Here is a 64,414-nt window from a genome sequence, read left to right on the forward strand (position 1 = left end):
AGCAAATAACATTCCCTACAATCTTCCAAGTTAGTCTTTAAACAAGAGCTTGCCCGAGCTAAGCTTAGAGCAAAACAGGATCTCCAACCTCATTTCTGGTTATGGCTAGACAACTTTGTGTAATTTTGTTAATCTTTTTTTGTTTCCTTCTTGGTCTCCTGAAACTTGTACTTGTAAAACCTTCGTTTTGTTCTGTTCAGTAAATACCAGTAGGGGGAAACCCCTCTTGTTCCGTTAAAAAAAAAAATGAAACCTCAATTTGCATTGCGAAGTCGATTTTCCATCTTGAATTCTTTAGGCAGGGTAAACAAGCAGTATTATAAAATCAGTTTTTTTTCCCGCTTCAGTCAACCGAAACCTCCCTTACTCATTGATCAGCAATTTACTAGCAATCAGGCTATATTAAGTAAAGTAATTTGCTAATTTTTCTAGAGTACATTTATATTTATGAGTATGAATTACGAGTTAAGTTCAAAGTTATAGATTCACTGAAATTCTTTATTGAACTCAAAAAGGAATCTAATTAAATTTAAAAAAAATAGAAACGATCAAGTGAATGCAACTCTTTTGAAAGAAAGCTTAAAATTTAAGAAAAACTTGAGGTGTTTGACAAATGTTCAACCCTCAAGTTCCTAATAATGGAAGAAATATATAAAAGATTAAAATTTGTAAAAGGTCAAAACGTGACACATGTGAGGTTATGGGTCTGTTTGGATCGTATTTTTATACTGAAAAATTTGAATTTCAGATAGTGAATTCAGAATATAAAAAAAAATGAGAGACATTTAGATGCTATTCTCATAGTGATTATTACTTTTACAAAATAAATAGGAGTTTTTAAATTAAATAAGAAATTTGGGGTAGATAAGTTGGATTCTAGAATCCCATTCTTTTTTTTTACTTTATTCATATCTATAAAGAAAGTCATTTAGAACAATGACACGATCTCTAAAATCTAACATAGCTAATAGATTTCCTTCTAGACTAGCTACGCCCTCCATCCCAATTTATAAGTCATTCCAAAAATCTTAAAGAGTAAAAAAATCTCAATTTTGACCAATATTATAGAAAAAATTAAAAAAAAATATGACAGCAAATAGATATTACTATGAAAATATAGCTAATGAAGAACCTGACGATACTTAGTTTGTATTATAAATATTATTATATTATTATATAAATTTAGTTAAATTTGAGATGCTTTGACTTTACAAGATTTTTAGAATAACTTATAATTTGAGATGGAGGAAGTATTTGATTAGCATTGGGGACGCGCTTGCGCTTGCCGCTTGCCATGCCATTTTGGTTGGCGTGTTGGCGAGGTGAGCTTTGGTTTTGCAGCCATGTAACCCTTGGGAGTCCCGGACAGGACTGTCCTTTGTGCTGGAGCAGAGACTAGTCATTTGCAGGAGCTGGACTGGAGCTGACGGTTCTTGAGCCATGGATGGGCAGGCTACTTGCAAGTGGCGCGGCACGGCGAGCGGGGTGGTGAGCGCGCCCGTGGACCGCGTGTGGGAGCTGGTGTCCGCCACGTCCCGGCTGCGCGAGTGGATGCCCATGGTGGAGTCGTGCACCGCGGTGGCCGGCGACGAGGGCGTGCCGGGCTACGTGCGCCTCGTGCGCGGCGGCCTCATGTTCCCGCAGCAGGCGTCGTCGTCGTGGGTCAGGGAGAGGCTGGTAGCCATGGACCACGCCTCCCGCTCCTACACCTACGTCATGGAAGACGGCAACGTCGGCCTCGCCGGCTCTCGCAACACAATCAGCCTCTTCGACTATGGCTATGGCGGCGCAAGCGCAACGCTGGTGGTGTGGAGCTTCGAGATGGAGCCGGTGGACGGCGCCAACCAGGACGCCCTGCTCGACTACCTCCGCATCCTCTACAAGTCCTGCATCGACACCATCCCCGCTTCGGCCTGCTGCTAGAGTTGCTAATTAATCATCATCTATGCAATAAAATATGCATCCTTATGGTTACTAGCAATTGCTGTTGTTTCTTGTTCGTTCGTCGATCCATAAACCCTCAGGTGCTCACTTTTCTCCGTGCTGCGCAAGCGCAATGCACCCCGCCAAACATATATACATCAATATATATAATTCTCTGAAATATATACTAGCTCTGGCTCAGCATATACAATCATACTGATGAATTTGAAGATACAAGACAACCAAAGAGAAGAGATCTAGATGTGTATAAATAATACTAGCTCTGGCTCAGCACATTTGGCCTTGATTTTATTGCTCGGATACAATTTACCGTTTCCATCACAAATCAACTACTGCTGCTGGTAGCTACCCACCCTGCTATCTGCCCTCCCTTTCCAAAAACATAAAGGAAACAAGCTAGAATTGAATATTTCACTGATCGTACGTGGCCTCAAGCTCAAACATCAGCGAAGAAGTGGTAGGTGCTGGAATCACGCATGATGAGCCTTATTGCCGAGACCGCCGCCGCAACAGCCAACGCAGTGAACCCAACAACATTCAGCCAGTGCCATAATTTCTGGATGGCAGACAGCTTAGGCCCCTTCACCATCAGGTACATGTGATTTGCGAGCACAAACGTCAGTGGGAAGGTGCTCAGGGCGCCCGTCAGGCTCATGAAGTCACCGAGGAATGGGAGCACCGCCGCCACCAGCGTGTTCACCGTCAAGTAGCCTCCTCTTACTACTACCCTGAACGCTAGGTTTTGGATTTCAAAAGGACCACCACGCCCACTTCCATATTTTGTGTCCAGGTATTCATACATTGGGCTAGCAAATATCTGGAGAATACATGAAACTCAAGTTACTCACCAAGCCGCATCCATCAATGGCATGTTTGAAATGAAAGAGGTATATATAGGGCTAAATATTGCAGTTTGGACTAGAACAAAACAAAGAAGGTGTTGGCTTACGTGCAGCGCTATGACTGTCTGAAAAAATGCCGACAGATTTGCAACGGCTTTTACCCAAACTGGGCCTGTGACACTGTTTAGCAGATAACTTGATGTTGAGGAACCATAAGCCCAGTAACCCATAAATATTACAGCATAGAGAGGCAAGGAGCCAACGGTGAACTGGAACCATAGAGCTTTCTCCATGTTCTTGACCACAGGAGGCCTTATGGTTGCCTGAAATATTATTATATATTAGCCACATAATAATGCGATTTCCCTTGCTGCTACTAATAAATTAACTAAACCAGAAAATGATCGTCTGGACTCACCTGAATTTCTGGCAGCATACCAGTGTTGTAAGCAAACACAAGGTCTGCTACGGCACCTATCGTAGTGAAGACATGAGTTGAACCTGATGATTTGGGAATACTATAATCCCTCGCAGGCGAGGTTATCCCTAGTATGAGACATCAGCGATGAAACAAAAAATATAATATTAAACACAGAAATGCATCTGAGGCGAGTCATGGTATCAATAAGACGGAGCCAAAGGATAATACCATCTCTCAATGACAGCACAAATGCTATCACAATATAGATGAGGCTGAAAAGCGTGGAGAATCCCAACCAAATCCTGAGGGCAGATAAATAAGGGATTCCAAAGGCAAAAAGAGCACAAACGAATCCTGATATTGCAATGCAGTAAGGGAGTTTCAGAACTCCAGCATCACTAAAGAGTCCATATGTTGCCTGCAAATGGAAGGTGACAAAATAAGTTTCCGAGGAAAATATTTCATAATTTAGATTTACATAAAGAGTAAGTGCAACTATATAATCTAACCTGTGTACAGCATGCTATCGACAAATTCATCGATCTAATGGAAGGAAAAGGAAGAAATGGAATTTCAGGAAAAAAAAAACTCTAGTTTGCATACAGGAGGATCAATAAACAGTAGTGCCAGGAAATATGATAGAGGGAGTCATGGGGAGAAGAGTGTTTGATTGTACAAAAGAAAACAGTCAATCTGAGGCGATTTCTTTTTTCCTGGATCGTACCTTGAGAGCTTGTCCAGCTAAGATGATAAAACCAGTGTTGATCATGAAAAGGTTAATGTACTGCAGAGCCCATGTAAGCCCATAAATTTTTCGTCCTGTAGTCAAATCAAATCGAAGGAATAAAGAAAATGATCCATGTAAGCCCACATTTTTTTTGTTTAGTCAAATCAAATCAAAAGCATAAAGAAAATGAATCGTACTACTAGCTTATTTGTGACTAGTGACTAGTATATATGGGAAGCAAAAGAATAATGCTGCTGCAAGTGCAGAGCTAAGAGGGAAGTTAATTACTGACTATATATGTGTCAAACAGCAAGTGCAGAGCTAAGAGGGCAGTTAATTACTGACTATATATGTGTCAAACAGCAAGTGCAGAGCTAAGAGGGAAGTTAATTAATTACTGACCATATATGTGTCCAGCAAGATCTCTGTATCTGATATGGCGCTTGCCACCGACTTCATGAAGCCGTGCAAGAAGAGCATTAGCATACATGGAAACGGCGGCAGCTAGGAGGAGGCCGCATGTGCCGCCGATCCAGCCTAAAGGGACCATAATCGATCCAGAGTATCCTAGAACATATGCACTGTTGACCCCGGTTGTGAGGACGAAGCCAACTTGATACCAAGGATCTGAAAGAAAATAGCAGGCAGACAGAAAGGTTTTAGGATTCAAATGAAATCAAATATACATAATAATGTATGCTTTATTAATTAACTATTAAAAAAAATTATAAATGCATGCATACATAAATAAATTTATTAATTGTTACTGTGGGTTTGGCAAACCCACGTGTACATACATGGTAGTTTCCTCCACTTTGTAAATTGATGAATAATAAATAAAAGACTAGTACTATTATTTGATTGTTATTAATACAGATATATATTTACAATTTTATATACATGGTTGTTTCCTCCACTTTGTAAATTGAATAATAATAAATAAAATATTAACTAATACAGATATATTTATGTAGCAGAAGAAATTTCATCCATGGAAGAGCAAAGCATGCAGTGAATGGGTGAAGAAGGATTCCCTTGTAAATAAGGACCTCTGACTCTGATCATGAGAAGAGTTTGTTGTTGACTTGTTTTGTGAAAAGAAGCAGCAGGAGGAGGGCGCTCTCCATGCAGAGATAGAATGGCATAATAATACGTACCAACGCCAATCTGGTGGGCGGTATCCTCGGAGATTTGGGGCGTCTCTCCCTTCTCGTCGGCGGCGTCCATAATCTTGATGGGCAGGAGGAGGGGCACCCTGTCGCTGTGATGGTCTTGGCCGTCGTCGTCGTCGTCGTCGAAGAATTGCAGGCGCAGGGGCAGGTCCTCTGCGTCGCAGGTGAAGGACGAGGAAGCGGAGGCGGAGGCAGAGGCGGCCTATAAAAAGGGAAGGAAGGAGGAGGACGCCGCAGCACAGCATGGTGATGCGGTGGCTTCCCCCCAAAGACCAAAAGTAGCTCGCATCATTTCCATTTCCATTTTCATTTTCATAAGAATCATGGATGCATGTTGTCCAGAAAATTTTAAAAGGGAAAAGGCGAGAAACAACAATGATGGACACGTGTTTTTTTTTTTTTTTTGTTATGGCCAAACTAAAGTGAAAGTGGTGGGAATACTGAGGGCATTGAATAGTGATGGAGGGAAGGAGGGTTGCAAGTATCAATCAATTAGAAAATCTGACGCGATATGGTTGCTGAATGCTGCTGCTGCTCCTAGGCCTATCTATCCTCGTGATACATACAGATACAAGATGGTGTATTTTAGTGCGGTGCCTAATAATGCAGCCAGTAACTACTAGTAGTGATCAACGTGCCATGCATGTGGAGCACACAAGACAATGATAAGAAGAAAAAGAATCTTGAAAAAGATTGAGGGAACATAAGATGCATGCCTAATTACTCGTAGAGAGTAATTAATATTATGACTGAATGGCTGACTGACTGACTGGCTGGCTGGCAGGTTTGTTTAGCACAAGAGGAATAGGCAGCCAGGAGCGACCAAACAAACTAGTGTAAAGACGATGGTTCACGCAAGCAAAGCAATCATCATGCGGCATGTATGGGCAATCAGCATCATCTTTCTTTGTTTCTTTCTCCAATATATACTATAGACCATCAAAAAATATATACTACACTATACTATATGCAGAGCATACATACCTAGGTGAATAACACTAGGTACCAAAATAGTAGTAGTGCTAGAATATAAACAGGGGAAGAAGGTAGCAGTAGCAGCAAGTGGTGTGATGGAATGGAATGGAATAGAATAGAATTGATGATAGGGAAAGGGGGAGGGGAAGTGGGGGCAACAAAGAAAGCAAAGACGAGCAAGGAAGGACGACTTACATCCATTGCTTTGCTTCTCTTCTCTTCTTTGGCCTGCGGATGCTGCTGCTTGCCTTTCTCTCTCTCTCTCTCTCTCGCGACGAGTACTCCAGTCAGGAAGCGAAGATAATAAGGGAATCTAATAATAATCCAATCTGGACTGGACTGGACTGCCTTCCAATCTTGAATGGACTGCCTTCCTCTGCTTTGCTTTCTGATGGTGGGTGGTCCGATTCCGATTCCGATCCAATTAATGTCGTGTGGACGACGAATTGAGTTTATATATGGAGCAATCAAAATTCCAACTTAACTTTGTGATTGAAATTGATTGATTGATTCGGCGCCACTAGCAGAGCAGAGAGAGAGAGAGAGAGAGAGAGAGAGAGAGAGCAAATCAGCCGGCCTTTTGCTCGTTCGTTCGTCGCTGGCGGCTGACCACGACGAGCAGGAGCAGCACTGATTGATCTATCGATTTGATGCGTTGCCCTCGTCGCCCCCTCTCCTCTCTTCTCCTGCCTGTGCCTGCTTTTTGCTAAAAATAATAAGCAGGCCGTGTGGAGGTGAGCAACAAATTGCTGCTTCCTTCCAAGGAGGACGAACAAGACGAGAGCTAGAGATGATAATGACGGCGAAGATTTTTTTTGGGGGGTCATGTACATAAATATATAGACATGGCGAAGCCGAAGATATAGGGAGGGAGGGCAAAGAGAAACAAGACGATTGACGAATCGATGATTGGGGGAAAAAAACAGTCCAATCCAATCCAAGGGAGTACTGTATCTGTATGTAACAAACAAGGGCGATGGATCGGAGATCTCCGTTCTACTACTACTAGTTTGTTGCAACTGCCAACTGCCAATGGTCCGGAGCAGATCTCTCTCCCCTCTTTTCTCAGATGAGATTCATCAGAGACGGAGACTGCAACAGAGGAGACCGCGATTTCTCGCACTCCGTTGCTTCTTCCATTTTCTTTATTTTACTTTTTTTTTATATATAATTGTTTGCTTGCCGAAATCCCCAACCACGCACACACGCAAAACAAATTTGTTTTCTTCTCTCCTCCGCTACTCACTCACCGCCTCTTGGGCCCCGCAAACCCAGCCGTGACCATACAATATTATATGCACATAAATACATACATATACATTGATAATTATAACAAGAAGCCTCCCAAAATACTCTTCCAAGTGTGGCCTATCAACTGATAACCGTCCAACCTAACGTTTCATTCAATTTACTCCAATTATTTTTACTTCACCTAATTTGCCCCTTTATTTAACTTGATCTGTCCTTTTATCTCCTCCACTTACAAGGTGAATTTTAATTTCAAATTTTATGATATGGCAGAGGAATTTTTTTTTTTTCCAAATTTGTTGTTTAATTTCCTAAGTTACCAAAATAGTGTTGAATATTTTTACAATAAAGTATGATGTCCGCTGTCCTGTTATAAAATCAACTTATATGCAAAAAAAGAAAGCATATATTGTAAATGGGTAAAATGTATGTTTACCAATTCAAATAGTTGGGAGAGTAAATCAAACCAAACTTTACTTTAGGGGTTATCCAGATATTGATCAAGTTCTTTGGACTTTTTCCTTAGATATTACTCCCTCTGTACCTGAAAGCTTCAACTCCTAGAATCCGTGTCTAAACTTTTCTAACTGTGACCAACTTTATAGAAAAGAGCATCAATATCTATGACATAAAATAAGTATCTTACGAAAATATATTCTATAATAAATCTAATGGTATTAATTTGGTACTATAAATCTTAACGTTTTTTCTATAAATTTGGTTAAAGATGTAAAAGTTTGACTTAGGACAACTCTAGAAGTTGCAGCTTTCAGGGACAGAGGGAGTATGTATCTATGTATGTGTGCACAGATAAGGAAATTCGAAGTATGCTAACTAAATAATAAGTCATATACTCCTATATAGTATTCCCCCCCCCCCCCCCCCCCCCCCTTTTTAAAAAAATAAAAGAAAACGCACGCACACAAGCACTGAAGCACCGAGAGATAAAAGAGAGATCAGGACAAAGTGCCACCTATAAAAAAAGAAAATATCATCAAACAGATACGTTGTGAAAAGGCATGACATTACCGGTGCTCAGGTCCATGAACACACACCAAAATATCACCTGCTTCAGTTACATTTCTCGGCCACAAGTCCATTCTCCCTTAAAAAACTGAATGAAACAGCAAAGCCCATTCATTGGTTGATCGCTACTTCTAGTACTTCCCAAGATGACAAACCAAAAGCAAAGAAAAGAAAAAGGAAACTTTCTATTTCATATTATAAATCTTCGCAAAAAAGAAAGGGTGTTGAACTACATATGTTTGAGCCAATTTAAACACTCGTATTACACTTTCTAATCAATTCCCTTCTCGAACACATACCATATCATACTGTCTATATAAATGCTAGTATATAAGCATGCAAAAAGGAATCTTTTTTCTTGACACAATCGGATTCAATGGTCCAAAAAGGTAAAAACAGAAAAGAAATGACGACTAGATGAAATTGAAACTAACAAAGTTAGAGAATCCATGCGCACAAGTAAATAAATAGGATAAACAAGTAAGAGACGATCATATGTGGATTGTGATGTGCACTTGTACGTAGTTCAGACTTCTCCAGGTCATAGTCACAGGTGAGACTGCCGTCACCAATAGCAATAGGCATATGAATATATATTCATGTATCATGCCTGCCTGCAGTGCACAGGATCAAGAAAGCCCATCCTGCAAAAGCAGCATTTACCAAAGTCAGGGCTCACTAGTGGCTGCCCATCCATCATCAAGGCAGGAATATTTGACTCATTTCAGATGCCCACTCATCACGCGAGATCTTTTCTTTTGAAAGATACGTAACCAGCGTAATGCTCCCTCTATTTCAAATTATAAAACATTTTTTTCGAGATATATAGATTTCGATATGCATTTAGATAGACACTATATCTAGTTATATAGTAAAATGTACATATTAAGAAAAATTATAACGTCTTGTAGTTTGGAAGAGCCATAGCAACCACCCAGGAGGGAAAAAAAATACAACATCAATGGCTCTTATCTGCTTCAAGGCGCTGCGGCTGCAGCTAAACACCTACGTGATACTGTTGCTAAAACTGTGCAGCCGCAGCTCTCCCGATCACCAGCACATAAGTTCTCAAAAAAAAGAGGATCATCAGCACATAAGGGCCAAAGGAAACATTACATCATCTTGCATATTGTGGTGATTCATCATTCCGTAGTGCAAAAAGTCACCATTAAAAAGGTAAACAGTTTTCTCCCAACAGACGCACTCTCGTACAATATCCTGGGTAAAACACTTGTCAAGAACAATCACTAATGAGTTCCAAAACAAAAAGATCAATGACTAATGATGACCACACTCCAGCTGACATTGTAGAATATAAAACATACAATCTCTGGTCAGGGTACTAGCAGCTACTCAACTGGATTCTGTTTGTCGACTGTTTGTTGCAAAAATGCGCTTGGAATAATGAACCAAAAATTAGAGGTGTCAAATATCTCTCCACCCTGGAGAGTGGAGACACTTGTACAGAAATAGAACGGAAGAAAAAGCTAAAAGCAATCCTGGATTCCATATTCTGTTTTGTAGTCCCAAAAGGCACTGTTGTTTTCTCATCCATTCATCCATGCTGGAGCTTGAATGTGATTCCCAAAGTCACAACATGGGCCAACGCAAATATTAAAGCACACCATTCAAAAGGTAAACAATTTTGTTCAACAGATGCATATACTCTTGTACAAATGTACAATAGCCTGTACAATAACTGTCAAGACTAATGACTACTGATGACCACAGTCAGCTGACATTATAGAGTATATGGCATAGTCCGCTACCAGCAGCATCCTGTTCCAAAAGGCAACAATCCTAACTAAATGCAATTCAGCTACTCACCTGAACTTCGTGGGTTGGAAAAATGCACTTGCACCCTGATTTTGGCAGCACGAAATGAAGCCACAATGAACCGAAAAATTCAGGTGCCCAATTATTATAGCAGAAAGAAAAGGGAAGAAAAAGGTAAGAGCAACCCTGGATTCCATATTCTGTTTTGTAGTTCCCAAGTCCCAACTGAAAGCAGCACTAGGAAAACATATATATAGTCCTCGTATCTCCTCCCATAGAGTATCATAATGCAAAGTCACTTTGGCAAGAATCCCAAATCAAATCTTTGGCCTCTATCTAGAAATATGAAATGCAGGTCACTTGCTCCAAGTTGGACTTTACCCCCACTTTGTTGGCAACTTGAGAGAGATCTATCAACATGGTCAAACTTGGAGCTGGATCTGCTTTGTGACTACATCAGACGCTAATACTACTAGTAGGCCAAGACTTGATGCTGATAAACCACTGCAGACAAAGCAGCTTTTGGAGTTTATGTCTATCAGAGGAGGTCTTGCAGAAGGAACATGAATAGAGAAACATGTGATGCCTCGTGTTCCATCGAGGGAAAAGAAGAGCCCAATTGTGATCTATGAATGTGCTCAAACTTATTGTAACATACTAACATGACCTGACCACAGCGTAGGATATGTAGCGCGACAGAAGAATGCTACCATTTCAAAGCAGTATAATACGACGCCATGGTGAAATGGCAATTGAACCAATTTATGGTGAAGATTAGTATGCATTTATATGCAAGGAAAAGAAGGATCAGTTTTGTCCATTAGAGCAGAGAAGTGAAACACAACTAAGTACAGAAGCAAAATTAGGAGTACTAAGCAGTAACAGTGCAAGAAAGGAAACACATTGGTAGCAACAGTGTTACAAGTTCATTAGGGACAGATCACAAAAACAAAAAGAGCAGAGTTTGCCCTGTTGTGTTTGGGAGGCAAAATCTGCAGTTTCCACCATGGTGAGCTGATGGTACTTGTGATCACCATCTACTTATGACAATGAACATGTGTATTATGAAAATATATTTCAAAATAAATCTAGTGATATTTATTTGGTATTATAAATATTGATATTTTTATATAAACTTAGTCAAAATTAAGACAATTTGACTCAAAACCTCACTAGAATTGTATTCTTTTCCAGACAGAGTGACTAGTAACACATAGCAACCAGCCCACCAAAAAGAACAGTGAAAAATACAGCATCACGGAGGCTGTAGCTTCAATGGCTCTAATCAGTAATCACTTCAGCTTCAAGCCCCTGCAGCAGTGCAGCTAAACCGCTATGTGGTAGTGCAGCTGTGCAGCTGCAGCTCTTCGACCATCACACAAGGGCCAAAGTAAACATTACAATTTACATCATTTTGCATGTTGTGGTGATTCATCGTGCCATAGTGCAAAAATTCACCATTAAAAAGGTAAACAGTTTTCTCCCAAAAGATGCACTCTTGTACAATATCTTGGGTAACAGTTGTCAAGATCAATGACTAATGATGACCACACTCAGCTGACAATATAAAATATAAAACATGCAATCCCTGCCCGCTACTAGCAGCATCCGGTTCCAAACTGCAATCATCCTAATTCCTAGCGGAAAGTCAACCCAGCTACTCACCTGGACTCTGTTGGTCGACTGTTGGTTCCAAATAAGCTCTTTGGCACCCTTATTTTTGCAGGATGGAGTGAAGCCACGATGAACCAAAAAATTCAGGTCACGAATATCTCTCCACCCTGGAGACATTTCCACAGAAAGAAAAGAGGAGAAAAAGCCAAGAGCATTAGAGCAATCCTGGATTCCATATTCTGTTTTCTACAAGTTCCCCAAAGCACTGTTGTTTTAGAAAGAAACGTGTTTTCCCATATTCTTAACCCGAGATAAAATGACTGGCGAGAAGGTTGTTCCTTTTGGGTACCCCGATATAGCTGGAGCTTGAATGTGATTCTCACAACAAAGGCCAAAGCGAATATTATAGCATTCATTATGCCATGGTGCGAAAGCACATCATTTAAAAGGTAAACGATTTTCACCAACTGATGCATATATTCTTGTACAAATGTACAATATTCTGTATAACAGCTGTCAAGACTAATGACTAATGATGACCAAACTCAGCTGACACCAGTGGCGGATCTAGGATTTCAAACATGGGGGTACGGATCTGAGCGATGCAATTCGCTAATGATATAGTGATGACGACCGAATAGCAATAAATAGTTAGGTATATGAATTTAAGGATACAATTCATCAACATTCATACAAAGATAGTCATTGTCAAGGTCTTGATAATAAGCATATTAGTTTTTGGGTGATTCAAAGTGGAAAAATAAATCTTTTGTGCTTTATTGTGTAGTCCATAAAAAAGCTAAAATCACTATTTCTTGTAATGCCTTGACCGTTCTAAGAAAATAAAATTAATTAAACAAGATCGAGATTCAAACTTCACAAAAGAACTATAATATAATGATGATTTGGAAAGAAAAAAGAGTCAACTTTATATATTTATCTCTCATAACTCGTTCTATAATTTTTATCTGGTTTATTTAGGCTCCAGGTTGTAGAAGAAAGAGTGCTACTATGCTATGCACGGGTTGTTTTCCCTCTTAGATGAGCATTTAAGCTTAAGATATTGATATTTGATAAAGTGTTTAGAAATATAATGTTTTATAGATATACATACTTAGGTTTTTTTATAAAAATTTTGGGGGTACAGCTGTACCCCCATGCACCTACACTAGATCCGCCACTGGCTGACACTATAGAGTATATAACATACATATATCTCTGGTCCACTACTAGCAGCATCTGGTTCCAAAACGCAATTATCCTAACTAAAGGCAATCAAAATGCACTTGCACCCTAATTTGGTAGCATTAAATGAGGCCACAATGATCCGAAAAATTCAGGTGTCAAACATGAAAAAGGTAAGAGCAACTATGGATTCCATATTCTGTTTTGTAGTCCCCAAGTCCCAACTGAAAGCAGCACTATGAAAAACATATATATAGTCCTGTGTCTCCACCCATACGGTATCATAATGCAAAGTCACTTTGGCTAACCGAAAGAAGTCTAAATCAAATCTTTGGCCTCTATCCAAGAATATAAAGTGCAGGTCCCTTGCTCCAAGTTGGACTTTACCCCCACTTTGTTGGCAACTTGGGAGATCCATCAACATGGTCAAACTTGGAGTTGGTGCTGCTTTGAGACTACAGGGGTGTTTGGCAGGGCTCCTCCTGAGGGGCTCTTCCGGCTCCTTTGTTTTTTACTTGGCTCCTCCTACAAAACTTTTGGTAGGGCTCGTCTAGAGAAGCCGGAGCTGGAGCCGGGGAGGAGCCCTACATCAAAAGCTAAACACTACTAGTAGGCTGAAACTAGATGTTGATGAACCACAGAAGACGGAGCAGCTTGGAGTTTATGTCTCTCAGATGAGGTCTTGCAGAAGGAATATGAATAGAGAAACATGTAATGCATGAGTCTCCAATGAGGAGAGAAAAGAAGAGCCCTACTGTGATTTATGGATGTGCTTATTTAATGTAACATATGACGTGACCACAGTGTAGGATACGTAGCGAGGCAGAAGAATGCTACCATTTTGAAGCAGTATAATACAGAGCCATGGTGAATTGGCGATTGAACCAATATATGGTGAAGATTAGTATGCATTTATATGCAAGCAAAAGAAAGATCAGTTTTGTCTGTTAGAGCAGATAAGTGAAACACAACTAGCAAGTACAGAAGCAAATTACTAAGCAGCATCAGTGCAAGAAAGGAAATACATCAGTACCAACGGTGATACAATTTGAATAGGGACAAAGATCACAAAAACAAAAAGAAGCACTCTTCTGGCTAGCTAATTGGAGGTAATTTGGGTGGAAAGTGCAGAGTTTGCCCGATTGTGTTTGGGAGGCAAAATCTGCAGTTTCCACCACGGTGGGCTGATGGTACTTACTACTTTACTAGTACTAGTAATTACAACACGATTTCAAATGCAGCAGAAGTGAACTAGTGAAGTGGAAAAAAAATACAGCAAGAAAAAAAGTTGAAAGGCAGCATAGCATCTACTTGCTTGGATGATGTTACCAGCAGAACAGAAGGCGTGGTTTCGGTGGTGGTGGTGGTAGCATCTACTTGTTCCCGGCGGAATCGGCAACCGCGACGTCGTCCTTGACCCCGACGAGCACAATCTTCTCGTAGACGAGGTGTGAGGGGTGCATGGGGTACTCGACCGGCGCGACGGGCCGGCGCTTGGACACGGAGTACCAGAGGAAGAGCACGATGAAGGTGAGCATTGCGCCGGCGGCGGCCGCGAGCAGCAGGGACAGCGCGGCGCCCCAGGGGCTGCTGTAGCGGCGTTCGGGGCCAGGGGCGCGGGCGCTGGCGACGCGCTCTGGCGGCGGCGTGGTGAGCAGGTCGGCGGGGTTGAGCGGCAGGGAGTGCATCCGGTTGGGAGCTGCGCGGAACGCCCAGGTGAAGAGCGTGCAGTTCCCGGAGGAGGTCCGGAATCCGGCGAGGACGGGGCCCCTGCGGAGGACGCGGGGCAGATGGAGCGGGTAGGAGAGGAGCGGCGGGGTCGGGTGGTGGGTGGCGGTGGGGACACGCGTGGCGGCGAGCCGGACGTGGAGCGTGTCCGTGGCGGGATTGGAAGAAGAAGAAGAAGAGTTGGTGTGGTAGTAGTCTATCCAGGCGTGCAGGTGCAGCAGCTGGAGGCTTGGGGTGGTGGGAACGGGGTGGTGCGTCTCCGTCTGGAGAGCGGTGCGGCCGGCGAGGTCGAGGCGGATGTAGCGCGCGGAGAAGACGAGAGCGAGGACCGGGGGCGTGCGAGAGGCGGAGCTGGCGGAGGGCGTGAGGAAGAAGGCGAGGGAGGAGGTGGGGGCGGAAGGGAGGGCGAAGGAGAAGTAGGTGGAGAATCCGAGCCTGAGTGCGGACGCGGCAATGGGGGTCCTGTACTGGACCCGCGCGCCGGGGATGGGCATGGAGACGGCGCCGGAGGTGGCATTGGCGGTGGCGGCGCCGGAGAGGGCGAGCTGCGCGATGGCTCCGGCGGCGGGGAAGAAGTCGAGGGAGAAGGACGGGGAAGAAGAGACGGCGGAGGCGGTGCGAGGTGGTAGCAGCAGCGGAAGCGAGAGGCAGAGGAAGAGGGTGAGGGAGGGGAGAAGCGGCATCTGCATTGCCATCGCAGCCGTGGATACTTGTTACAGACAGCGATGAAAGAAATGAAGGTGCAGAGAGAGAGATAGCAAGAGAGATGAATCAGATGAAAAATGCTACTACTTTAGGAGGAGCTTGATGCTGCTGCTGATGGCATTCGCATATGGATGGATCTCATCTGGCGATGTTGACAAGGGATTTCTTGTGCTGCTTTCTTCCCTCTCCAGGCTGATGTAACATAACAGTGAATGAATGGCAACTTTGTAAAGGGAATGGGGAATCGCAGATTCTGCTCTTGATGAGGCAGCAGCCTAGGGTTTTTTGGAATCGAATCGGGGACTGTTCTTGGCGTGCAGTGCAGGCGGAGTAGTGACCAAGATTGAAGAAGAAAAGGGGTATGATGGATAGGGAAAGGAAAAGAGTAGCCGGGTGAGCCTCTCCTCTCCTCTCCTCTCCCTGCTTTTGATGAGGGAAGGGAGGGGAGGGGGACTAGACGCTGCCCGCCCGTGCTCCACCGGGGGACCAATCACCAATGCAAATTGCAATGCCAATTGCAAGGTCTCGCTAGCTCCGTGAAAGTGGGAAACAAAACAAAGATTACTTTATATAATCTTTTTTTTATATGTGTAATTGAATCTACTTCTCTTGTATTCTTTAACTACGTGAAATAGATATGTTCCCTAATAACTACTCTCTCTTTTTACTTTTTCTATATATATATCCATATCAGAATAACTAGCTAAATAGTTAGCCAAAATTAGTGTCTAATCATAAACTAATTATGCTTAAAAAGATTTGTTTCGCAAAATACATATAAACTGTGTAATTAATTATTTTTTAATCTATACTTAATGTTGTATGCATATTAGATAGTTATTTTTAACCTATACTTAATGCTCATACATACTCCATCTGTCTCTAAAAGCTGCAATTTCTATAGTTGTTTTAAGTTAAACTTTTAGAATTTTGACCAAATTTATAGAAAAACATTAAGATTTATAGTACCAAATTAATACTATTAAATTTATCATAAAATATATTTTTCATAAAATATTTATTTTATGTTATAAATATCGGAACTCCTAGCGCCCGGACGTCCGATCTGGGCGCTAGTGTCCGGACGCTCGCATCAGCTAGGCCTGTCCCGCGCGCCCGTCTACTTGTAATCCTATTTTATCTGGGGGCCCATGTCGCTCCGTTTCTCGCGTATGTCTCGGTCTCATCCGCGCTCGTTTTCCGTCACTCCGTTTCTCGCGCATGCCTCGATCTGCATCCACATTCGTTTCTCGTGCCTGCCGCTGCGCCCACGCTCGTTTCCCGTGCCTGCTGCTCGCGCTCCTTTGTTCCACCCGCATGCACTAGAGCCAGCAGTTGCAAAGTATGTGGGTGTGGTAGGTGGGTCCCACTACAACATCCAAATAAATCCTTTGCAACATAAATCTAAAACAGATAAAACATTTAGGATATACAATTGAAAACACCATTAACATGTGCAACATCACAATCCGCTTTTAAAACATTCAGACACAACACATGTAATATGCAAAAAAAAGTCAAATGAAACACTTGAGGCATGCGTTTGAAACACTTGCAAAAGTGCTTGTACAAAAAATAGATAAAACTTTGGAGATAGACAATTGCAACATACATGTACAACTATTGCAATATATGCAACATCTCGATCTACTTTTGCAACATCCAAATAATACTCTTGCAACATTCAGATGAAACCTCTGAAACACTCGAAACATGCTATTGCAACATGCCTGAAATACGTCCAGAAACACTTGAAACGCAACATCGACGCGCGGCCATAACCTACCTTATGGGGAAGTATTGTGGTGCGGGCCTCCCCTTCTCCCCTTCCTACTGACAATGCGAGGTAGATGAGGGCACATGCGCCGACGCATGCGTCCTCTGCTTCCCCTTCCGTGATGGGCGAGGTGGATCCGTGCGGTGTTGGATAGTGTGCGCTCGCATACCGCCACCATGTCCGCCGTCGGTCATGGGAGTCTCTGCCGAATCTGGGGAGGACGCTGTCGGTCGGGGTAGGGGAGGGTCAGTGACGTTCTCGAGCTCGCCAGCCAGATCTAGTCTAATGCGGGAAAGGGCCATGGACGCCATAGATTGGGAAGAGGGGACGTCATGGAGACCGCCCGCTTGAGGGAAGACGCATGTGGAGGAGGAGTGCTGCTGGATCCATAGAGGGAGGAGAGGAGATGAGAGGACGACACTATAGCAGTCGCAGCGGAGATTTTTTTACGAAGAACAGAGAGAGCGGTTTGCGGTTAGGAATATGTGGACGAGAACGAGCCATATCCGGTCCGGGCCTCGGTGGGTCGGTGCGAGGAGATTCCTGAGCGGCGCGACCTAATGGGTCCGTCCGCCACGGACGGACGACCGAATAGGAGCATTACCGTATAAATATTGATGTTTTTTTCTATAAAATTAGTTAAAATTAAAAATTAACTAAAGATTTGAAGCTTTTAGAGACAGACAGGTATCGGATTGGATGTACATACACAATCAACGAATTTCATTCGTTCGTTTACCGTCCGTTCTCGCGGTCCGGTCCGGTCCGGTCCGGTCCCGGAGAAGTGGACTACTCGTCGTTTCTCCTCCTCCGGTTCAGGTTGGTCCACCACCACCTTTGCCCTCTCGCCATCCCCCTCTCAAAAGTTGATGCTCACCTCCTCTCCTCTCTCTCTCTTACTGTCACACGCACTGACACACACAATAACTATACCTATCCAAAAAAAAAATTAATTTGGATATTGTAACAATTTTGTTTATATTTAACAATTATTATTCAACCACTAAGTTATTTTAGACTCAAAAGCTTCGTCTCGCAAATTACAGACAACCTGTATAATTAGTTATTTTTATCTATATTTAATACTCAATGCATGTGTCACAAGATTCGATGTGATGCAGAATTTTGAAGTTTTTTTGAATTTTGGGTGAAACTAAGGCCTTGTTTATTTTTAAAAATTTTTGTAAATTTTTTTAAGATTTTCCGTCACATCGAATTTTGCAGCACATGTATGGAGCATTAAATATAGATAAAAAGAACTAATTACACATTCTGTCTGTAATTTGTAAGACGAATCTTTTGAGTCTAGTTAGTTTATGATTGAATAATATTTATGAAATAGAAGCAAAAATATTACCGTATCCATTTAAAGAATACAACTAAACAAGGCCTAAACAAGGCCATAGGAGAAGACACCAAAGAAACAAGGGGTAGGTTGTAAAAAGAACAAAGGGCAGGACTAGAGAAAAAGCCGTGCCTTCAGTGCTGTACTGCTGTCGGCAACCCATGACCCTATAGCATGACCTTAGCTTCCTTTGTTATTTCTTCCCAACATGCTATATGTATTTTTTAATCAATAATAATAATAATAATAATAATAATAATAATAATATAGATAAATAGATAGATAGATATATAGATAGATAGATAGATAGATAGAACAGTTTGTTTTATTTCCGGCCTGACGTGGCTAGAGCACGCAGCACTACGCGGGCAGTGCCACTGCGTTTGGCAATCACTCCGTCGGCATCTGCTTTGGTTTGGCAATCGAGGAAGGCGTGTGCGGTGTGCCCAGTGCCCGTGCCTACTGTCTGCATCTGCTTTGGTTTTGTCCATCCACTCCGTGAACTATTACGAAGCTGTTCGCTTATTTGGGCCTTGTTTAGTGCCCAAAAAATTTTGCAAAACTTTTCAGATTTCTCGTCGTATCGAATCTTTAGACGTATGCATAAAGTATTAAATATAGACGAAAATAAAAACTAATTACACAGTTTGGTCGGAATTGACGAGACTAATCTTTTGAGCCTAATTAGTCCATGATTAGACAATATTTGTCAAATACAAACGAAATTGGTACTATTCACATTTTGCAAAATATTTTGGAACTAAACAAGGCCTTGAAGTGGTTTTTAAGACGATTTTGTTATAATAAAAAATGGTTTTACTTTAGTGATAGTGGTTTGTATTTTTTTATTTTTTATTTATTTCGGCTAAACTTTTGAGAAATTATAGTAAATCATAGAAAAATTATAAAATAAAAAGTTCAATTTTGTTATACTCCACATGAGTAGATCTACATAGTGAATGTATAATATGGTATGTTTTAGTACAAAGTTTTTGCTAGAAATGTTTCTTTTTTTTTTATTTATTTGGCTGGATATTTGAAAAATCTTAGTAAAACACATAAAAACATAAAATATAAAATCTAATTTTTTTGGACTCCACATGAGTTGATATATGTAGTGAATATATAATATGGTATACTTTAGTTCAACAAAATTAATTATAGAAACTACAACTATGAAAGCATGGATCTAAAACTACAACAAAAAATTAATACTAAATCATACATATTATATGTTCACTGTGTAGATATGCTTATGTGAAGTCTAAAAAAATAGATTTTCTATTTTATATTTTTTTGTACTTTACAATGATTTTTCAAAGATTTAGCTAAAATAAATAAAAAAGAAAAATACAAAACCTTCGTAACAAAAGTTTTATACTAAAGCGTACTATATTATATATTTGTTGTGTATATCTACTTATGTTGAGTCCAACAAAATTAGATTTTCTATTTTATGATTCTTTTGTGATTTACTATGATTTTTTAAAAGATTTAGCTGAAATAAATAAAAAAAGACAAAGACAAAATCACTATCATGGTAGCAAAACCATCGTTCACTATAGCAAAACCGTCTTCAAAACTGCTTTAGGGAGGTAAAATGCACAGTTTAAAAAAGTTGAGGAAGATGGTTTGTCTGATTTCGGAGTAGAGGGAGGAAAAACAAATTTTTCTTAAAAAATGAGGAAGAAAAAATGAATATTTTTTTGTTCGTTTGGCTGATAAATCATGACGAAAGTATTTTTATTGGAAAAGGTACTGTTGAATTGTTGAAAATCAAAGTCTTCACAAAGACTAAGAATAGTGTATAAATAGAAGACTTTGAGTGTGGCCAAATTAATAGAGAGAGGGAAAGAAAGTCAAGAGGTTCACACACATTGCATCCTCTATAAATATGAGGTGATCCTCATCAGATGTAAGCAATGAAGAAAGAAGTGAATGAAAATGAAAAACTCCCTCTTTCTCCATCCCCCTCTGTGCATTTGTTCTTGTGTTGTGAGTGTGTTTGTGAGCAATCCGAGAATTCGATTTCTAACACGTTATCAGCACGAGTTCTACCGAGCTAAAAGATAAGAAGGTAAGAAATCGATTTATCCGGTGCTCACTCTTATATCTTCTTGTTCATGAACAAGAACACACACGAAAACACGAGCACGTAGACATGAACCCCTGCCATCCTGAAGATGAGCAGCATGGACCGCCGCCGTCCGGAAGACGTGCGCGCGATTCCAGCGAACCTGCCCCCTGCAGGGGCATGAACGCAGTAGCCACGCTGGTAGCTGCCACCTGAGGCCCTGCACCTGGCCGGACCGCACCGCCCGCGCCCCTGGCCGGCCAGGCCGTCCGGAGCCGCTCGCCGAGGCCGCGCGCGCGCACCGCCGAGGCCACACCGCCGTGGCCGCGAGCCGGGCGCCGGGCAGCCGCGGGCGCCGCGCCGTCGCGCCAGGCCGGCCGTAGGCCGCGCCACTGCGCCGCCCGGGCCGCGAGCCGGGCAGCCGCGGCGCCGTCGCGCCAACCGCCGCCAGGGGGCCGCGTGCCCATGGTCACCTCGCCCACGTCGGCAGCCAGGGAGCCGCGCCGCTGGCCCAAGTGCCCGCGCCGACCGTCGGGATGGCCGCGAGCTGCTGTGAGCCACGCGCGCGTGCGCCACAGGCAAGCAGCACAGGAGCCGCGCGCCATGGCCGTCCGCGCCCCTGCCACCGCCAAGTACGAACCCGCCAGGGGGGTGCATACCCCTGGACAGCCCGTTAGCCTCGCTTGCACGGAGGGCCGCGCGCCCCCTCGCTGGCCGGCGCGCCCGCCGGGGAGGCCGCGCCCCCTGCCGCACCTCCCATGGCCTCCATGGCCAACTTCTCCTCTCCTGTCTATCTTCCTGAAGAAGAGGATAAGGAAGAGAGAGAAAGAGGGGAAAGGAAATGGATGGGGTTAGGGTTTACCCTTCCCATTTATATGTCCTTTGGGCGAATCTGAGCCGTCCATCGCGATGGACGGCCACGGTTGATTGGGTCAATCTGGCCGGCCCATAAAAGATAGATTTGGCCCATCTAGCCCATTAAAATTGGGTTGCGCATATTAGTTATTATTTGCGCAGAATAGTGGTCCAAAGTCCACAAAAATGCACGGCCTGGAGCCCGTGAAATATGTGTGGCCCGAAGTCCACCATAATATATAAATGCACGGCCCGAAGTTCGTGAAACATGAGCGACCCGAAGTTCGCTATATTTCTTTATTATTACTGATTATTCCCGCAATTATTTATTGCATTTAAATTATACATATTTACTTTATTGCAATACTAGTTGGAAAATAATCTGGAAGATTACATGCGGGAAATAAAAAGTGTAGTCCTGAAGATTACACCGAATTGTAATCCTGAAGATTACAATCAAAGGTATTTTTATTTTGATCTATGTGCACTGGACCACTTATCTAGACGGCCTGAAGCCGCTAGACAAAGGCCTGAAGTCTTGTGTCCACGAACTTTTGGTCCATATACAGAGACTAAAAAGCCACACACATATGATCCGAAGCCCGCAAACAATAAGTAGTGAACCTGCAGTTCACCATGTCTTACCACTACGTGGCCAGAAACCCGTAAAATCATTAAGGCCTGAAGTCCTTACATGACATGACTGTTTATTTTATTGCAAGTTTTATATTACTACAAGTCATATTTATTTACTGCAATTTACGTTCTTACAGTCATTTAATTTTCGCATATTTATGCAAGTATTTATGAGAATCGCATATGATTCTGAAGATTATATGCATGAGATATTTGGGAAAATATAGTCCTGAAGACTATATAAGAATGTGTGATCCTGAAGATTACACATGATCGTAATCCTGAAGATTACGCGTAACCGACATTCACTAGTCATTGGTCGGACGTTGCGAAAATAGAATTCGCTAAGCTAGTTGTGAATGACAGCAGCTACCTCACTTGGAGATTGACGTTGAGATGAAAACTCGACGGCTGGTGCCTCGATGATACCATTGTTTAGCCCGAAGCTAACAATGGTGAGTGCACAATACTTGATAAAGCAGAGGGATTGCATTCTTTGCAATACCATTTACACTCAGACCTGAAGTCTGAATATATAAATGAGGATGATCCAATGGTTTCATAGCCGTCCCCGAAGGACCGCTTTAAACTAACAAAAGTCAATATGACTGGATCGTCTTACATTTTAGATATTGTACGTCTGTAACAGCGTACGACTCTGCTTTATACAAGATTGTTTCTAGACCGCGTCTATGTGGCCAGAAGTTCACTAACGCAAATATGATCAGGGAAACTCTTTTATACCTTCCATCCCGACAACATAGTACTATATCAGCAATATATAAGTACCTGAAGTACTATAGGCTGATAATGGTACTATTGATTACAAAAACAATAGAATGAGGTTCTCAAGAACGATCATTCTGCACGGCAACTGTGCTCGAAGCACATGTTAGCGTTGCTGGAAATTCTAGCAACCACAAAGAGGGCCGTAAAAAGGGAAAATGGAAGGGAAAAGAGGTGTCATCCCAAGGGGTAAAAGCGGATTTGAGAAGGTCACAGGTGGAACATCTTAGCAGCGGGATCGCTGTTCTAGATGTGGAGGCATGGAACATGGGTTCCACAATTGTCGTGCCCCTAAAACACCTAGTTGATCTCTGCCAAAGTTCTTCCAAAAGCAAGAACAAGGAGAGTCAACATAAATCCCACCTCACCACTGAGCATGAAGCTCAGAAATGCGGAAGACACATTTGTCGCCGTGAAAAGAGATGGTGAAAACATCCAAGTGGATGTGAGTGGGGATAACCTTCTCCTGATTTCTGTGATATATCTAGGGACCTGCTAATCCCTGAGATATCTTGTTAGTCGCAATGAAATGTCCACATACACCAATTGAGTTTGGCCATTCATGCTCCTAAAGAGCATTTATGGCATGTTGAGTGATGGCCATGCATGCTCCTATAGAGCATTTTTAATAAGTTATGTATGTTGGTTTTTGGCCTTTGAACATATGCCAAATCTCCAAATTCTCATACCTGGTGGGAGCCCATATGATTGAAGCGGAAACCTGTCCTGCAGACAGTGACACCACCAATATAATGTTAAGGGAAACTAGATATTTCCAAACATTGACTAGGAAATGGAAGTATTATGACCATTGCCAGAAGCAATGTTCATATCATGGGCACCGGAAGTGCCGCACTAGTTCTCCCATAAGTATCCAAAGTATGTGGTGGATGTATTCCCTTCATCGGGCTCGTACTGCATGTACATAATCCCACTAAGAGATATGTTGCGATGAGAGCCATATTATTTTAGAGGAATAAAAATATGGCATGACCAATTGGGTCATCCTGGGTTGGATATGATGAGAAAATCATCAATAATTCTATTGGCCATAAAGACTTCCCTAATCCTAAAGATTTTATTTGCACCGCACGTGCAAAGGGAAGGTTGATCACTAGGCAATCCCTCCTGAAGATTAGGGATGAGTCACAAAGAGGCCTAGTTGAGTCCTTGATCAAAAGGATCAAGTGGATAATGTATGGCCATTGCTGCAAAGTCAAAGGCTGCCAACCAGCAGTTGGGGCCATACAACATTGCATACTGCAAAATTTATCCAACTCAGGTCAACTGCACATCCCCCATATGGCTAGTGTGTGAGAAAGAAAGTATTTCCCATCTGCGCATAAGTTATGCGATATATGTGCCAGTATCGCCATATCAGCGTACACCAAAGAAACCTCACCAGAAGTTGGGATGTATGAGCCTATGACTGGGGATCTTCATGAGGCTCGGTACGCTGATTGCATTTCCCAGCATTAGGGAGAGAGAGACATCCAGAAGAATGCCGGGAAATTGCATGAAAAGGAATAAAGGCATTCCTTCTACACACACACACTAGTAAATCTGGACCAGAAGTTCAGAAAAGTATGCATTTGCAAATTACTACAAATGAGCTGCCAAATGCCTTCACTGATTAGAAAAATGACAAGGCCACATTTACCTGTAGTAAATGTGCCAGAGAGAGTTCGGGTATCCCTGAAGGTTACCAACTCTATTGTCTCCATCCTGATCCTAGGTTGAGGGGGAGACCTCTGGGTGCTCAGACAAGGTTCCGTGGAGACGTCCACGTAGACAAGGTCTTGAGTCACTTGCATCATTTAAAGAATCAGTTGAAGAAGCTCGACCTGAAGTCGAGAATGCCCCTGAAGTGGCAACTCAACCTGAAGTTGAGGAGGTCCCTGAAGGACACCATCCCGAAGATGGAAATCCCAATGCATCGAGTGCGCACCATCGCATTGGAAGATCGGAACGCCCCAACTCAATCGTTATGAGAAATCATGATGAGTGGGAGGACGATCATGAGGAGATCACCACTAATTATGTGGAATCAGGAGAGTCATATTATAGAAAGACCACCATTGTCGACACATATTTTGCCTCAAAATTGTTGGCTCAATGGATCCGGATCCAAACCAAAGTCCATGGCAGAGTGCCAGAAGCACTCAGATTGGGACAAATGGAAAGCCGCAATTGAGGCAGAGTTGCGCTCGCTTTATGAAAGAGAGGCTTCTTGGGCCTGCAGTCCCAACACCTCCAAAGTCATCCCTGAAGGATGTAAATGGGTCTTCCTCCTGAAGAGGAATAAACATGGCACAAAGCGAGGCTGGTGGCACTAGGGTTCACGCAGAGACCCGACATCGATTATGATGAAACTTACTCTCCTATGAGTGGCATAACGTTTCGATATCTGACACCTATGGCAGCTAACATAAACTTAAAAATGCAGTTGATGGATATTGTGACCGCATACTGGTGCGGGTCACTTGATTCGGGAATCCACATGAGAGTCCCTGAAGGGCTCAAGATCCCTAGACCGAATCTAAATCGCAACATGTTTAGCGTCCGCCTGCAGCGGTCGTTGTATGGGTTGAGACAATCCGGAAGGATGTGGTTCAACCGATTGAGTAACTTTCTCCTGTAGAGAAGTTACATCAGTAATGATGATTGTCCCTATGTTTTCATAAAGAAATCCAATGATGAATTTTGCATCATCTCTGTCTATGTCGATGATTTGAACATCATCGAGACTACAAGGGACATTGAGGAAGCAATGGCTTACCTCAAGGCAGAGTTTGGGATGAAAGACTTGGGCAAGACCAAGTTTTGTTTGGGCCTGTAGCTCAAACACCTCCCTGAAGGAGTGTTTGTAGACCAGTTCACTTATACTAAGAGGGTACTTGAAAGGTTCAATATGAGCAAGTGCCACCCTCTTAAGACCCCCATGGTAGTCCGATCCCTAGAAGTGGATAAGGACCCATTCGAAACCAAGGGCGATAATGAGAAAGTATTGGGACCCGAAGTTCCATACTTGAGCACCATTGGAGCACTGATGTACCTTGCAAACTACACTAGACCTGACATTGCATTTGCAGTGAATTTGTTGGCAAGGTATAGTGCTGCCCCAACCAGGAGGCATTGGGTTGGCGTCAAAACTATCTTGAGGTACCTAAAAGGTACACAAGACCTTGGTCTATGGTTCTTGAAGAACCAAGCTCCAACCATGGTGGGATATGTGGATGCTGGCTATATTTCCGACCCGCATAAAGCCAGATCACAGACTGGTTTTGTCTTTGGTGGAGCAGCCATTTCCTGGGGGTCTATGAAATAGACCCTGGTTGCCACATCGACCAACCACTCAGAGAGAATTGCTCTGTACGAGGCTGCACGAGAATGTGTTTGGTTGCGACGAATGATCAATCACATCCAGAAGTCATGTGGTTCGAACGTCGCCGACACCCCCACCATTATCTATGGAGATAATGTGGCTTGTGTTGCACAGATGTGCATGGGTTATGTCAGGAGCAATCTCACAAAGCATTTTGCTCTAAAATTCTTTTATCCCCATGAGCTCCAGAAGAGCGAGGAGATAAATATCCGGCAAGCAAGGTCATGCAAAACATCGCGAATTTTTTTCATGAAATCTCTACCTGCCTCTAGCTTCTATAGGTGAGGCGGCTTAGAGGGTTGCAGGGTTTAGGGGGAGACCAGCCCCAAAGACATAATCCATGACCGTGGTCCTGAAGATCACGAGTTGGTCCTGAAGACCGATCCAAATATCAACTGTTGTACTCTTTTTCCCTTGATGAGTTTTTCCCAAAGGGTTTTCTCATGCAAGGTTTTTAACGAGGCAACAGGTGCAACATAGGTGGTGCATGTGATGTACTCTTTTCTCCTACCCTTTTTTCCCACTGGGTTTTGGGGGGAGTTTTTGACGAGGCATACACATAGCATGAATTTGGCCAAGGGGGAGTGTTGAAAATCAAAGTCTTCACAAAGACTAAGAATAGTGTATGAATAGAAGACTTTGAGTGTGGCCAAATTAATGGAGAGAGGGAAAGAAAGTCAAGAGGTTCACACACATTGCATCCTCTATAAATATGAGGTGATCCTCATCAGATGTAAGCAATGAAGAAAGAAGTGAATGAAAAATGAAAAGCTCCCTCTTTCTCCATCCCCCTCTATGCATTTGTTCTTGTGTTGTGAGTGTGTTTGTGAGCAATCCGAGAATTCGATTTCTAACATGAATAACTGGTAGATACTCATATCAGCTTAAACGATCAGGCTGCTTCTGCTTGCCATGGCCCGGCTGGCGGGCTTCTGGCTGTGGACCGTGTGGCCCATCTCATCCAATACCAGTCTGGCTTTGGCAGTTGGTCAAAAAAAAATGAAAGCGAAAGCGCGGGGGTGGGGGCTGGCAATGGCAGCTGAATGCTTGCCAACTCGAATGGCTTGGACGTTGGCGCCACTATTTGCCGCTTGCCGCACGCACTCTTTCTATGCATCTCACTTCCCTCTTAAGTTGTTCCAAATTTACTTTAGGATATTGGTCGAGCTTCTGACGGAGCGAAGCGGAGGTCCGTCGCTGGAGGCTTGGGTTTTTTTTTGCCAAACACTTATTTCCAAAATAGCTTCATGGGTGAAACTGTTTTTCTCCTCCTCTCACAAATACATAAGTTGGATGAAGCTGGAAAAAAGTAGCTTATTGCAGCTTCTCCCTCATTTCTCTCTCTCAACTATGTATGAAGTAGTTGGTGAAGCTATTTTGCCAAACATTTTTTCCAAAACAGCTCAGCTTCATCTAGAAAGTCACTCATGAAGCTATTTTCTAAAAAAATAGCTTTACTGGTGAAGTTGAGCTGTGCCAAACAAGCCCTTATTAGTTATCATCAGAAGTTTGCTGCTCAGATTGAGCCTGCCATTTCGTGCCTTGTTAGGCTGTTTTCTTTGAAGTGAAGCCTTGTAAAGCTGTTGTTATTCAGAAGTTGGTTGCTCTCTTAGCAGATGCCAAATAAAGTGGCATGGAGGATCTGTATAGCTTGTTGCAATTGCAGTAAAGTATAGTAGTGTATGTACTCGCTAACCAAGTGAAATCAACTAAGGCACTGAAAATTGAAGAGAAAAAGCAAGGATTCCGGTGAAAGAATGAAGCAGAGTTTGTTCCTGGTGAAAATTGATCTCCGGCAGCGGCAGGCAGTCTGTTGTGATTCTTGTTGGGACCGCAGCTCCGGCGAGGAGCCCGGCGAGGCGGAACACCGGCGAGTGGTGACCGCGTCAACTAAAACTACTACGGCGGCGAGCGAGCGATACACGAGAGAGAGAGCACCGTTTCAGTTTACTGCGAACGCGCAGCTTTGTTTGTGCATTCAACTCGGCCTTGTAGGCCTGGATCGCCTCCCTCCGCCACGGTTGGGCGCTGCACGGTGCGCCGTCATTTTCGGTGCCCGTGCGACATGCACGGCGTGCCAGCCATGGCGGAGATGGCCCTGAAGACGCGGTCCTGGTGAGTGCGTGTGCAATCGCCACGCACCCAGGATTCTACGCTAATTACAAACATGCTGAACATAAAAATGTAACACCTAATGCACACCTAAATGACTGACACGATTACAGACTCTGGGTTCAACATTTCACCCCCTTAATCGTGACACATGTTCCCAACTCCCAGCTGCTGACGCATTTCAACGAATTTGATCCTTCCCAAAGGCTTCGTTAAGATATCTGCAAGCTGTCTGTCGGTGCCAACATGGTCCACCTCTGCAATCCCATCAGCGACACACTCTCTGATGAAGTGGTAGCGTGTGTCAATGTGTTTGCTCCTTTCATGATACACTGGATTCTTGCTCAGCTCAATCGCAGATTTGCTGTCCATGAGAAGCTTGAACTTCTGAAGATTCTGACCAGTGAGATCTGCAATGAGTCTGACCAGCCAAACACCCTGACAGGCTGCTGCAGCTGCAGCAACATACTCTGCCTCACAACTCGACAATGTCACTGGCCTTTGTTTCTGTGAGGTCCAGGTTATCACATTTCCATTCAAGAAAAATACTACACCTGATGTGCTCTTCCTCTTCTCTAAATCACCAGCATGGTCACTGTCTGAGTACCCCAGCAGTTTCAGGTTCAACAGTGATTTGCAAGTATACTTGCAGCCATACTGAGTAGTCCCTGCAACATACCTGACAATCCTTTTCAGAGCTGCCCAATGTTCAGAGGTAGGTGACTCCATGAACCTACTGACCATTCCAACAGAGTAGGCAATGTCAGGTCTAGTGTTCACTAAGTACCTCAAACTTCCCACAATGCTTCTGAACTTTGTCACATCTCTGGCTAGTTCAGGCCTCCCAGGTATTAACTTGCAATTTTGCTCCATGGGAGTATCCACAGGATTGCAACCAGTCATTCCACACTGCTCTACTATTTTTGCTGCATATGCTCTTTGACAAATGGTTATTTCACCAGGCTTCTGCCTCACCTCCATTCCCAGATAATAGCTCAGCAGTCCCGAGTCACTCATGCTGAAAGTCTTGCTCATTTGTTGCTTGAATTCATGAATTCTATTCTGGTCAGGCCCACAGATGACTAGATCATCAACATACACTCCTAGAAGCAGCAAGTTAATCCCACTTCCTCTTTTGTAGACTGCATGTTCTTCACTGCTTCTGCAAAACCCCAGCTTGACAAGTTCTTGATCCAGCTTGGCATTCCAAGCCCTGGGTGCTTGTTTCAGGCCATAAAGTGCCTTTGACAGTTTCAAAACTTTTCCAGGCTGCTTGGAATTCTGAAAACCAGGAGGCTGTTGTACATATACCTCTTCCTGTAGCTCACCATTAAGAAAAGCAGACTTCACATCCATGTGATGCACCTCCCATCTTCCACTTGCAGCAAGTGCCAACATGAGTCTGACAGTTTCAAGCCTAGCTACAGGAGCAAAAACCTCCTCATAATCCACTCCATATTTTTGAGCATAGCCTTTTGCAACAAGTCTAGCTTTGTGCTTGACTATATTACCCTCTGGATCCCTTTTCACCTTGTAAACCCATTTCAAACCTATGGCTCTGTGACCCTTTGGCAGATTAGTATAGCACCAAGTGTTGTTTTCTTCTATGGACCTCAATTCACTGTTCATTGCTTCAACCCAGCATTTTTCTTCCAATGCTTCATCCACACTGACTGTCTCATCTGCTGCCAGTAAGCATACTCCACTATACTCATATTCCTCCAACTCTTCTGTATTGTCGAAAATATCATCGAGTCTTCTGAATCTGAGTGGTCCACCATAGGTGTCTTCTGAATGTTGGCTTGGTGGAGTTGCATACTGCATAGTTGGTGCTGCATTGGATCCTGGAGCATTTGGGGAGTTAGGTGAGTGATTGTGGCTCACGTTACTCCCTTGATCTGCTGGTGCCTCACCCCCTTGAGCTGTAACTGGAGTACCAGCATTTTCTGCATTTTGGCCTGTTGTCAGATTTTGGTCAGACAACTCGTAGTGAACAACAAATGAATCTGTCACTTGCTGATCTGTGCTGCATTGTGGATTATTCCAGTCCCAGGGTACATTTTCTTCAAATAAGACATCCCTGCTCACCACCAACCTGTTGGAGGAAGGATCAAATAATCTGTACCCTTTAGTACCTGATTCATAGCCTATCATGACCATCTTGCTAGATCTATCAGATAGCTTATTTACACCAGGTCCAACTTTCTTTACATTTGCAACACAACCAAATACTTTCAAGTGACTCACTACTGGTTTCTTTCCATGCCAAACTTCAAAAGGTGTTTTTCCACTTAGGGCCTTAGTAGGACACCTATTTAGCAAATATACAGCTGTTCTGACAGCTTCACCCCAAAACACTGATGGAACCCTCATGGCTTTCAACAGACACCTTGCCATTTCCACCACTGATTGATTTCTCCTTTCCACAACACCATTTTGCTGTGGTGTATATGGGGCTGTGGTGTAATGCTTGATTCCACCATTGTTGCAGAAAACTGAGAACATGTTTGAGGTGAATTCACCACCTCTGTCTGTTCTCAGGGCTTTTAATTTTTCACCAGACTCACTCTCAGCTCTTAGCATGATCTTCTTGAAACACTCAAAGGCTTGGTCCTTGGACTTAAGCATTTCAATCCACATATATCTGCTGTGGTCATCCACCACCAACAGAAAATAGGAGGCTCCCCCAATGCTCTCTGGTGTTATTTTCCCACATAGGTCTGCATGAACTAATTCTAGCCCTTTTCCTGCTCTGAAGTTTGACACTTGTGGGAATGGCTTTCTATGCTGTTTACCTAGGACACATCCATCACATACCTTCTCCACCTCCTTGACACATGGCATCCCAACAACCATTGACTTAGCACCCAACATGTTTAATGATCTAAAGTTCAGGTGTCCAAAACGGGCATGCCAAAGCCAAGACAAATTTTCAGACTGTGCAAGCAGACAAACTGGAGGTGTCAAACTGAACTTAGCCAGATACAGTCTATTTTCAATTCTAGGTGCAGAGATTAACAAGGTACGATCCTGATCATAAACACATAGTTTCCCATTTTCTCCCACATATCTGAACCCTTTTTCTTCCAACTGGCCCAAGCTAACAATGTTGCTTTTCAATTCAGGTATGTAGTATACTTCAGTAAGAACTTTGTGATTCTGATTTCGATCTTGCATAATTACTGAACCCATACCTTTGATTCTGATGGTGGAGCCATCTCCAAACTTGACTGTCCCTTGAACGCTGCTGTCAACCTGTGACAGTGCTGACAGCGATCCTGTCATGTGGTTGCTCGCCCCAGTGTCGAGCACCCAGACACCAGTAGGGACGTCCACCGGTACAACCTTCTCCTCCATCAGGTGAACACACTGTGATGACCTGTGCACGACGTCGCACGTGGCCAACATTAGTGCACCCACCTGATCACCGCCGCCGACAGCGACGTTGGCCTCCGGCGGAGCCTGCTCCTTTTTCTTGTCTTTTCTCGGGCGCTTGCAGTCTTGGTCCCAGTGGCCATAGATGCCACAGTTCCGGCACCGACCTTTGCGACGTGGCGTGCCCTCGGAGGTCAACTTGACCGGCTTCGAGGCGCCGCCATCAGATCGCGCCGCCGCCTTGTTCTTAGAGGTACTGCCACCCGCGCCGCCCCCTCCGGGCTTAGACCCCGTGAGGAAGCGATGCTTGTTCTTCTCGATCCAGTCCTCCTCAGCGAGCAGAAGGCGCCCCATCTTGTCGGTGACCTTGTCGGTCTTGTCGTCCAGGCGCTCCTCCGCCGCGCGCAGTCGTCCGATGAGATCCTCAATGGTGAGATTCTTCAAATCACAAAACATCTCAATTGAGACTACCACTTGAGCGAATCTCGCGGGCACCACACGGAGAAACTTCTTCACCACGCGCACGTCTTCGATCGTCTCGCCCAGCGTCTTGAGGTTGCCGACGAGGTTGGTGATCCGCATACCGAAGTCGTCGATCGACTCGCCCTCCTTGAAGGCGATGTTCTCGAATTCCTGCAACAGCTTCTGGGCGTTCACCTCCTTCACCCGATCGGCACCGACTCGCATTGTCCTCACCGCCTCCCACGCCTCCTTGACGGTCTTCTGCCGGCCGAGCGTTTGCCACATCTCCTTGGGAACAGAACGCAAGAGTGCGCTCATGGCTTGACGATCCTGCGACCGTTTGGGGTTGGTACCTGGTCGATCACCCCCCAGATCTCCAACGCCTCGTAGTTGCATTGCATCAGCATCTCCCACTCGGTGTAGTTGTCACGCGTCAGCATGGGCCACATCAAGGAACTTTCCTTGACGCCGCCGGAGGAGCTTCCTTGGTCGCCCATGGCGATCGGTGGTGGCGATTTCTTGAGAACGACGAACTTCTTGTGCGGTGGCTCTCTCGGTGGGCTTACGCTGCCGTCGTATTGCATAAACCACGCTCTGGTACCAGAATGTTGGGACCGCAGCTCCGGCGAGGAGCCCGGCGAGGCGGAACACCGGCGAGTGGTGACCGCGTCAACTAAAACTACTACGGCGGCGAGCGAGCGATACACGAGAGAGAGAGCACCGTTTCAGTTTACTGCGAACGCGCAGCTTTGTTTGTGCATTCAACTCGGCCTTGTAGGCCTGGATCGCCTCCCTCCGCCACGGTTGGGCGCTGCACGGTGCGCCGTCATTTTCGGTGCCCGTGCGACATGCACGGCGTGCCAGCCATGGCGGAGATGGCCCTGAAGACGCGGTCCTGGCGAGTGCGTGTGCAATCGCCACACACCCAGGATTCTACGCTAATTACAAACATGCTGAACATAAAAATGTAACACCTAATGCACACCTAAATGACTGACACGATTACAGACTCTGGGTTCAACAATTCTGAATGGCGAGCGAGGGGTTGGTGCTTAGCTAGCAGTTAGCACTACTAGCACCGGGGGTAGTCTGGCGGCGGCGGTGGGAGAACGGCGTCGGGTGTGGGCCCGTCGTCCACCTCGAAGGCCATGGCCAAGCCGAAGGGCAGATGCGCGTCCAGGTGGCAGTGCATGATCCAGACGCCCGGGTTGTTGGCGGTGAAGCGGATGACGGCCCAGCCGGCGGCGGGGACGGCGACGGTGTTGCGCTGCTGCGGGTTGACGAGGTTGTAATTGTTGAAGTTGCCGGTGCCCTGCGCCAGCACGAAGAAGTTGAAGCCGTGGAGGTGCACCGGGTGGTTCTCGGCGCCCAGGATGGCCGTGTTCTGCAGCACCACCTCCACCGTCTCGTTTTACCGCAGCGTCTTCACCTTGGTGCCCTTGGACGTGAACATGAGCGACCGGTTGGCCGTCGTGCCGTCGCCGGTGAAGTCGAACATCACCGGCGGCCGGTCGGGGAAGTCGCGCGTGAACACGCCGTCCGGCGCTCCCCGCATGTGCGCCTCCAGCAGCGACATCGCCGTGGGGAACTGGAAGGAGACGTTGTTCATGCTGGCCGCCACGGAGCCCAGCGTCCGGTTGCAGAGCGTCTGCGCCGGCGCGCACGGCATGACGCCCAGGCCGAACGTGACCAGCATCCGCGTGTCCACGTGCAGCGGCACCGCCACCGCCGGCGCGCCGTCCTGCAGCAGCCCCGTGAGGCTGGCGTAGAACCTCTGGGCGGTGGCGCTGTCGTTGAACGCCGGCATGGTAGGCATCAGTGCCGGCGGGGGCGGCGGCTGCTGTAGGTGGTCCTGGTAGGTGAGGAGTGCCGTAGTGGTGGCGCTGTAGGTGGCGTTGGCGAGGCTCTGGTACACCTGTGCGGCCATATATAATAGTAGCGGCGGCCCGGGTGGGCGTCGGCGCGCATGAGCGCGTCCACCGTCTGACCCGGCGCGATGACGATGACGTCTGTGCGGTAGGGGTCCGGCCGTGTAGCAGGCGTCGGCGGCGACGACGGTGAAGGAGTGGTTGGCGACCTTGAAGAAGAGCTGGTAGTTGAGCGCGGCGTTGATGATGCGGAGCAGGTACGTCCGGCCGGGCTCCACGGTGAGCTGGTACTGGTGGTGGTGGTGGGCGGCGGCGGCGGCGTTGTTCTCAGCAGAAGCACCGCCGCCGGCAGCACCAATGAGTCCGTTGATGGTTAGCGCGACTGAGTTGCTTGGCCCGGCTCCCTTGAGGAATGCCTGCCTCTCGACGTCGACGACGCTGGTGTTCCACCACTCGCCGAGGAGGATAGTGGCCTCGCCGTAGGGCCTCGGGAATGGGTAGCTCCCTCTCCCTCGCGGTCGGATGATGAGCGCGCCGTACGTAGACGGTGGCGCGGAGGAAGGAGACGTGGGCGTGCCACCACAGCTAGCGTGCCCTCCTGGCCGGTGACGTTGAAGCGGTACGTGTAGGTGCCGCCGGCGGGTCGGATGGGGCACTGCGACACCATGTTTGGCCCGTCCGCCCAGCTGGAGAGGCGCTGCAGGATGCCGTGCCAGTGGATGCTCACGTTGTAGGGGGACAGGTTGACGACGTGCACCACCACCGTGTCGCCGTCTCGGGCCTGCACCTTTGGGGCCTGGGAACTGCCCGTTCACCGCCGTGATCACCTGACTCTGCCCCATCCGCTCCGCTGCACGTACGCTCAGGTTCCCCACCTGTACACACACACACACACACACACACACACAGACAGACAGACATCAGCAGGGTACGTAACGTTACATGATGCGCGCGTCAGCAAAACCAGCAGATAAATTAGAGTGTGCTTGCTTAATTACATGGAAGGTGTGCTCAACAATGGCAGCGTCAGCCAACAACGAGTAGTTTATTACTCTGATGAGGTTGAGCAAGCACAACAAGGCTGCGATCGAGATGGAGGAGATTACATGGGAGCCGAGCCATGCATGCGAGCGAACTCAATTCAGATCGAGTCGAGAGCATATAGAATTGCCTGCCTCCAGCAAGAGCAGCCTAGGTGACACCACTCGAGCTTCTCAGCGTGTTTCTGCTTTTTGTTTGGCTTGCAATGCAACACCACCAACAAGCTAGCTAGATAGGATGCATTGCATATGCTCAAGCTCTCTGTGATGTACATACATATATATAGCTGCTGCTGCTCGATCCTCAGCTCGTGTGTGTCAGTGATGATGCTTCTTGCAAACTTCGTTTGCAACTAATATTGTGTTGACAGTTAGCCTGTGAGCCAATACGCATACTATTATATATTGATTAAAACCCATCATGTTGTTACCGCAGCAGCAGCAGATTCCAGCTAACATCAGGTAGGTACTCTTGAAATTGGACCCATACATGGGATGCATGGGGCGCTGCCTTTGCAGTTCGTCATTCAGTGGGCATGATATGCCTCCTTTTTTTTGCCAGTATTAAAAAAAAAAACACTATGACTGGTTGACTCTTCCAAGTAACCAGACATACCCTGACTCTGTGTGTGGCAGTGGAATGCATGGTACCTACCGGTACCAATAGCTTCTCCCACTCATCCAGCAGCATCATATATCGTTCACAAATAATTAATTAATTATCTGCTGGTAGCCAGTGGTACCAATTTATCTACTTTACTTATTTACTATATTAGTTTACGTATAATGGTACTGCATGAGCTCTAGGAGAGTAGGACGGAGATCATCATCATTAAATAAAAACAGAAACAGGAAGCCGCATGCGTTGTTTTTCCAATTCATTATTTCATACGCAAACTGCATGCAACCTGTCACACTAACTAATTATTGGCCAATTACCGTGTTCTGTTAACACAAGCAAATGCAAGAAAACCTAGCTACGTCCTGTTACTTTGTTTACATGGGTTTGGTGTGGCCTCTGCCGCCAAGCTCTAGCTGCACTGACAGTGATTGGGTAGGCCATTACTGTATTTTTTTTCTACAGTGGAAGCCCCCGTCAACCCGTGTTCTACGGGTCTAGTAATTTAAGTTCTATATATTTGTATAAGTATACAACTCACAACCAGCTAAAATTGTTTATCTCAGTTCTTTTTTTATTATTTTCTAACGTAATACTTATGCAGATACTATTTAAATTCTACTTTAATTTCTTGCTTGTGCATTCGAAATGTGTCTTTTTTTTATCTTGCATTCGTATCTAGTTGAAGGCTTAACTTGCCTATATCATTACTAGCCATTAAGAGTTTTGGCTCCCCAACTTCGATCGCCTTTTGCAATTTGAAAGAAAGTTTTTTCTTGTAATCCGTTAAGTATTTCAATGTTAGGCCAATACATACCATTTTCTTAGGCGTTGTTTAGTTTTCACCTAAATTCTTTTCATCCCATCTCATCGAATGTTTGAACACATGCATGAAACATTAAATATAGATAAAATATAACTAATTGTACAATTTGTATGTATTTTGCGAGACGAATTTTTTGAGTCTAATTAGTCCATGATTTGATACTATTGCTATAGTTACAAGTATGCTATAATATCCAAAAAAAAATTCTTTCAGTGAACTAAAAAGGCCTTAGTTAATTACTCCTCTCTATAACGCCTTTTACTTTAAATTTCTGGTCTTCGAGGTGTGACTTTCACAATTTTTTTCTATTGAAATAGTTATAATGCATAATAACTGTATGCGATTATGAATGTGTTATTCAAGAAAAATACCATAGCATATTTATATCTCCAAACTAAATATTTGAGAGCTATCTAGTGGTGAGAGTTTCAAAAGTTTGCCCGAATTTTAGTAAAAGCATTATATATCTGTGCGGAGGGAATATAATGGCTTAAGACGCTTTGGGCTTTGCTATGGTACCACAAGTGACTGTAAGCCATTTATTTATTTTGATAAAACAGTTATGATAACATATTATCTTCAGAGGTAATAGATGCAAAAATATTTAATTAATTTTTTAATTGGTAAAATTGAATAAATAAAGGAAGTTTAGATACAATTTTTTTTAGATTTGATTGATGCATGTATGATCCGGTGCATATGGCAATTTTTTAAAAACTTTGCAACTTAAACTTGATATATTTTTTGGTTGCCATGTATTTTTGTACGTGGCCAGATACACTGGATTTTGTATTTAATATGACTTGTATGTGTGATAGTAATAGCATTTGATTATGTACTTGTATGTGACATATGTGTGTATCATTTGTCTACGTGTTAGCGAGTGGCCGGTAATGTGAGTACGTGTATGTGACTTACATGTAGGTAGCGTGTGTATACATGGACAAGGGACAATTTCACAAAACTGAACTTATTTGAAACAAAATAAATGTCAACCAGGGTCAGTAGATCCGTCGGAATTCCATGATTAGGGGAATGGGAATCTGCAGTGATTACTTTTTTGTTTTTCTAGATTTTTTAATTTATTAAGTAATTCACAAGATATGAAAAATTAATGGCTAGGATTAATTTGAGATATTACTTCCTTAAAGGTAAAGTTTGTACCTTAGCATTGTCCTTCTAAGAATTAATGCCGATTAAATTTTGTCACATCGCATCATAAATATGTTTATCTTTGCTTAAGCATGTCTCCGTCCTTTATTGAGATCAATTTTCATAGCTACTTCGTTTTAGTCATAGATCCTGATAGACACTCATTAGGATTATATTGAGATTGGGAAAGTTAATTAATCTTAGTAATTAATTGATATTTAGATCCTGTTTGCATTGGCATAGCTTCACCGATATCTTCCTGAGTTATTGTGATTTTTTTTTTTGCAAATGGTTACAAAGCTCCTTAAATCATGCTCTCACATAGGAATAGAGTGAGATGAAGCTGAAAATAATAGTTTTCCGCAACTTCACCTCACATTTGTGGCCCTGTATGGGATTATATGAGAGCATGTTTTAAAAAATTCTATATGCAAAGTTATTTTGCCAAACGGATCTCCACAACAGCTTTAGCTTCACCAAGAAAAATGCTTGTGAAGCTGAAATCAAAAACCAACTTCACTGGTGAAGTTAAGCTATGCTAAATGGAGCTTTAGTTGTCTTTGGATCCGCTAGCTGTTTCCGTCGGTCTATCTTGGCATGAGAGATCACAATATTAAATATTTAGACTTGTCGCTAGACATATATAATACTCAATCTATTCTAAATTATAAGATATTTTGGTATTCTATATTCATAACTTTTGTTACGTATTTAGATATATACTATGTCTAGATGCATAGCGAAAATAATGTATCTAGAAAAGCTAAAATGTCTTACAATTTGAAACGGTGGTAGTATTATATAACTGTTTTTGTGAATGAAAGGGACCGTTATAGGGTAACCAAAAAGTTCGTTGGTTAGTTATGGTGTACTGAAGTACTGATTGCCCATACATTCACCATCTTTAATTTCAGAACCCATGCATCGTATAGTACGTGGATCGATCATGCATATTTATAATAGCTTGTGTTGGTTGCATTGCACAAATTGACCTCTCTACTGTTAGCTGCTTTGGGCCTTCGTTCTCACACAGCTGTGGGCGATGATGACTACAAATCATGGTCACCAGAGACCAAAAGGCAGCGTTCACCTATATATCGAACATCGTTTGGTGAGCTAACCATACCATACTTGCCACTACACATGCATGTACTACTGCTGAGATAGATGACACTAGCTAGGAGCCAATTTGCTAACTCCCTCCCTTTCTTCTTTATTCAAGACGTGATTTAGTTTGGCCTGACGTGGTATGCAACATCACATTTTGACCGTTAATATATCATATATTTATATAAATGTCCATGCCTCTAGATTTCTCACATCATGTGATCGAGTTGATTGCAAATATAAATCCAACGGTATCAAATTTGTAAGGAACAATATACAAGTTTTTTTTAGATTGAGTACTCCATTTGTTTCAAATTATAAGATATTTTGGTTTTTATAGATACATTGTTTTTACTATATATTTAGACATAGTGTATATCTAAGTATATAGCAAAATCTATGTATCTAGAAAAGCCAAAACGTCTTATATTTGGAATGGAGGGAGTAAAGCTTTAGGAAATCTGAATGGGTCATGCGCGCCGAAGGATAAGACTCGAATCATAGTAATACTATATGGGGCCATCGTCTCATATAGGATTTCATCCTCACATGCTTTCAAGGGCATGTTTGTTTCGATGCCTCGCTTAGGGAGCTCCGCCATATAGAAAGATCTACTCAAATCGAATGTCTAGTGATGATGCTTGACACAAGGTGTGATGCTCAAGGTAGAAACCAGACACGGTCCAAGTAAGTTGGGATGCCTCCTTCATCATCACCAACTTTATGCCATAACACGGTCGATTGCCACCCCAAACGATTGGCGAGGGGGGGGGGGGGTAGCAGGCATAACAACCACTTGTAATAAATTTCTTTCGTCTTAATAAAATACTGGTCCAACCCTGTTCAAGAAAAAAAACCAACTTTATGCCCCTGCCATGGAGTGCGTTGTTTGAACTTCCTCATTGAACTTCTTGCTTGTCGGCTCTTGCACACAAGGAGGTCATGTTTCCAATATGTGTGAGTGTTTGTGTTTGGTTACTTTCACAACCCTACATCATATATCCTGCATAAGTGGATGCAAGGTTGAGTTGATATATTGGTCCAAATAGAATGCCATTTGGTTGGGGGACGAAGTAATCTCATATAAGGGCTGCTACTGCTAGTATATGGGAATACCCTCTGAACCAGTTCAACTAGATCAGGATGTTTGGTTGCTTGTATAAATAGATACATGAATATTTTTGTCATAGTATACACATGGGGCAACATAAGATGCAATGTACTATTTCAAAGTGGCAAATATCCAATTTCCTTAGAGGATCCCAATAAGGACCGAATTGATTTGCCGGGCCAGGCCAGTCCAGCCCACTAAAAAAAAAAATGCAATCACATTCAATGCGACCCAGCCCAATTGCCCAAATGGATAATGGATGTTTTGCAAAGTAACCCTCCCTCCTCCTTGTATTACGCATGGAGTCTCTCTTCTTCTCCTTCCCGTCGCCGCGCCGCGAATGCGATGCCGCCGCGGCCGCCGCCGCTAGCAGCAGCCGCCGATGTAACCTCCGTAGTCACCCGCCGCTCTCAAGCGGCACCCTCTTCAGAACTCACAGCCTCCACGCTCCCCGCCTACCGTGCGCTCATCCGCAAGCTCGTCTCTGCCGGCCGCCTCAACGACGTCGATACCGCCCTCGCCTCTGCGCGCTCCCACCTCGCCCCAGACTCCCTCCATCCGCTCTACGTAGTCTCCATTCAAGCCTATGCCCGTGCCGGCCGCCTCCGTGCCGCCGTCGACGCCTTCGAGCGCATGGACCTCTTCGGCTGCCCGCCCGCCGCCCCCGCCTATAACGCCATCATGGACGCCCTCGTGAACACCGCCTACCACGACCAAGCTCACAAGGTCTACGTCAGGATGCTTTCCGCCGGCGTTGCGCCCGACGCCCGCACCCACACCGTCCGCATCAAGTCCTTCTGCATCACCGGCCGTCCTCACGTCGCCCTGCGCCTGCTGCGCAGCTTGCCGGAGCGTGGCTGTGACGTCAAACCACTCGCCTACTGCACGGTCGTGCGTGGCCTCTATGCCCACGGTCACGGTTACGATGCACGTCACCTGTTCGATGAAATGCTCCGCAGGGATGTCTTCCCTGATGTTGCCACTTTCAACAATGTTTTGCACGCTCTTTGCCAGAAAGGGGATATCATGGAGTCGGGGGCACTTCTGGCCAAGGTCCTCAAGCGGGGCATGTCAGTGAACAAGTTCACCTGCAACATATGGATCCGTGGCCTCTGTGAAGGCGGTAGGTTGGAAGAGGCTGTTGCGCTAGTGGAAAGTATGGATGCCTACATTGCGCCAGATGTTGTCACTTACAACACATTGATGCGTGGCCTTTGCAAGGACTCCAAGGTCCAGGAAGCTGCACAGTACCTTCGTAGGATGATGAATCAGGGCTGCATACCAGATGATTTCACCTACAACACCATCATTGATGGCTACTGCAAGAGAGACATGCTGCAGGAAGCTACTGAGCTTCTGAAAGATGCTATCTTTAAAGGTTTTGTACCAGACCGGGTCACATATTGCTCACTGATCAATGGACTGTGTGCCGAGGGTGACGTCGAGAGGGCCCTGGAGCTCTTCAATGAGGCACAAGCAAAAGATCTGAAGCCTGACCTTGTCGTCTACAACTCTCTTGTCAAGGGGCTCTGTCGCCAGGGCCTGATCTTGCATGCCTTGCAGGTAATGAATGAGATGGTCGAGGATGGCTGCCATCCCGACATTTGGACATACAATATTGTCATCAATGGCCTGTGCAAAATGGGAAATATTTCAGATGCGGCAGTTGTGATGAATGACGCCATTGTGAAAGGATACCTTCCAGATGTCTTTACCTTCAACACAATGATTGATGGCTACTGCAAGAGATTGAAGCTGGACAGTGCACTTCAGCTTGTTGAAAGGATGTGGATGTATGGCATTGCCCCTGATGCTATCACATACAACTCGGTTTTGAATGGCCTTTGCAAAGCTGGAAAAGCCAAGGAAGTCAATGAAACATTCGAAGAGATGATCCTTAAAGGATGCAGACCAAATGCTATTACTTACAACATACTGATAGAAAATTTTTGCAAGATTAATCAACTAGAAGAGGCTTCTGGGGTGATAGTCAGGATGAGTCAAGATGGATTAGTTCCTGATACAATTAGTTTCAACACGCTGATTCATGGATTCTGCAGGAATGGTGATCTTGATGGAGCATACCTACTCTTTCAGAAGTTGGATGAGAAAGGGTACTCTGCAACAGCTGACACTTTCAACATCCTGATTGGTGCATATTCTAGCAAGCTGAATATGCAAATGGCTGAAAAGATTTTTGGTGAAATGATCAGCAAAGGATATAAACCTGATTTGTATACTTATCGTGTTCTAGTTGATGGTTCGTGCAAGGCTGCAAATGTTGACCGTGCGTATGTGCATCTAGCAGAAATGGTAAGCAAGGGTTTTGTTCCATCGATGGCTACTTTTGGCCGCGTATTAAATTCACTTGCAATGAATCATCGGGTTTCTGAAGCTGTTGCTATTATTCACATTATGGTGAGAATGGGAGTTGTTCCTGAGGTTGTTGATACCATCTTGAGTACTGATAAGAAGGAGATAGCTGCACCAAAGATACTTGTTGAGGAATTGATGAAGAAGGGTCACATTAGTTACCCTACTTATGAAGTTCTTCATGAAGGAGTGAGAGATAATAAATTAACTAGAAAAGCTCGAAAGGCAGATGCATCTAATATGTTTGCTTCACAGCATCATAAAAGATCATATCAATAAGCTAATAAAGCTTTGATGTGCCTGAGCATAAGATCTGTTTATGCTATTAGGCGAGTTCTTCAGATTCATGGATGCTGCTGTACACTGTTATTCCAGGGCCTCATTGCTCAGAATATGGAGATTATCTGATCCTGATTGTATGAATACAACCACCCATGGCATTTCCTATGTACGTTATGAAGGCCCATGTTAGTTCAACTTAATGATAATTCAAGGAACTACTATTCTAGAGAATTTAGGACAAATTAAGAGAAAATACAAAAGACACCTATACCCTTACTTTTCCTAATCAGATGCTATCACCAGCATGATTAATGGAGGTTGGTTGATAAATTGCAAGTAACGATATAACACCTACCAAATTTGTGCTACAATTCCCCCCTAAACCCCCTTATATTTGGGTACACTTCTGAATGTTTAAATGCCCTATATTACAGGACTGAGGGTGGAAATCATCATTATACTCTGTAGAGTATCTCATTTCAGCTAGTATTTTCTTTTTCATTCTGAATGTCTGAGTAATGGCTATGCGGCTGTTGATGAAAGGTGCTTCATTGCTTGAATTCAATATTGGAAGGCTCATTTTATTCATAGGAGATGCTCATGGAACTGTGAGTAATTTTGCCATTTTCTATGACTTTTTCTTACAGATTTCATGTGAAGTAACCTCATCCACATCTATGTCTTATTTCAATGCAGTCCTACTTGGGGTACTTATTGTTACTCTGTAAATTACGAAGACACGGCCAAAATCATTTATAAGTTTGTTGTACTCCTATACCCCTGAAAGCTTTAACTCCTAGAATCCGCGCCAGTCAAACTTTTTTAAGTTTGACCAACTTTAGAGAAAAGAGCATCAATATCTATGACATAAAATGAGTATCTTATAAAATTATATTCTATGATAAATCTAATGGTATTAATTTAGTACTATAAATCTTAGCGTTTTTTTTTCTAGAAATTCAGTCAAAGTTTTAAAAGTTTTACTTAGGAGTTAGGACAACTTTAGAAGTTGAAGCTTTCAGGGACAGAGGGAGTAAGTTCTATAGGCATATAAACAATACTGACATGTTATTGGGTCCTGATTAATTAAATTTTCTCAAATGCTTTCTATGATCTGCTAAATGCAGTCTGTTGTGCTCTTCTGACTGAGCTTGTGACAATATTCTAAAGACCTACTATCTGTTGCTGCTGGTGCTTCCATTTGTTTCCTTCAGCCATTCAGATACAGTAAAAAAGGATGACAGGCACCCCCATTGTGAAGTTATTCCCTTAATTTTCTTTGTGCAACCTCATTGGTATTTTTCTACACGACATCTAGCTCTAATAATCTTTTTTTTGTTTGAAGCTTAGCTCTAATAATCTTAGTAACATTTAGTTTCTGCCAATATTGGTGCACATGCATTATATTCTAGGCTAACTTGTATTTGCAAATAGAGGGATCAGTATGGGCTTCCAATCTACTTCTTTGTCAGTTTTTCCTGTTTGAGAAAGCATCCAAGACAAGTTTCAGTTCTATATAGACAGGACATATAATAGTTATAGGAAAGCTATCGGTATTAGGTACAATTAGAGTAGTTTTGGTATGAGTGGACCAGCAGATCATTTTTTTAAGAGAGAGAGGTGGACCAAATTAATTAACTACAGGTAGGAATCAACACAATTAATTAAACTATATGTACCAGACTTACAGGGAGAAGAAGTCTTTAACTTTGTTGACGCTTTCCAAGACCTGCCTGGCTAATTAAGCCCTCTTAATAAGGCTGTGCCAATTGATCCTTATCAACTTATGTCATGCTGGCGGAAAAGAGAAGAGACACTCCAAGGAAGATAGCACCATATTATATATTCAACCATCACAACTCACCTACCATACGTGTGCCTTTACCAATAAAAATTGAGGGGGCAATGCAACATGGGTGTATTCAGAACAATACCTACTATATATGTATATGTACTACTTGTCTTGTGCATTAGTAGTATTCAGTGCATAGTGATGCAATTGATGTAGATTCTTGGCCTCAACCAACAGTTGTGATGGCAAAGAAAAATTTAAGGACCATGCAATTTATTAATGTGTTGACTTGTTGCAAGATTGATTCAGAACCCAGCAAACTTTTTTTCTTCAAGTTTAACCAGGCAGCTCCAGCTTTATAGATAATCAATTATATATTCAACTTATTATTACTTGATTCACCTCTTTCCCAAGTGGCCTAGGATCTGCAGGTGCCAACTGATTTCATAGAATCCCTCCCCCTCCACCCCCCACGGCCCCACCCCCCCACCCCCACCCCCAAACCCACACACAACATAAAAAGGCTGTGCAATGGGATGCCTTGAGAAACAAGTATACTGGTAGCCTGTCAATCATTCCTATCTTGAAGCCTTGTCAGCATTGCCAATTATCATCTACTCATCAATCTTTGTTTTTCTGTGTGTACTGTTAATTTTCTGTAGTAGAAGATGTCCTCTATATATTTGTGAGAAGGGATCTCATCTTTAATTTAATCGAAAAGTCAAAGGTCTCAAGGCAGCTCATGTCCAGGCAGTGAGAAGGGACCCAATTGCCTTCCCGCTCAGCCAAGCTTCCATTGGCACCACTTCTAGGCTCTGATCTCTTGTATTCTCTGCTTCTTCTACAGATCGATCATATCCTTATTTCAGGTCTGATTAAACCCTTATATGCTACAATCGAACCTTGTCTAGCATATCTTTTGTGTGTCTTGCACTCAGTAATTTTCTTATTTCGTAACGTCCAAATCATTCTTGCAGTAATTTCCCCTCCTTTTTCAGTTCACCTTTTTTTGTGATTAAAAAGAACCTCAGCTTTATAGAGCACAAGATGTTCATTGACTTGCCTAAAAGATGATCAATCTGCTCTTTTCTCTCTAAACTTCTAAATCTGGGAGTTAATTTGTCCTGCATGTCTTCTGATGTCCGAGTCATAAACCTGCAGCCCCAGGTCTTCAGGTTCAAAGCTTCACTCTCCAGACTTAAGGAGCTGCTTTCAGGATGTTGCCTCTTGAAAATGATATTCAGCACTGAAGTTGCTTGATTTTATTCTCGCAAGGAGATTAAGTGAGGGGAATTAAGGAGAATTAGGAGAGTTATGGGAGTTGTGCTTCTGGGTTTCTTGGGCCAGCTAATCGAACGGCGAGCTTCTCAGCGGTGGAAGCAAGCGGGAAGAGCATCTTACCGCTGCAGCTAGAGCCTCCTGATCTTTCTTACTTCCTGCTACTTATATATGTAATTCTCCTAGTTTCTTCATCCTTTATGCATGAAATTTTAGCTGGGATGAGCACACATATCATACAATTGTTACAAGGCCTGTGTTCTGATGGTCTATGGAAGTACGGTGTCTTCTGGTCATTCAAAAGCGAGACGAATGGGTGGTAAGTCGATTTGTTTGTTATCTGTCACAACACTATTGAACTAGTATTCATAAAAATTCAAAGAAAATAAAGTAACTCCGATTCTTGTATCAAGCCAAAGAGTAACTAGTGCCCAGCATACAATCTTCAAGTATGCTCAAGTAACTTTTCACAACATGAAGTCATTGTTCTAACTAGACCTGCCATGGTTGAAACTGAACGAGAACATTAGCCAAAAGTCTATACTAGAAGTTGGCATGGATGAGCACAAACTTGGTATTGAGAAATTGCTCTTTGCAGTATATCTGGATCCATTTGCTTGTCTTGTAAGCCGTACTTTTTCTGTCAGCCAGCAGTGTTTTTCTCTCACAATAAATCAGCGAACAGTACTTTCATCTCACACTTCTATAATTGGTAAATATGTTCAATAGGATCTTGACTTGGGGTGATGGATATGTCAATAAAATGATAGAAGACAGACAAATGGGAGATCTATCTGCTGGCGCCACTGTTCGTAAGAATCAGATAATACCTTCCACGTGCTGCAACAAAAGCTATCCATTTTGCCCCATTGAGGCAGCACTGATGAGAATGCCTAGCCATTTGTACCCTCTTGGAGAAGGGTAAGCATGCTTGCATACTACCAAGTTTCTTTCAGTTAATGTTGAATTCACATGTTTGTGACTAATTATATTTTTCCAAGTTCTGCGGTTAAATTGTATGTAACATTTCCATGTTCCAACTTTGTCAGGATTATTGGTAAAGTAGCACTTACAGGACAACATTGCTGGATTTCTGCCAATGAGCTTGGTTCAACAGCTATGCATAAGGTGAGTTGATTTACAGTTAGCTGTACATAACTATTTTACAGTTATGTATGCATAGCACATGATGTGGTTTCAGCACTTATATTTTCAGTACCAAGAAGACTGGCAGCTTCAATTTGCAGCCGGAATCAAGGTAACTGACACCGACTTATATTTTTCAGTTATCACAGACAATTATGCCTGTATTTGCTGGGCCATCCTTTAGTTCTTTTATATTCTCAAGAGAAACCTGTTTGCTTTTTTTTGCTTTTCTTATATAAACAAGATTTAACCACAGTAGGGGCTTCCACTACTGTTTTTGCTAAAAAAATTATTTCCTGTATTAAACAGCTGCACGGCAAACATCCTGCTTGACTAAGCTGATGGTCATTGTTTCTTACCTGTAGACGGTTCTGCTTGTACCAGTGGTTCCTCACGGGGTTCTTCACCTGGGCTCTTTAGATACGGTATGCTCAACTTGTTTAATAATTCTTTTTGACATGATTAGTTTTTGATAACCAATGTGTTGTCTCACTACATTGTCCTGCTCCCATCAAGTGAGGAATAGCATTGCTTTAGTGAGTCTGAATCATTGCATTGCTTCATAATTGCTATGTTTACTTCATAATGTTTTTGCAAATTCCCTAGATTTTTGAAAGTGCAGCGTTGGTGGCACTCATAAAGGACATGTTTCATAAGCTTTGTGATGCTTCAGTATCTCATGCCTCTTTATCCACTGGGTCTGCCTACTCAAATAATTTGAGGCTACCAACTGCAACTCTATCAATCAATCATCCAGATGTTAACTTGATTGATAGTTCTGCTCAGATCTTGAATGTTGATCACCACAGTTTAACACATCCCTTCAGTACATCAGAAGTTCCAATATTAGAAGACATCACTATAGGTTCCTACAGAACTAGTCCAACAGGTTGGCCTAATGGACTGCTGGGTGATAATGGAACGATTGGGCATGAATATTTCGAAGGCTTTTCTCTGACAGATATGACACATTGGAATCAAGAGAATACTCACGGCAGCACTATTGTTCTAAATGATGGTGTAGTGATTTCAAATACTTCAATTCATTCAGAGTTTCACAGAGATCTCATGGTAATGTCCAGGGAAGAACAAGAGCTCTTCATGTGGCATTGTAGGTCGAAACAACAAGAACCTACAAGCCCTGCTCTCCCTCAAGTGAATGGCAACGATGCTGATTTTTATGTGCAGCTTGAAACCAACAATTACGCAGAATTATTACTAGATACAATAATCGACCAGATTGGTCATACATCAAACAGTGAATCTTCTCCCTCAACTGATTCTCCATTTTCATGTGAAACACAAGTTAAAAAAGAAGATCACTCATTGAGGGTGGATGAATCGTCAATTTCTGATATCCCAGGTGGTCAAGAACTTTCACCTATATCCATGAATGAAGGGTTCATAAGTTGTGCAATGACTGATGGATGCATGGGAATCAACAAGACTATAACTGAAGAATGCTTAGTTGAAAGTACGCTTGGGATAAATTCAGCTGAAATCAAAAGAAGATACAGAAAAGTTGAGCTCCAGAAACCAAGACCAAGAGACAGGCAATTAATCCAAGATAGGATGAAGGGGTTGAGGGAGCTTATTCCAAATGCATCAAAGGTTCAGCTTCTAACATTTTTTTATTTGGATCCTCCTAAAGTTAGGTTTGTTTGGCAAAAATGAAGGAGCAAGTGTTGATTACGTCTTGTTTCATAAACAGTGCAGCATCGATGCTCTACTGGACAAAACCATAGCGTACATGCTGTTCCTCCAAAGTGTATCCGAGAAAGCTGAGAAGGTAAACTTTTTTTGGATTTAATTATAAATGTTAAGATGCAGTATTGATAAAAGAGTCACAAAATCCATGTGATATTTGTGCAGACCCGCATCAACTTTCTCTTCATACAACATTGGTTGTATGGCTATCTTACTCTTTCAAATTCAACACCTGAGTATCTGACTATATATTCTTCATTATTTACTGCCTATAGAAACTTGACTAGGATTCTGTGACAGAAATAAATTAATATATTTAGCCTTTTATGAGGTTTTCAATTAATCGTTCAATCTTCTGCCGGTAAGCGAAGGATCCATGTGATACTTGTGCAAACCCGCATCAACTTTCTCTTCATACCACATTGGTTGTATGGCTATCTTACTCTTTCAAATTGAACACCTGAGTATCTGACTATATATTCTTCATTATTTACTGCCTATAGAAACTTGACTAGGATTCTGTGACAGAAATAAATTAATATATTTAGCCTTTTATGAGGTTTTCAATTAATCGTCCAATCTTCTGCCGGTAAGCAGAGGTGTCTTATGCCTGTGACGCTGAGACAGATTCAGAATACATTGGAAGACAAGGAATCCCACAATGAGACAAAGAAGCAACTTGAAGGCTGCCCACTAAGAGTTGAACAGCTTAATCAGCCTGGCCATCTTCTCATTGAGGTAATTGATCTAATTGGCATGCTGCATGCATCAGTTTTGCAGTCGCATGATTCAAGTTTGTTTCGTCATTTGCTTTATCCAGATGTTGTGCGAGGACTACGAAGTCTTTCTTGAGATGGCCCATGTGTTGAAGGGCCTTAAGGTGAGCATACTGAAAGGAGTGCTGGAGCACCGTTCCGACAAGCTTTGGGCTCGCTTTGTCATTGAGGTACATCAAATCAAAGATACTCTCCATTTCGTTTTCAACCCATTAATTATGGATAGTGCATCAAGATCTGTTATATCTATCTCAAGCAGGGTTCGGATGGCTTCAACCAGATGCAGATTCTGTGCCCGCTAATGCATCTCCTGCGTAGGATATGAAATTCAAGCAGGGTTCAGATGGTTTCAACCAGATGCAGATTCCGTACCCGCTGATAGGAGATGATGGCTTTGTGTTTTGTGTTTCGTTGAAATGTTCCCGAGACTCATCTGACTCTGTTTGCGTGGTACAAACGTACAGCAAAATAATGGATGGATGTATTTTTTAGATCCCAGCAAGACTGGAATGTTGTTATATCCATATTTTCAATCGTGTGCAGCAAAATAAAAGTTGAACCTTACGAATTCAATCATGCAGGATGAGCAGAGCATTTTTTTTTTTACATCCAAATATATGTAGAGTTTTGAATGCCAATATACATTGATTTAGTAGAAACAATCTACCACATTCAATGGTTTCAATTGTCATTCTGGCTGCATCGCGGTGCAGCTAGTGCCCCTAAGCTAACTGATGTTAGCATTCATTTTGCCCGACACATTTCATAGCCGCACACGACTGACAACCAGAAACATAAATTTTCCATGCTAATAAAAAATTTACAACTTCTACTGCTGCAAAACAAAATCGTCGAGATACGAAATTATTCACAGCTACTATAGTCCAAATCAAATCGTTGTCAACTAGGGCACTTCACACGACTCTTAAAGCTACATTAGTTGACGGCCTGAATCTAACCAGCCCAGCTAAAGCCTCCTCCGGGTGCGCCTTTCAGTAGCCTCGACACTTTCCACTGGAGCCAAGACTTGGTTACCGCAAACTCCCCTTTTTCGGTCAAGGGATGCAGGATCATCGTCCACTTCTGCCACAGTAGCTAACAAGTCGGATAGTAGGGACGGGCATGTCTCTTCCAAGTAATCAAAGCCTTCCGTCCCCATAACAGCTGCGGAAAAAGCAACACAAAGCAACAGCTCAGAACAAGAACTTAAGCACACAACGTAAATTATAATAACAAGAATTGTAGGTGTAGTAACATGACAACTCAATAGGTTGGGAGTTGCAATCTTCAGACCGAACTTACAAACACAGAAAAGGCAGCTCTAAATGAGGGATCTAAACATCAGATACATGACTATTTTCTTGTTGAATGACGGGAACTAGAATTGTCATCTAAAAGCACACTGATACCAAGTACCATTAACCAGAAGCTTACAGACAGAACAAGGAGTGCTCAATAACTTTCTGCACAACTGAATGTTACACTGAACTAGTGATTCACCGTGAAGTCTTTAACACCACTTCATACACAGATCATCAAAATAATTAGCACCATAAAATTAAGGTTATGATTTTCCCCCTAAACTTACTACGGTAAGAAGCTTTGTATTAAGACAAAGATAGACTCATCGGAAGCAGATTCTTAAAAACAGTCAGGTAAACACTCAGGTTTCAAGAACAGAGTAGGTTGGCAGACATCATAACACGCTTTATTTGTGTTGACATGGTTGATGCAACTAGAATAAAATTATCTAAGCACAAACTAACATTTCAGCAGAGCAATTAATTATCAATTGAGCAACCATTTGAAGTTATCAAGGAAGTGCAGGTATTGATGGGCTGATAATTAAAAGACAAGCATGGTGGAAGGAAAAGATCATTCTTATGTTGGAACTAGAATCTTTTACAAGACGAATTTTGTACCCCGAAATCTGGCACCTCATTTGGCCACGTCTCCAATACCTCCATTGGCCACGTGCCCTAGTCCAACTGTGAACGATCGGGCAACGCAAAATCTAAGAACAGCAACCAGTTTCTAGGGCCTTCTAAGCGGGCACACGCCCGGCCATGTGGTAGTGTTTTCCTCCCTCACCGCAGCCAGGTCCGGCCTAACTACCTTGCAGTATAGTAATACCCGCGAGCTGGCCGCTACTGACCCTCTCTTTCGCAGGGGCCCAGGCCACCACAGATGGACCCCACCGTCGGCCATGGACACAGGAGCCTCGCTGTCTCTCGAATTACCCAGGCCCGCAGATGGACCTCCGCCATCCGCCATGAACACGCGGAGCCTTCCTCTCTCTCGCAGGTGCTCAGGTCACCACAGATGGACCACCGCCAATATCAGCCATGGATGCCAGAGGCTCGCTCTCTCTCGCAGGTGCCCAGCTAGGCCACCGCAGCTAGTGGCAGGGGCTCACACCACATGCTGCGCGCAGCTCCACGGATCAACTGTTCGCCCTGCCCGAGATTGAGACTCCATGCTTCGACCTGCACATGGCTCCACGCGCCACCGGCAGACCGGAGATGGACTAAGTGGATTCCACCCAGCCATATGACTGCACAACCAAGCTCAGAGCTGGCGATCGAGCCCCTTGCGTAGCCTGGCTGCCTGGGCGGTCTCTGTTGCTGGCTGCCATCAACCTCAATAATGGATCGATCCTTCCATGGATGATGCTCTCAATGTGTTCGAACAAATTAATGCAAAATATACATTTTCTTTTTTCTTCTATTTTGTTCTTCCAGAATTTGTACAGTCCCATCTCTATGGTTTGTACATGGCAATTTCACATCTGACATCTACATCTGAGCAATTGATGAATGAGGGAAATTATTTGTCATTTCTCTCTTCATTTATCCATTTTAATTTCCTCATAGCCAAGCTCAATTTTCCATGCTCCAAACAAAACACAGGGTGCTGATTCCTCATCATATGACCCCCGAGGGAGGATGCTAACAAAGTGGTGAATGCCAACCACAAGAAGCACACGCTTCATGTACTATGTGACCTTTCTAATCTTGCACTGTCTAGGTGGAATTGTCATAAACTGAACAACATACCGGACTTGCAGTTATGAACTATGCTCCTCTATTTGATAAATTGTCAAGTGACTTTTGTGTTCGCCGATGTCAAAACAGTGAAGCCTCCCTATCTTGATCAGGAACAACATCTACAACATCTTGATATGATGCTTATGCAAGAAGTAATGTTGCAGACTGCAGAAGAAGAGGAGGAACAACAAGAAGGTGCTGCATAATCCATGTTGAATAATTTATATGGTACCAGTCTATCTATCTGAGAGACACTATGACTTTTACAATCATGTGATGTTTGGTTAAAGCCTTAAATTCCATCCTTGCAAAGATGCACTGTAATCTCTTTTTGAATTCATCTGTTGACTATATAAAGATGATATAAAATTTGGACACTATATGTGCAGTTGTATTAGCGTTTAAGAAGATAAATCTTGCACATGTACAACCAACAGTTTCCACACGGGCAAACAACAAACAGCGCGGCAATGCCACGCCATGGTTTTCTAGTTCACAATGAATTCCTTGAATATCACAAGAATCACACCAGAATTACTAATCAAACCCATGGACAAACACACACCATGCAAACATCGAATGTGTATTATACCCGAGTGGCTACCAAGTAACCCACCCATACCCACCAGACAGGCACAAGTACGCTGATTTCAGGGGCTTACAGAGTTTTTAGCATCAGGGGAATGAACTGTACTATAAGCACTCCAAATTGTTTCAAACAAGGGCTACTTTGTGCTTTCTAATAGTAAGAAAAATAGAGGCTAAATGCTTCACTGAAGGCCTTGAGCATACATCAACATTGTTTCCAACATATGAAGATTGTTTTTCTAATTAAAAACCAAAAAGAGGAAGAATATGAGTCATCTTGATGATGCTATAAGTACTGTACAATGTGACAACATATAAGAGTTTGATAATGCTTTTTAGCATATTGGAATTAGATTCATGCATCAATATGTTATTTTTAATGAAGTGCAAAGGGTTGCAAATATTTGCCAAATGAACTCAACACCGTACCTACAATATGTGCACTGTACCTACAATTGTCTCAGAAACTGCCTTGCTGGCTATTTGTATCTGTGTAGATTAAAACTTAACCTATTAACAGTGTATCTTATTCTAACCCCTTCAGTTTAGTGACCTAAACCATAAGAAAACATTAATCACATAAATTATCCTACAAAAACATCACCATAGAATTAAAAAATAATTTTGTTGTTTTTCCTAAGATATTAGCTCTGTTCGTTCAAACAGCTAAGAAAATAACCCTCAACTGCACAGAACTTTAAACAGAATATACACAATGCTGCTACAACAAGCAAAACCATAGATAATATAGAATATTTCACATTCCAGGCAGAAAGAAGTTGTACCTCCCAAATTTTCTCGCACAGCAGCAAACCTTAGACAGGCAGACTTCAGCTCAGCGCAATGGTGTTGTTCAGCAAGGGCTAAGGTTGTTGCGACAGTTTCAGGAGTCAGTTCATCACATAGCTTTGATTCACACAGGATACGAAGACGGTCCAGTCCATATCTATCAGCTGCTGCCAACAAATGCTGTACTACTACTGTTGATGTCCATGTTGAGGCAGATCCAGCTAGCTCAGAAATGCTGGGGAGTTCATCAGTGTACATGAAGTTCACCATTGCCTGCATTGGGGGGTGGGAGGTTATAAAATTACAGTAAGGGGATACTTTCAATCAAATAGCAACTTTTGTTTTGTTTTTGAAGTAAGAGGTCCAAAATGGCAAGAACGTGAGGCGCATCACTGTATAGAATCATACTTAGATTAATTCTAAGCTCAATTTATGGTACAAAGGCACAATTCTAAAAGCTTCCAGTTTGGGCACTAAATCAAAATTAAGAAAATTAATCCACCAAGCATATTCATCCCTTATGGATATAAGTAAAATTACAGCTTCAGACAGGTCCCTTGAGCAGTAGAGTACAGAAGAAATATGCGGGAAAGTAATGTGACCTGCATGTAGCAATTACCTTGAAGACGACAGGTTCCACATCCTCCACGACAACCGTGTGCAGGTCAGGCTTTCCAATAGGACCAAAGAACTGGGCTTTAAATACTGGGGAGCGAGCAGCAAGAATCCACTTGTGTGCCCTGACTTTCTCGTCGCGCACTTCGAAGGTTATGTCACATCCAATGCCGCGGCTGAGGAGCTCCTTGAAGCAGTGGCCCATGTCTGATCGTGGAACATGAATCTGGATGTCCTTTGGTGTTTCCATACGGTTCTTGACAACACCTACTGTGCAGTTCATCACTAGGCAATCATTCTTTAAGAAATCAGATGCTTCCAAGAGTGATCTTTTGTAGAAGCGTTTGTAACCCCTGAAATGAGAGGTGATAATAAGAACAGTCAGATGACAGATAAGGAGGGGAGAGAAAGCCATCATGAATTACAATACGAAGTAGCAGCAGTGAATAATCTGTAGCCACGGTATCTAGTTAATATATGACTTTGCTTTTCTTTCAGACCAGAAAATGGCATTCCTATTTCTTTGCCTAAATCACACCTAGCTGTGTTATTGAATGGGACCTCCTTTTCTTGCATGCCACAAAATGGCAGACTGTGAGCCATCGCTGCAATTTGTCAACACTAAAGCCATGAAAATCCAACTGCTTCGAGCAACTGCCATGCTTTGTTTTCCAATTTCTTAGCCCAGAATTGATTTAGGGAGTACTCTCTCTGTTCCAAATTACAAGTCGTTCTGGCTTTTTTTTTTTTTTTTTGCAACGAACATAGTACTCCCTCCGTTCCAAATTATAAGCCGCTTTGACTTTTTTGGTACATCCACTTTGCTATGTATCTAGATATAACAACATGTCTAGATACATAGCAAAATCGATGTACCAAAAAAGTCAAAGCGACTTATAATTCGGAACAGAGTAAAAGCTATGTATCTACTATCTAGACATAGTGTATATCTAGATGCATAGCAAAAGCTTTGTACCTAGAAAAGCCAGAGTGACTTATTATTTGGAATGGAGGGAGTAGCTTGCTGTAAGTCATATTCAATGGATTGTTATGGTTAACTAACAGTAGCAACATTGGTCTAGTTGCAGTTCATCTACAGAGCTGGCATTGTAGTTCATTTAATCTTCCATCAATCTAGATGCATAGCAAAAGCTTTGTACCTAGAAAAACCAGGGTGACTTGTAATTTGGAATGGAGTAGCTTGCAACAGATTGTTATGGTTACCAAACAGTAGCAACATTGGTATAGTTGCAGTTCATCTACGGAGCTGGCACTGTAGTTCATTTAATCTATCATCAAATCAAACGCATAAAAATGTACTTACAATCAAATCAAACCCACGATGGATTGGCAGACGAAGATAGAAAGGGGGTCGTTACCACATGGAGCCCCTGTACTTGAGGGTGTATGGGCCGGAATCTAGCTTGCGGCCAAAGTGCGAGTGAATCTTGTGGCGGCCGCGGCCGGACTGGTCGAGGAGGGTGAGGTCGAAGAGGGCTCGGACGTCGATGCCGTCGGAGGCGAGGGCGACGAAGACGGAGACGTAGTTGGAGTTGTCCTCGGCGTTCTTGCCGTCGGGGTAGAAGTAGACGGCCCAGTGGTATCCTCCGACAGCGAAGATGTCGCTGGCGAGGTGGCGGCCGGGGCCCATGCCCTTGGCGAGGGAGAAGCCCCGGACGGTGAACTGGTGGGACCCCTTCACGGTCTCGGTGACGTAGCGCGACCACGATGGCGGCGGGGGAGGAGTCCGCGGCGGAATCGCCATCGCATCCGGCGAGAGAGAGAGAGGGGAAACCCTAGGTACGTAGAGCAGGGGAGGGGAGAGGAGGTACGAGTGGCTTGGTGGTATGCAGGAGGGGAGGAGCCTGGCTCCGGCGGGGGTGGCGGATTCCGGCGAGGGGCCTGGCTCCGGCCGGTGGATGGCGACGAATCGACGCCCACCGTCCTCTCCCTCCCTCCCTCCTCTCTCCTCTCGTTGCGGCTGCGCTGGGGTCCGACTCCGACCTCACCCTGGGGATTGAGGAACCTGGCTTGTTACGTTACGGGTCTCCTCCCCTGGGGAAGGGAGTCTTTTTCGTTCTGGTCCTCCTCTAATACTGTTTTTCATTTAGAGGACTGGGATTTTTAATTTTTTTTTTACCATCCTTATGGATGCCACATACAGAATTACACGTGCACATACAGAGTTACCATCACAAACAGTAGAGTTCCTACATATTTGTCACTTTCACGGACGTGGCACGACATGTGTGCATGCCAGGCTCAACAGCGCTCCTAAAAACCTCTATGCGACATGTAAAATGATCAATTTACACCTGCTCATTCTCTCCACTCACTAACGCGTGGGCTCCACACGTCAGCTTCTTCTTCAACCTCCATGCTTCATCACCGACGAACTGAGGTCCTCTCCCAAAGCTCCAATCTCCCCTCCAGCACCATGATTCGAACCACAGACCCACAATGACGCTGCCACACCACTTCCGATGTCAATCTAAGCTTCTGCCCTCTCTCTCCTCCACTGGCAGGCTAGCTCTCCTAAGCGCTCATTGTTCCGTACTAGTCGCTAGAGCTGTCGCGCGGTCGTCTTTGCAACAAGCTCGCATAAACCCAGTATCATTTTGCAGGCTTTGCGGCGTCCCACGTGCGGCCGCAAATGAGCGGTAAGCCACACAACAAAAACAGCATAGTGCACGCACGAGTGCATAATTAACTTGAACGAGCATCTCTGTTCCTTGCACCTTAAATCCTTAATAGATAACCAAAGCTTCTGAGACCGATTTGAAAAATATAGTCAAAGCTCACGGTGGAAACAAATCACCCAAACGCAGGCCAGACAAATCGGAGAGACAAAGCTACTTGTTGTGGAGCTCCACACGCTTCCTGAACCGGGAGAGCACGGCTCGGAGTCACCCCATGCTGAGCCTTGGCTGCCTCTTGCATCTCATATCTATAGCAGAGCCAGAGCCAAACCGTGTTCTCCCCTACTGCTGTTGTTGCAGAGGTAGAAGGGCAGGGCAGCACGGCAAGTGGTGTGGTGCGGTCACTAGACATGGTCAGTGCAGTGGTGTTTTGTATATGAGGTGGCTGTGGTGAGCGCCAAGCTCCTAGCACTGCACGAGCGCCTCCCATTCCCGCCTTCTGTGGTGATGGCTGGAGGTTGAGGGAGAATATGACATGCAGGGCCCACACATCAGCGATCTGAGTGAGAGAGCAGCATGGGTAAATTGGTCACTTCACATCTCATGCAGAGTTCTTGGGCTCCCTGCCGTGATGGCATGCACATGTGGCGTGCCACGTCAGCAAAACTGGTAAATATGTAGTGAATTTACTGTTTTGTGTGGCAAATATGTAAATGCACATGTAAAACTAGCAAATGAAGGAGTGCCATCTATGAGAATGGCAAATAGTTAAATATCACAATATTGTTCTGGTCCTCCTCGCTTCATGTTCTGAGGCCTTGTTTAGTTTCAAAATATTTTGCAAAATCGACACTGTAGCTTTTTCGTTTGTATTTGATAAATATTGTCCAATTATGGACTAACTAGGTTCAAAAGATTCGTCTCGTCAATTTCGATCAAACTGTGCAATTAGTTTTTATTTTTGTCTATATTTAATACTTCATGCATGTGTCTAAAGATTCGATGTGACGGGAAATCTGAAAAATTTTGCAAATTTTTTTGGGAACTAAACAAGGCCTGATTTTGATTCTATGGTAAGTTGCCCATGTTTTGCGAATGGGCCTATGATCCAGTGTTAGGGTAGTCCAGCCAGAGTTCAAACCGTGGTGATTGCATTTTTTCTCGAATTTTTCTAGGTACACGCACGCGTGCACATTCAGTGGTACTGTGCGGGCGATGACACCTCTCGATCTCTTCTTTGCATGTGTAGGGATGCGCACGCATGTGTGTGCGTGTGGTGTGAGTGTGGAGTATGTGGATTGTGTGCGTTCAATTTGTATCCGATCAAAAAAAGTTAGCCCATGTTTTTTGCAATTGTTGGCCCATGTTTTCTACACTATAACAAGTTGTTCTAAATAAACTCAATTCATCTAGCAAAATAAGTCCATGAAGTGGCCCAAATATTGGGCTACCATAGCTCTGCTACAGCCTAAGCATGAGCGAATCTTAGCCTTTGTTATCGAGGTCTAGTTGCCCTGGCAAACTTTGACAAAATCTTTGGAGAACCGATGCTTACCCTGTCATGTAAATATGATGACCCTAATAACCTTCATGACTGGATTCACGACTCTTTGCTCCTGCTTCTCAAAACATGCATGATAATGCCCTTTCACAAAACATACTTCTCAAAATAGAAATGCTTATTTAGGACCAACAAAGATTGCCAACCTACGACAAGGTGCGAAACAAGGGATCTAGCGCAACTCCAACAAGTATGCCTCGGCTAGATCATATAAGTGTATGTTAGCATTTTACTTAGTTAGACTAGAGAGAAAAGTGAGAAAGATATGAGCTAACTCTTAGTTCCACGCCTCAGTGGTGTTAAGTTTGGGATTGAAGTTTCGTTTAGCCATGCCATGCATTGCATACATGTCAAGTGGACTAGAACATTCCATTTTTTCCTCTAAAGTCAAGTCTTAGCCTAGGCATTTGAAAGCCCTAGTTTAGTTTTGGATAATTGATGAAACCTAAGTACTAACCTCTATGCTAAGTGTGTGATTAGATGAGATTGGTGCATTCTAAGTGGTGGAGCTAGATGAAGTGATCAAGGTGATTATTGACATTTTTTGGCATCGCTACTAAGAATAGAGTTTTAAATCCATCCCTAGTAACAGCGCTAGAAATGTTGGTTGGTATAAATTAAGGTAGCACTTGTTAACAATAATAGTCACTAGCAAACTCTACACATCCAACTGTAAACTAGGTTGTCATCCTCATCAATGGAGTTAGACATGTATTATCAATTTAGCAATCATCTCATGTGACTAATAGATAATATAAAACAATGAATCCGCAAGCATACAAATTAATCCTACCATTGTAGCACTTCAACGGAAGTATTCCAGGTATCATTATTTATATTTTACTAGGAAAAAGCTATTAGAATGAAGTAGCAAAGAAATAACAAATCATTGTGGATTAATTTTGATAGAACTCAATCACATAAGACATATCTAAACAGGGGTAAACTAATGGTTGATAAGAGGTGACAAATAATCATTATAAGCATAAATATTGATAACCCAGAGAAAAGACTTAGTTACCACATAAAATTAGTAGACCCAACAGGATATTAATTAAGAGGTTGAATCCCTGAGTTATTGCTAATTTATTAAGTCTGTCATCTACACTAGCAAAAATACAATCATATATATCATAAAAGACTCTTCATCTATGCATAAGGAATATTACTCTAGGGAGGTCTCGGATCACAACAAGACAATCCTAGGCAACCACATTCTACTAGTCCTACATACGGGGAGTAAACTACATAGGACTAAATGAGATTATTCTCACGCCTGCAATCTACCATATGGCCCGACATATAGGGCAGGGGCGAAGGTACACTGTTAGTAGAGGGTGCAAATGCACCACCCCAAAGTTTAAAAAACAGTAGTTTTAGTTTAAATTTCACCATATATGCACCATCTCTTATACAAGTATATGCACCAACAAGGCAAGTGCACCACCCTTCGATTTACTCTAGCTTCGCCACTGATATAGGGTGCATTCATAGGCATACAATATCTAAGCACTATGCTTACATACTTGCTACCACTTAACCCACTCAAGTACTATATTATGCGCTTTACGAACATATACATAAACTTGTAATCAATCATAACCATATCAAGTACTCTACTAGAGCAAACTAAGAACATAATAAATAGGAATATAGTATTAAAATAGCACAAAGTCATAACAAATGGAGAGAGATACGACTGCAAATCCGGAATCCTCAAGCAAGAACTCAAACTCTACTTAAATCTAGATAGCTAGCCTATACTAAACTTTGAGTATCTAATCTATCTCTAGTGGAGAGGTTTCTCCTTAGCTTTAATGGAATTCCTCCTTGCTCCTCTCTTCTGAGGGGGTGCCTCTTTTAATTTATATAGGCCAGTGAGATAAACCATGATTCTTGGATCAAACCGACTTGAAAGGATGGTGGGGATTAAAACCCTAGGTCTGTGGAACATTGTGAGAGAAGGCAGCTGTGAAGTAGGGCTAGGCCAGGTCGGCCGACCTAGGCTGCTTTCAGGTGGGCCCCACCTTTGGGGGTCTGCCTTCTCGTGCCTTCAAAAATCTTGTCCTTCCCATGCCATCGTGAAATATGCTTTTTGCACCGACGTTCTCCATTTATTCTATTATTTTCTGGATAACACCCTGTAGACACACAGATTCACCGAAACATGTGGAACTATGTTAGTTAAACACTTATTACTATGTTGTATTTTATTTTTTCCTTTTTCATGGTTGATTGCCGATTTGAAATGGATGGTTAACAACCGTCAACAAACTCTCCTAAGCTTAACCTTTGCTCGTCCCTGAGCAAACAACTTAAACTAGAGATTATTTTATATATAAATACTCATAAACACACATGCTTCTAATGAAAAATTTCCTTCAGATTTTGAATCACTGATCTGACTTTCAAACTTACCTGTATTATCTATAACCATGGGGCTTTTACCTGCACTTTGGCCTTGAGCAAATTGAAAGATAGAACAAGTTAGTCAAACACTATGTCTCTTGTTCTTTATTTTACCTCTGTCTTGGAGTTTTTATGAATTTTTAGAAATAAATCATAGAGTTTTCTTTGTATGACATCTCTCTGGTCTCTCAATATATGTGGTATTTTTGGCACCTTTTCTTTACCAAGGCAATGAATGTGTTTATGTCTTCTCTCTCATCTTACAACTAATAAGGTTTATGTGGAGTTCAATAGGTGGGAGACAACACATACATACTTGCAAAACATTTGTTGTAAAGTCAAACAGTGGATTCAGAGAAACAAGTTATACGATCAAATCAAGATGTACATGTGTGTGGACTAGTGAAGTGGGTATATGGTGGCTAATGAAGGTTAAAGCTAATTCTACTCTATTCTTTGAAAAACTTATCTCTCTTTTGGAACTTAGAAAATATTTGCAAAAGAACATGGGCTATCATTTATTCTTTTCTCTTTTTTCAGCTAGACTTTTGTCCATTTTTCCATACTTTTTCTTTTCATTTTGTATAGCCACATGCTTTCTTTTTAGCAATAGAAAAATAGAGAGACAATATAAAGACTTAAAGCATTTATTGAATGAAAAACCTAAAGACATGTTTTTGCTTGTTCACTCTAGTGTAAGAGTGCAATATTTTTACATGGATCTAAATAAAAAGTATGTTGTTGTGTACTACCAGTGTAGAAGCAACATTTTTGAGTGGTGTGTACATGAATCTTGATTTTAAAAGTATGATAACTTTCTAAGGGTCAACAGAGCTCGACAAAACTCAATGGAACTACAAGCAGTAAATGTTTCATATGTGGTTTTCCTATTCTAGCATGTATGACCGTTGTAGGAACTAAAGCTCTCATCATACAAGGAACTCATTATGTTTTTAAGTTTTTGCAAAAAGTAAATCTCCAAATTTAGTGTCATTAGGAACACAATAAATAGCGTTCAGACTTCCTCATATCATGTCAATCAATTACCTAGACTCAATTTAGGAATGCTCCCATAGATAACAGTTCAAAGTAAACTCTAAATCAAACCAATTTATCTAATCTGGGGAGATATTTATTTTAGAAGCAGGGTACTTAGAGTAGCTATTCCTTTACGAAGTTCTTTTATTCATACTTAGACAGGAGATTTAATCATTCAATCTTAAGCAAGAATTGAGCTGTTACTTGATCCTTAAACCCTCGCTCCTCCTTGCGCCACCATCTCCCCCTTTATGTACATTGCCATCACTCCTCTGCCCTAGCGCCTCCCGTCCTTGCAATAGCCAATGCAGCCTCGCCACCGCCGCTCAGCCTTCGTCGCTACCCTCTGCCTTCTCACGCCAGGGATCGTACCTTGACACACTGCTACACAAATCTTTCTAGAGACGAGCATTTTGGGTTAACCGAGGTGGGCAACGCAACCGCCTCGGTCCAAAGGTCTTTTTGATGCAACAACTATGGAGGTGGTCATATGCTCGCTTGGGTTAATCATAGAAAACAAAAATTTAATTACACAAAAAATAAAAAAATAAAAAATCCAGTGAGCCCATTGATGGGGCCCACTAAGCCCATTGACGTGGCCCACCAAGCCCATCCAATCGTCGCTGCCGCTCGTCAAATCTAGATGGCTGCAAGTGCATGCTACCGCACCGCCACGAGTACGACCGGTCATGAGCGCCTGCCATGGTGAACACGATGGGTCCACCGCTGGATATGTGACACCACTGCTTGTCAGGGCCGTTGCTGTGGTGGAGGGCCGCCACGACCATTGGATTTGCTTGCGGGGTCACACCATTGCATGCCCACAAGCTAGCTTCCCACATGAGGTAGCTTCATCGGGGGATCGGAGGAGCTCGTGGTAGGAGCGAGCGCCGTCGCCGCCAAGGGACGAGCTCGACGCTTGGAGAGGAGCGAGCATCGCCACTAAGCGAGGAGCTCGGGGGGAGAGCAAGCACTGTTGTCAGAGATGGTGCTTGGGGGAGGAGCAAGATTTCACATTCGGCACCTGTTGTAGCAATGAGCCACTTGCCACCGCATCTGCGCTGCTGCCGAGAGCGGGTCCCCCCTCCCCCGTGCACTCAATGTACTCGCGGATCCACCAGCACCGGGGACAGCACGTGACCTTGCCTTCACAGTGAATAGAGAGGGAGAGAGAGTCTGGCTGAGAGGCTCTCAAACCTTAACTGACGCTTATATATGTGGAGCTTGCTAACGGGCCTGCTGGGCCGTGGGTTTTTTTATAGAGCCGGACTTCCAAAAATGGTTCCATAAATCAATAACCTTCGCTTATGAGATAGACCTCTTATGAGGGTTGCCTCTGTAAATCAATTTTATGATATGGGCATTTTCTAACTACGTTCGTAAATAAACCGACCGCCTCCGCTAGGCAATTTTATGATATGGTGCCTCGGTAAATAAAACAACCGCCTCCGTTAATCGTCATGCATTTTATAAGGCGGTTAGATTTTATGACCGCCTCGATTAATAAAAAACACCACCTCGTAAAATCATTTTAGTAGTAGATATTATGCAGAAAGTCAAGTGCCAAGGCTTATAATAAGGCTATGGAAAAACAAAGGTAGGGTATTAATGCCCTATCTATTCTGGTCTTTGGTAGCAAATTGAGAATTGCTGCATTGGATCACTCGCACGGGGATTGGGATAGGTGGTCATGCAGTACTCCTTAGGCCCTCAAAACCCAAAAAGTTTTCAAGTTTTCTCATTACATCGAATCTTGTGGCACATACATGAAGCATTAAATATAGACGAAAACAAAAACTAATTACACAATTTGGCACCAATAAATCGCAAGACGAATCTTTTGACCCTAGTTAGTCATTGGACAATATTTGCTACAAATAAACAAAAGTGTTACAGTAACGAAATCCAAAAAGTTTTCACATCTAAACAAGACCATAGTAGAGTAGCATTAGACATGCATGATATTGCTCTGCTAGCTAGCTGCTAGCTAGTAGAGTGCGCTAGGTAGTACACGTAAATACTCCCTCTGTCACTTTTTAATTATCATCGTTGGTGTGCGTGCCACAAGTTTGATTCGATTTGTAGAAAATACGTGTAATATTTGTATCTCTAAATAAATTTGTTAAAAAACTAGATTCAAAGATCTTTCTAATTATATTAATTATATATTATAAATATTAATACTTTTTAATATATAATTGCTGGCAGTTGTTTTTTGGAAGCGTAAGCGACAATTAAAAAGGGACGGAGGAAGTAGGATAATAGCTGCTGTATGTCAATGTGTTTTCAATTCTTTTGTCCCCCTCGATCCCTGCTGCATATACATGCATGCATGTGCGTTGCTGCCAGTTTGTTGGATTTTTCAGTTTGTCTCCGTGCATTTGTGCTACAGGCGCCTTGACATTATAATCATGCATGTCACCATGTCTCTTGCTGGCAAATCAAGCCTGGTTCCATATAATGTCGTCGATTCGTCCATGC

General features: G+C 43.2%; 7 protein-coding genes across 12 annotated transcripts; 3 read left to right on the forward strand and 4 right to left on the reverse strand.

Annotated features, from left to right (window-relative positions):
• On the forward strand, window positions 1,441–1,923 carry LOC8081573 (lachrymatory-factor synthase). The gene has a single exon (XM_002459148.1). It carries the CDS (start codon window positions 1,441–1,443, stop codon window positions 1,921–1,923), a length of 483 nt encoding a protein of 160 aa, XP_002459193.1.
• On the reverse strand, window positions 2,088–7,027 carry LOC8081574 (probable proline transporter 2). Its single transcript, XM_021453907.1, has 8 exons — window positions 6,277–7,027; window positions 5,092–5,308; window positions 4,337–4,561; window positions 3,932–4,026; window positions 3,436–3,625; window positions 3,205–3,332; window positions 2,894–3,109; window positions 2,088–2,761 (listed from the first exon to the last, which is right to left on the reverse strand). Exons 1-8 carry the CDS (start codon window positions 6,280–6,282, stop codon window positions 2,381–2,383), a joined length of 1,458 nt encoding a protein of 485 aa, XP_021309582.1. The 5' UTR covers window positions 6,283–7,027; the 3' UTR covers window positions 2,088–2,380.
• On the reverse strand, window positions 8,687–15,819 carry LOC8054485. Its single transcript, XM_002461245.2, has 2 exons — window positions 14,260–15,819; window positions 8,687–11,912 (listed from the first exon to the last, which is right to left on the reverse strand). The coding sequence occupies exon 1, from the start codon at window positions 15,351–15,353 to the stop codon at window positions 14,304–14,306; it is 1,050 nt and encodes a 349-aa protein (XP_002461290.1). The 5' UTR covers window positions 15,354–15,819; the 3' UTR covers window positions 8,687–11,912; window positions 14,260–14,303.
• Window positions 33,109–34,895, reverse strand: LOC8054486 (laccase-14). The gene is given in 6 exon segments (XM_021452854.1): window positions 33,109–34,100; window positions 34,103–34,192; window positions 34,194–34,577; window positions 34,579–34,623; window positions 34,625–34,831; window positions 34,833–34,895. Coding segments are annotated over 6 exon segments (1,632 nt in total). The 5' UTR covers window positions 34,881–34,895; the 3' UTR covers window positions 33,109–33,242.
• Window positions 40,196–43,136, forward strand: LOC110432196 (putative pentatricopeptide repeat-containing protein At1g74580). 2 transcript variants are annotated; one of them, XR_002449607.1, is made up of 2 exons: window positions 40,196–42,714; window positions 42,983–43,136. XR_002449607.1 is itself a non-coding variant. In XM_021452160.1 (2 exons), the coding sequence occupies exons 1-2, from the start codon at window positions 40,239–40,241 to the stop codon at window positions 42,986–42,988; spliced, it is 1,974 nt and encodes a 657-aa protein (XP_021307835.1). In that variant the 5' UTR covers window positions 40,196–40,238; the 3' UTR covers window positions 42,989–43,136. The 2 variants fall into 2 exon arrangements, 1 of the variants encoding a protein (XP_021307835.1); XM_021452160.1 differs by having other exon boundaries at window positions 40,196–42,206.
• Window positions 44,852–49,806, forward strand: LOC8054487 (transcription factor EMB1444). 5 transcript variants are annotated; one of them, XM_021452162.1, is made up of 12 exons: window positions 44,853–44,900; window positions 45,003–45,209; window positions 45,502–45,937; window positions 46,348–46,539; window positions 46,668–46,746; window positions 46,820–46,876; window positions 47,130–47,189; window positions 47,371–48,375; window positions 48,476–48,553; window positions 49,069–49,209; window positions 49,292–49,417; window positions 49,507–49,738. In XM_021452162.1, exons 3-12 carry the CDS (start codon window positions 45,819–45,821, stop codon window positions 49,570–49,572), a joined length of 1,923 nt encoding a protein of 640 aa, XP_021307837.1. In that variant the 5' UTR covers window positions 44,853–44,900; window positions 45,003–45,209; window positions 45,502–45,818; the 3' UTR covers window positions 49,573–49,738. The 5 variants fall into 5 exon arrangements, 4 of the variants coding, with proteins under 4 accessions (XP_021307840.1, XP_021307837.1, XP_021307839.1 ...); XM_021452164.1 differs by having other exon boundaries at window positions 44,858–45,209; window positions 49,099–49,209; window positions 49,507–49,806; XM_021452163.1 differs by having other exon boundaries at window positions 44,861–45,209; window positions 46,835–46,876.
• On the reverse strand, window positions 49,842–56,318 carry LOC8081575 (BTB/POZ and MATH domain-containing protein 3). Its single transcript, XM_002461247.2, has 4 exons — window positions 55,666–56,318; window positions 54,291–54,639; window positions 53,668–53,944; window positions 49,842–50,411 (listed from the first exon to the last, which is right to left on the reverse strand). The coding sequence occupies exons 1-4, from the start codon at window positions 56,049–56,051 to the stop codon at window positions 50,215–50,217; spliced, it is 1,209 nt and encodes a 402-aa protein (XP_002461292.1). The 5' UTR covers window positions 56,052–56,318; the 3' UTR covers window positions 49,842–50,214.

This window comes from Sorghum bicolor, chromosome 2, assembly GCF_000003195.3.
Source record: "Sorghum bicolor cultivar BTx623 chromosome 2, Sorghum_bicolor_NCBIv3, whole genome shotgun sequence".
In the NCBI taxonomy this organism is placed as follows: Eukaryota; Viridiplantae; Streptophyta; class Magnoliopsida; order Poales; family Poaceae; genus Sorghum; species Sorghum bicolor.

What these genes read in the sequence shown, in the direction of transcription:
- LOC8081573 (XM_002459148.1), top strand. Translation starts at nt 1,441, where the DNA reads ATGGATGGGCAGGCTACTTGCAAGTGGCGCGGCACGGCGAGCGGGGTG.
- LOC8081574 (XM_021453907.1), bottom strand. An exon ending in CGCCCACCAGATTGGCGTTG is followed by an intron (nt 4,562 to 5,091) that starts GTACGTATTATT and finishes ATTTTCTTTCAG; the next exon opens with ATCCTTGGTATCAAGTTGGC. An exon ending in TGTGCTGTCATTGAGAGATG is followed by an intron (nt 3,333 to 3,435) that starts GTATTATCCTTT and finishes GTCTCATACTAG; the next exon opens with GGATAACCTCGCCTGCGAGG.
- LOC8054485 (XM_002461245.2), bottom strand. Translation starts at nt 15,353, where the DNA reads ATGGCAATGCAGATGCCGCTTCTCCCCTCCCTCACCCTCTTCCTCTGC.
- LOC110432196 (XM_021452160.1), top strand. Translation starts at nt 40,239, where the DNA reads ATGCCGCCGCGGCCGCCGCCGCTAGCAGCAGCCGCCGATGTAACCTCC.
- LOC8054487 (XM_021452162.1), top strand. Translation starts at nt 45,819, where the DNA reads ATGCATGAAATTTTAGCTGGGATGAGCACACATATCATACAATTGTTA. An exon ending in ACCTGGGCTCTTTAGATACG is followed by an intron (nt 47,190 to 47,370) that starts GTATGCTCAACT and finishes CAAATTCCCTAG; the next exon opens with ATTTTTGAAAGTGCAGCGTT. An exon ending in TATCCGAGAAAGCTGAGAAG is followed by an intron (nt 48,554 to 49,068) that starts GTAAACTTTTTT and finishes GCCGGTAAGCAG; the next exon opens with AGGTGTCTTATGCCTGTGAC.
- LOC8081575 (XM_002461247.2), bottom strand. Translation starts at nt 56,051, where the DNA reads ATGGCGATTCCGCCGCGGACTCCTCCCCCGCCGCCATCGTGGTCGCGC. An exon ending in TGGAACCTGTCGTCTTCAAG is followed by an intron (nt 53,945 to 54,290) that starts GTAATTGCTACA and finishes CCCCCAATGCAG; the next exon opens with GCAATGGTGAACTTCATGTA. An exon ending in TGTGCGAGAAAATTTGGGAG is followed by an intron (nt 50,412 to 53,667) that starts GTACAACTTCTT and finishes CTTTTTCCGCAG; the next exon opens with CTGTTATGGGGACGGAAGGC.